At 41.5% G+C, this 65,573-nt stretch overlaps 1 protein-coding gene across 3 annotated transcripts; it reads left to right on the top strand.

Moving 5' to 3' along the window:
* Positions 1-29,205: 29,205 nt before the first annotated feature.
* LOC138851810 (guanine nucleotide-binding protein subunit alpha-11-like) lies at positions 29,206-46,842 on the top strand. Of its 3 annotated transcripts, XM_070081287.1 has the most exons (6): positions 29,270-29,428; positions 34,995-35,138; positions 36,742-36,860; positions 42,028-42,550; positions 43,023-43,182; positions 43,881-46,842. In XM_070081287.1, the coding sequence occupies exons 1-6, from the start codon at positions 29,420-29,422 to the stop codon at positions 44,069-44,071; spliced, it is 1,146 nt and encodes a 381-aa protein (XP_069937388.1). In that variant the 5' UTR covers positions 29,270-29,419; the 3' UTR covers positions 44,072-46,842. The 3 variants fall into 3 exon arrangements, with proteins under 3 accessions (XP_069937390.1, XP_069937388.1, XP_069937389.1); XM_070081288.1 differs by lacking the exon at positions 34,995-35,138 and having other exon boundaries at positions 29,279-29,428; XM_070081289.1 differs by lacking the exons at positions 34,995-35,138; positions 36,742-36,860 and having other exon boundaries at positions 29,206-29,428.
* Positions 46,843-65,573: the final 18,731 nt, after the last annotated feature.

Genomic DNA, 65,573 nt, shown 5'->3' on the forward strand with positions numbered 1-65,573 from the left:
CCAGCAAGTTACTGCAAACTTCAAAAAACTGTACACAAAAGCTCTGTTTGAAAAGTGCTTTGTAGTGACTTCAGAAACTCAATTGACTAAGAGTTTTGGAGAGAGCACTTTGATATCCTCAATTGTGTAAACCTTATAGGTAAGGCTTAGGAGGGAGTGACTAAGAGGACCTTGAACTCTGCTTGGAAGAAACTGTGGCCAGAATGTGTAGACCAAAGGGATTTTGAAGGGCGAGGCTAACCCTGGGAATCCTATGCCAGTTGAGGAATCCATTGTGGCATTAGGAAAGTTCTTGGGGTTGGAGGTTAGTGGGGATGATGTGGAAGAGTTGGTGGAGGAGGACAATGAAGAACTAACCACTGATAAGCTGCTAGATCATCTTCATCAGCAAGAGGCAACACCTGAGGAAACTGCTTCGGAGGAGGGGAGAGAGAAATTGAAGAAGTTGCCTACTTCAAAGATAAAGGAAATCTGTGCAATGTGGCTTAACCCTTTGACTGTCGAAGGGCCCAATCCTGAAGTTGCTCCTGGTGTCGCAAAATATTCGAAAAAAAAAAATTATTTTTTCTTATGAAATGATAGAGAATCTTTTCCCGATTGTAAAGACACCAAAAAAACGAAATTTGATGGAAAACTGACGGAATTACGCTCTCGCGAAGTTAGCGACTTCGGCGATATTTAAAAATCGGCAATTTCGCCCACTTTGAGCCCTATTTTCGGCTAGTTCCGTTATTCCAGTCAACCAAACTCATAACTATTTCTTCAGAACTCTATTTTTTCTATCGATTGAGCACAAGAAACTGCCCATTTACCGATTTCAACTACCCAATAACATGGTCAGAAATTTGCAATTTGGCCAATTTCACAAAAATTAAAAAATACGACAATTTCAAAATAAGGTCCAGAATGAACAATGCAGACATTCCTGGCTCTAAAATAAGATTTTCTTTGTTCATCAGTCATGTCTCCAGGTCCCTGTGATATTACTCTTGCTTTTTATTTTGAAATTTTATTCAAACAAAAAATAGAAGATTTACTGTTATGCAGACTACTGCAATACTGTAATAATTGTAAAAATTACATCAACCCATTCATGACTGCGTATTAGAATGGCTATTTGGACATTTATTGGACAATGACATCATTTGTTTACTTTTGAACATCGGCAAAAATCAAACTTTTCCTGTACTTTGTGCTCCATTTCCAGGTTCTTTTTATAGGAAAATTAATCAAAATCACCTCCATTTCTATAATATAGTTTCCATTCTATCAAATGAGACCATGAAAACGAGAATACAACCACAAATACTATACGAAAATAGACCACAAAGTCGGCATTTTAATTAAAAAAAAAAACGGTCGGAGTTTTTTTTTTCTCATTATGCACTGCGTGCTCCAGGATTTTTTTTATGTGGTGCACACTGACCACACAGACCCATTCTCTCACATGTGGGCCTACTAGCTTTCTCCTGCCTGATTTGAAGCCGCTAGAATTTATGAGTATATATACGTCAAACACGGTACCTCACAAACGTATATATACGGCCGCGACAGTCAAAGGGTTAAAGTGCAAACCTTCATGGATGAAAATCACCCTCAGACAGCTGTTGCAAGCCGTGCTGGCGACTATTACACTGAATGTTGTGAACCACTTTAGTAACGTCATAAAGGAACGCGAGGTACAGACCTCTATGGACAGATATGTTGTGCAACGTAAGTCCAGTGACTCTTAAGCTGGTCCTAGTGGCATTAAAAGAAGGGAAGTAACCCCGGAAAAGGACTTGCTACCTCAAGTCTTAATGGAAGGGGATTCCCCTTCTAAACACTAAGACACTCTCCTCCTCCCATCCCATCAATCATCACCAGATCTTCAATAAAGGTACGTGTCATGTAACTGTGCATGTCTTCTTCAGTTTGTGTGTATTAAAATTAATATTTCATGTGGTAAAAAAAAATTTTTTTCATACTTTTGGGTGTCAGGAACGGATTAATTTGATTTCCATTATTTCTAATGGGGAAAACTCATTTGCATCACTATGATTTTGCATAACATTGAGCTCTCAGGAACGGATTAATATTATGCGGGGGTCCACTGTATATATACAGTGGTCCCTCGCTTTTCGTAGTTCTCGGCAATCAGATTTCGGAAATCATAGGGGTATTTTCGTATAAACATGGGCTCGCTTTTCATAGGTTGACTCGCGATTAGTAGTTCGTCAGGGACATGTACCCACGGCGTGAGCCGGGGCGGCAGCCAGTCTGGCATCGTTTACCAGTGAGCGAAGGTCCCCTCACGTGCTCCAGCGAAATATTTCATAATATTCCATTTATTTTAGTGCTTGCAAGTACTAAAGCTACCATGGCTCCAAAGAAAGCTCCTAGTGCCAAGGCTGTGGTAAAGAAGGTGAGAAATACAACTGAACTTAAGAAAAACATCATTGAACAATATGAAAGTAGTACAAGTGTGGCTGAACTGGCCAGGATGTATAAGAAACCCTACACAACCATATGTTCCATAGTGGCCAAGAAAAAGGAAATAAAGGACGCTGTTGTTGCAAAGGGGGTAACTATGCTGACAAAATTGAGATCACCAGTACACGAAGAGGGTGAGAAGTTATTATTGGTGTGGATAAATGAGAAACAATTAACAGGAGATACTCTTATGACTTCGATTATTTGTGAAAAGGCTAGGCAGTTGCACAACGATCTGGTAAAGAAAATGCCTGAAAATAGTGATGATGTGAGTGAATTTAAGGCCAGCAAAGGCTGGTTTGAGAGATTTAAGAACCGTACTGGCATACACAGTGTGGTAAGGCATGGTGAGGCTGCCAGTTCGGACCACAAGGCGGCTGAAAAGTATGTGCATGAATTCAAGAAGTACATAGAGGCTGAAGGACTGAAACCTGAACAAGTGTTCAATTGTGACGAAACAGGCCTCTTTTGGAAGAAAATGCCAAACAGGACGTACATTACACAGGAGGAAAAGGCAATGCCAGGACACAAGCCTATGAAAGACAGGCTGATGCTAATGTTCTGTGCTAATGCTAGTGGGGATTTCAAAGTGAAGCCATTACTAGTGTACCATTCTGAAAATCCCAGTGTGTTCAGGAAAAACAATGTTATGAAGAGTAAATTGTGTGTGTTTTGGAAATCTAATAATAAGGCATGGGTCACGAGGGAAATTTTCGTCAAGTGGTTCAATGAAGTGTTTGGCCCTAGTGTGAAGAATTTCCTCCTGGAAAAGAAATTGGATCTCAAGTGCCTGCTAGTAATGGACAATGCACCTGCTCATCCTCCAAACTTGGATGACCTAATTTTCGAGGAGTTTGCGTTCATCACAGTAAAGTTCTTGCCCCCAAATACCACTCCTCTCCTCCAGCCCATGGACCAGCAGGTCATTGCAAACTTTAAAAAAACTACACAAAAGCAATGTTTCACAGGTGCTTGACTGTGACCACAGACTCACTTGACCCTAAGGGAATTTTGGCGAGAACACTTCAGCATCCACCACTGCATAACCCTTATAGGTAAGGCTTGGGAGGGAGTGACTACCAGGACTTTGAACTCTGCCTGGAGAAAATTGTGGCCAGATTGTGTCGACAAGAGGGATTTTGAAGGGTTTGGGACTGACCCTGATGAGCCTATGTCTGTTGTAAAATCAATTGTGGCACTGGGGAGTTCCATGGGGTTGGATGTGAGTTTGTAGGATGTGGAAGAATTGGTGGAAGACCACAACGAAGAGCTCACCACTGAGGAGCTGCAAGAGCTTCAGCAGGAACAGCAACAGATCACAGCTCAGAATCTTGCTGCAGAGGAGGAAGAGAGATGGAAGATGGTGCCTTCTTCAGAAATTAGAGATTTTTGCTATGTGGGGTAAGACGGAAAGCTTTATGGAGAAACACCCTGACAAGGTTGTTGCAAGCCATGTTGGCAACATGTACAGTGACAAAGTCTTGGCCCATTTTCGGGAAGTTTTAAAGAGACGCCAGAAACAGAGCTCTCTGGACAGTTTTTTTGCGAGACAGGACTCCAGTGACTCAAGGTGGTCCTAGTGGCATTAAGAAACAGAGAAGAGAAACAACCCCAAAAAAGCAATTGGTACCTGAGGTGTTGCTGGAAGGGGATTCCCCTTCCAAACTATAAACAATCCAATCTCTCCTCCTCCAGTCTCCCATACACTAAGAAGAATCTCCAATAAAGGTAAGTGTTATGCTGTTAATGTTTCATTCATCATTTCCCATTGTATTGTTTATGTACTACATGTATATTTCATTTAAAAAATTTTTTTTGCTTTAATACTTCTGGGTGTCAGGAACGGATTAATTGTATTTACATTATTTCTTATGGGGAAAACTGATTCTCAAATCGTATATTTCGTTAATAGTAGCAGCTCCAGGAACGGATTAACTATGAAAAACGAGGGACCACTGTATATATATATCAAACACACTGGCTCATAAGACGTATACGTATATACAGTTGACCCCCAGTATTCGATATTAATCCGTTCCTGAGCTCATCGAATACCGATAATATCGAAAACCGAATCAATTTTCCTCATGAGAAATAATGAAAATCAAATTAATCTGTGCAAGACACCCCAAAAGTATGAAAAAAAAAATTTTACTACATGAAATATTAAGTTTAATGCAATAGAATAATTACAATAACAATAAAATAATTAACACTTACCTTTAATGAAGATCTGTTGATTGATGGGATGGAAGGAGGAGAGGTGTTAGTGTTTAGAAGGGGAATCCCCCTCCATTAGGACTTGAGGTAGCAAGTCCTTTTCCAGGGTTACTTCCCTTCTTTTACCCCTTTGACTGTTTCAGGCCCCTTTCTGAAACTCATTCTATGTCGCTAAATTTTTGAAAAAAAAAATTATTTTTTCTCATGAAATGATAAGAGAATCTTTTCCCGATGGTAATGACACCAAAAGTTTGAGATTTGGTCGAAAACTCATGGAATTACGCTCCCGTGAAGTTAGCGGTCTCGGCGACACATGCGTATCGGCGATTTCGCCGACTTTGAGCCCTGTTTTTGGCCAATTCCGTTGTTCCAGTTGACCAAACTCATAGCTATTTCTTTAGAACTCCATTTTATCTAACCTCTGAGTACAAGAAACCTCCCATTTACCAATTTGGACTACCCAATATTGTGGTCAGAAATTGGCAATTTGGCCAATTTCACACAAACTAAAAAAGATTCCAATTTCAAAATAGAGTCCAGAATAAACAAGGTAGACATTCTTGGCACTAAAATAACATATCCTCTGTTCATTAGTCACATCTCTAGGCCCCTCTTATATTATTATTGCTTTCTATTTTGATTTTTTATTCATACAAAAAAATACAAAATTTACTGTTATGCAGACTACTGCATTATTGTAAAAATGGTATAAATAATATCAATGCACTAGTGAAAGAATATTAGACTCCAGTTGACGTGTAATGGACGTGTGGTGTGATTTGTTTACTCCTGAACATTGGTAAAAATCGAACATTTCCGCTACTTTGAGCTCGGTTTCAAGGTCGTTTTCATCGTCAAAGTAATGAAAATCATCTCTATTTCTGTAATATGTTTTCCATTTTATCACCTAAGACCATGAAAACGCAAATACATCGATAAATACTATATGAAAATACACCCCCAAAGTCGGCGTTTTAATCCAAAAAAAAAAAACGATCATTTTTTTTTTCTCATTACGCACTGTGTGCTGCAGGATTTTTTTTATGTGGTGCACACTGACCACACACACCCATTCTCTCACATGTGGGCCTACCAGCTTTCTTCCACTTGATTTGATGCCGCTAGAATTATCGAGTATATATACGTCTGAAACACTGGCTCGTAAGACGTATATATACGACCAAAACAGTCAAATGGTTAATGCCACTAGGACCAGCTTGAGAATCACTGGACCTCTGTCTCACAAAAAATCTGTCCATAGAGCTCTCTACCTCCCGTTCCTTTACGATTTGTCTAAAAAGGGCCACAACATTGTCATTGTAATAGCTGTGTTAGGGTGATTTTCATCCATAAAGGTTTGCACTTCAACCCACTGTGCACACAGTGATATGGAATGTACCGAATGTATCCTTAGATGCACGCACACTGGGTGGCTTCTAAACACTGGCACACAAGGGGCAGTTCAGGCCACATGTGGACAGGTCTTGTACGAATCGTATCAAATACCGGAGGTTTGGTGAAGCAATCGAATACCAACAAATTTTGTTGAAAATAAGAAAAAGTTTTGGAGTGAGATTAACAAGTTAAGAAAGCCTAGAGAACAAATTGATTTGTCAGTTAAAAATAGGAGAGGAGAGTTATTAAATGGAGAGTTAGAGGTATTGGGAAGATGGAAGGAATATTTTGAGGAATTGTTAAATGTTGATGAAGATAGGGAAGCTGTGATTTCGTGTATAGGGCAAGGAGGAATAACATCTTGTAGGAGTGAGGAAGAGCCAGTTGTGAGTGTGGGGGAAGTTCGTGAGGCAGTAGGTAAAATGAAAGGGGGTAAGGCAGCCGGGATTGATGGGATAAAGATAGAAATGTTAAAAGCAGGTGGGGATATAGTTTTGGAGTGGTTGGTGCAATTATTTAATAAATGTATGGAAGAGGGTAAGGTACCTAGGGATTGGCAGAGAGCATGCATAGTTCCTTTGTATAAAGGCAAAGGGGATAAAAGAGAGTGCAAAAATTATAGGGGGATAAGTCTGTTGAGTGTACCTGGTAAAGTGTATGGTAGAGTTATAATTGAAAGAATTAAGAGTAAGACGGAGAATAGGATAGCAGATGAACAAGGAGGCTTTAGGAAAGGTAGGGGGTGTGTGGACCAGGTGTTTACAGTGAAACATATAAGTGAACAGTATTTAGATAAGGCTAAAGAGGTCTTTGTGGCATTTATGGATTTGGAAAAGGCGTATGACAGGGTGGATAGGGGGGCAATGTGGCAGATGTTGCAAGTGTATGGTGTAGGAGGTAGGTTACTGAAAGCAGTGAAGAGTTTTTACGAGGATAGTGAGGCTCAAGTTAGAGTATGTAGGAAAGAGGGAAATTTTTTCCCAGTAAAAGTAGGCCTTAGACAAGGATGTGTGATGTCACCGTGGTTGTTTAATATATTTATAGATGGGGTTGTAAGAGAAGTAAATGCGAGGGTCTTGGCAAGAGGCGTGGAGTTAAAAGATAAAGAATCACACACAAAGTGGGAGTTGTCACAGCTGCTCTTTGCTGATGACACTGTGCTCTTGGGAGATTCTGAAGAGAAGTTGCAGAGATTGGTGGATGAATTTGGTAGGGTGTGCAAAAGAAGAAAATTAAAGGTGAATACAGGAAAGAGTAAGGTTATGAGGATAACAAAAAGATTAGGTGATGAAAGATTGAATATCAGATTGGAGGGAGAGAGTATGGAGGAGGTGAACGTATTCAGATATTTGGGAGTGGACGTGTCAGCGGATGGGTCTATGAAAGATGAGGTGAATCATAGAATTGATGAGGGAAAAAGAGTGAGTGGTGCACTTAGGAGTCTGTGGAGACAAAGAACTTTGTCCTTGGAGGCAAAGAGGGGAATGTATGAGAGTATAGTTTTACCAACGCTCTTGTATGGGTGTGAAGCGTGGGTGATGAATGTTGCAGCGAGGAGAAGGCTGGAGGCAGTGGAGATGTCATGTCTGAGGGCAATGTGTGGTGTGAATATAATGCAGAGAATTCGTAGTTTGGAAGTTAGGAGGAGGTGCGGGATTACCAAAACTGTTGTCCAGAGGGCTGAGGAAGGGTTGTTGAGGTGGTTCGGACATGTAGAGAGAATGGAGCGAAACAGAATGACTTCAAGAGTGTATCAGTCTGTAGTGGAAGGAAGGCGGGGTAGGGGTCGGCCTAGGAAGGGTTGGAGGGAGGGGGTAAAGGAGGTTTTGTGTGCGAGGGGCTTGGACTTCCAGCAGGCATGCGTGAGCGTGTTTGATAGGAGTGAATGGAGACAAATGGTTTTTAATACTTGACGTGCTGTTGGAGTGTGAGCAAAGTAACATTTATGAAGGGATTCAGGGAAACCGGCAGGCCGGACTTGAGTCCTGGAGATGGGAAGTACAGTGCCTGCACTCTGAAGGAGGGGTGTTAATGTTGCAGTTTAAAAACTGTAGTGTAAAGCACCCTTCTGGCAAGACAGTGATGGAGTGAATGATGGTGAAAGTTTTTCTTTTTCGGGCCACCCTGCCTTGGTGGGAATCGGCCGGTGTGATAAAAAAAAAAAAAAAAAAAAAAAAATAAAAAATAAAAATAATGCATCGAATACCGGATTTATCGAATACCGATGCCATCAAATACCAGGGGTCCACTGTATATGGCCGAAACAGTCAAAGAGTTAAGGACATCAGGTCGGGAGAGAGCGAACCCATTCAATAAAGTCTTGAGAGTGATTAAGGTGGGCGGGAGAAAAAGTACCAAGAAAGGGAGTGAGGGTTTTGTCCAGCCAAGAAGCAAGAGAATAAGAGACAGAACCTCTAGAGGATATAAACCATACCACGGGTGGGGTTTGAACCCGCGGTCAGTCTTAAAACTCCAGACCATCACGTTAGCCACTGGGCCATATGGGAGGATATGATGGGACGCAGAGGAATATCAGGTTTATGAGTTTTGGGAGGCCATAAAAATAGGGCAGAGGGGGACACACGACATGAAAACATTTAACAAGGTCAAAGTCAGGAGGACAGCGGTCGAAAAGTCCTTAGTTCCTCATTGAAAGTTCTCTTGATGCAATCAAGCAAAAGAGCTAATCAGGTCAATACCAGCATGAGGGGTAGGTGAAGTGGCAAAGGAAAGACCAAAACCAAGAAGTTCAAGCTCATGTTCAGAGTGTGACAGAAGACAGATTAGTAACAGTCAGTAAAGGAGAATTTAGACCAAGGGCTGAGATGAGATGTTGAAGTTTATTCTGAAGGTTAGAGTAATGAATTTGTGAATTCAAGCAAAAAGTGTCAAAAGCAATGGTAGTGAGAAGGATACAGAGATCTTGTGGAAGAGAAGCAGAGACCACGTTGATGCTGATGGAGAATAAAGAAGGCATCTTCAACCTGAGACTTAGTAGAAAGAAAGAGCTGCTGAAGTAGGAGACAGGCATGATTGCCCAGTGGGCTGCATTTCAGGAAATGGGAGGAAGGAAGGGGGCAAAACTTGTTCAGCAAGACAGTCACATAGAAAGTGAAGATGATTCTTACAATGCCTGGAAGTAATAAGAGCAGCCTCAGAACAAAAGAGGGATTTGAAAGTAGGAAGAACATTAAAAAAGTTGGAAAGAATGAGACGCTTACCTACTCTTAGTATTCGACTGACTCCACTACCACCACTATTACCTCTACCACTACCTCTCTTGTCCCATCCCTATCTGCTGGCTTACATATACAGTGGACCCCCGGACTACGAAATTAATCCGTTCCAAAGTGACTTATCCCAAATCTGATTTATTCCGAATTAATTTTCTCCATAAAAAATAATGGAAATCCAATTAATCAGTTTCAGACACCCAAAAGTATTAAAATGTTTTCTACATGAAATACACATTTACCTACACAGAAAACAATGATACATGAAGAATAAAATAACATCACACTTACCTTTATTGAAGACGTGGTGATGTATGGAAGATGGGAGGAGGGGAGAGGATGGAGTAGCTTACAACTGTTTGAAAGGGGAATCCCATTCCATTAAGACTTCAGGTACCAAGTCCTTCTCCTGGGTTACTTCCCCCCTTTGTTTTTTAATGCCACTAGGACAAGCTTGAGAGTCATTGGACCCGTCACTCAAAAAAGTTTTCCAAAGAGGTCTGTTTCTGTCATATGTTAAGAATTGTGTTGGGAGACAGGACAAGGTAGTCTTTCAATATGACACTAATATCAGCTCTACGGCTTATTTATCTAGCACAATTTATCTAATATTACGTAATAAAAAATATTAACCCTTTCAGGGTTTTGGACGTACTAGTACGGCTTACACACCAGGGTTTTTGACGTATGTACTAGTACGCCTAAATTCTAGCGCCCTCAAATCTAGCGAGAGAAAGCTGGTAGGCCTACATATGAAAGAATGGGTCTATGTGGTCAGTTTGCGCAGTATAAAAAAAAATCCTGCAGCGCACAGTGTGTAATGAGAAAAAAAAATACTGACTGTTTTTGGATTAAAACAGCGACTTTGCACTGTATTTTCGTATGGTATTTATTGTTGTATTCTAGTTTTCCTGGTCTCATTTTATAGAATGGAAGACATATTACAGAAATGTTTGATTTTTACCAAAGTTCAAAAGTAAACAAATCGTGCCAAGTATCCAATACACATCAACTGGCGAGTCTAATATTCTTTCACAAATGCACTGATATTATTTATACCATTTCTACACTAATGCAGTAGTCTGCATAACAGTAAAATCTATTTTTTTGTGAGAATAAAAATTCAAAGTGGAAAGCAAAAGAATGTAAGAGGGGCATGGGGACATGACTAATGAATAGAGGAAATGCTATTTTAGTGCCAGGAATGTCTTTCTTGTTTATTCTGGACCCTGTTTGGAAATTGGTATCTTTTGAAATTAGTGTGAAATTTTCAAAACTGCTAAATTCTGACCACTGTATTGGATAGTCGAAATTGGTAAATGGGTGGTTTCTTGTACTCATTCGATAGAAAAAATGGAGTTCTAGCGATCTAGTTATGATTTTGTCGACTATTACACTGGAATTGGCCGAAAATAGGGCTCAAAGTGGGCAAAATCGCCAATGTGTAAACATCCTCGAGACCGCTAATTTCGTGAGAGCATAATTCCGTAAGTTTTCCATCAAATTTCATACTTTTGGTGTCATTATGATCGGGAAAAGAGTATCTTTTCATAAGAAAAATAATTTTTATTTTTTAAATTGGGTAACCCTGAGAACAAGTCTGGGAGAGGGCCTGGGGACCCTGAAAGGGTTAATAACAAAAACATGACATACTCTAGAATGAATAAAATACGTCATTAAGTATATCGCAAGTGTTGTTGTGGGGTGTATAAGGGCCACTGAGAGCATAAGCTGTACATAATGGTGGTGAAGGCCAGCTGGGGCAGTAGAAACGGTGGTGTCATCAGTCGCCTTACATAACTCCAACAACGGAGGAGTTAGGTTCGTGCTGTCCTCTTTCTTTCGATTAATTGCTTAACTTACTTGCTACAGTTAATGCTACACTATCACTTCCTGGCACTATATCCTTTAGAGACTCCTGCTGCTTTAGTATCTTACATATTGCAGAATCACTGAAAAAGGCACATTCTCCCCTCTCCCAGCCCTTTACCAAAAGGCTGGCTGGCACTAGCTTTCTTTGGGCACATGGTGGCTTATTTAGCAGTTACAACCATTAAAAAGAATGGAATACAAAATGTATCATATGAACGAGTGGGATCATCCTCAATGGCTGGTAAACGTTGGCACACTGGGCAGCTCAGGCCCTGACACAAATGACTTATACCGAGTTCAGTGACATTCACCAAGCCAATATTTTGACGCAAAAATGTTACTTATTCCGATTATTACTTATTCCAATGACGTCTTAATCCGGGGGTCCACTGTATTCCCTCCTCTCCGTTTTGTTAGTGTGACTTTGTAAATGGTCCAAGTCGGACTGAAACGTCATCGTAAGCTCCTCTCTTCTATGTGTGAGTTATCTGTGTAGAAAAACCATACGAAAAATACACCGCAAAATCACTGCCTTAAACCAAAAAGTTTTTTCCCCTCAGTATGCACTGCGTGCTGCAGGAATTTTTTTCACATGGTGCACACTTACGGGATAAACCTCATTCTCTCGCTTCTAGGCCCAAATTTACTGTTCACAACTTATCTGAGTGAGCAGAGATCATGGCATAGTACTACAGCAAGGAAATAGACCTCAAACTCACAGTACTGTGGCACGGACGCCAAAGGGATTAATGCTAAACTATAGTCTATTTAAAGGGAATGCTCATAACTATTGGTAAAGTATACAAAAAAAATATTAGATACAGATTAAGCATAAATTTTAACCCTTTCAGGGTCGGCAGGCCCTCTCCTAAATTTGTTCTCAGGGTTGGAAATTTTTTTGAAAAAAAAAAAAAATTTCTTATGAAATAAGAGAATCTTTTCCTTATCAAGTTAGCAGTCTTGACGATGTTTACGCATCAGCGATTTCGCCCACTTTGAGCCCTATTTTCGGCCAATTCCAATGTACCAGTCGACAAAAATCATAACTTTCACTAGAACTCCATTTTTTATATCGAATGAGTACAAGAAACCACCCATTTACTGGTTTCAACTATCCAATTAAGTGGTCAGAAATTGGCAATTTTGCCAATTTCACACAAATTTTAAAAAGATGCTAACTTCCAAATAGGGTCTAGAATAAACAAGAGACATTCCGGCACTAAAATGACATTTCCTCAGTTCATTAGTCACGTCCCCAGGCCCCTCTCACATTTCTTTTGCTTTCCACTTTGAATTTTTTTCTCACAAAAAATAGATTTACTGTTATGCAGACTACTGCATTAGTGTAGAAATGGTATAAATAATATCAGCGCACTTGTGAAAGAATATTAGACTCACCAGTTGACGTGTATTGGACGCATGGCATGTTTTGTTTACTTTTGAACTTTGGCAAAATTTGAACATTTCTGCTACTCTGAGCTCAATTTCAAGGTACTTTTCATTGTGAAACCAATCAAAATCATCTCAATTTCCATAATATGTCTTCCATTCTATAAAATGAGACCAGGAAAACTAGAACACAACCATAAATAGCATATGAAAATACACTGCAAAGTCGCTGTTTGAAACCAAAAACACAGCGAGTTTTTTTTCCTCATGATGCACTGTGTGCTGCAGGATTTTTTTTTATACTGACACTGACCCATTCTTTCATATGTAGACCTACCAGCTTTCTCTCTACTAGATTTGAAGGCGCAGAATTTATTCGCATCTGGCACGGGCACCAACCCTGGCATGCAAGTCAAGATTAGTATATGGCACCAACCCTGAAAGGGTTAACAAGGTATTATAAAACTTGCATTTATCTAAGCCAAGCTTACCTGCCATCCAGCCCTGACAGCATCCTCAGCATCACGAACATCTTCAAATTCAACAAAAGCAAATCCTGAGGATTGCGAGCTACCCATACATTCCTCAATGGACTATAGTATGAGAAAGCTCTCGAGCTCTTGTTTTGATGCTCCTGAGCCCAAGTCTCCAACATACACCTTGCAATCCAGTGATGGCATCTTAGTACATGTAATAGGGTCACCGTTAGGGGAAAATATCAAATAACTTTATATTTTATCAAACACCAGTAACCACCAATGTCACCAAATCAGCAGCCTCCAATATGTTTAGTAAAACTACTGGCAAACAAATTTACAGGGATACCTTGATTTACAAGTTTAATTCGCTCTGTGACTAAGCTTGTAACTCAATTTGCTCTTGTATCAAATAAATTTTCCTCACTGAAATTAACTGATATGCCATTAATCCATTCAAGCCCCCAAAACTACCCCAATTTAAATTACTTCAATAATAAAGGCTAGGTTTCATGTAACAAGTCAATAACTTACTTCCTAGATATTAGCCTAGAATGCCAAGCCAACCTCCTAACAGGAAAAACTCCTAGGAAGTCGCTTTCAAAGGCTTCCTTTATGAACTAGTGATCTAGTGCAGTTAGCCTCACAAAAACTGTTTTCTCTTACCCAAGACCACAGAAATCATTACAGGAAGCAGCAGTAATTGTTTTGTGTGTGATTGAATGTGAACACTCACCATATGGGCTATTTTATTCATTCTCGAGTATACATCATGTTTCTATGCTATTTATATTGTTTATGTCATATTAGATCAATTGCATAATAAGCTGTAGAGTTGATATTAGCATATACTGAAGCACGATATTCTCTCCTGCCTCCCAAGAGCAGGAATTCCACTGACATCAGCTAATATTCCCAGATAGTTCCCACTGACTGCCCGACTCATGTATTAGCTTCCACCCATGCTCTTATGATGCCAAATCATCAATCAGATTAGAAAGAATAATACAAGGAATAGAAGAAAAATCCAAAAATTTACGGATGTGGAGCAAGTCATGTTGTTAAAGTGTGTGTGACCATACATGATATAAATGAGTAATTCCAGCGGGGACGCTACAACACTGATTCTATACCATTCTGTTGCCTGCGAGTTAACTTATTTATATGATTAACTCAATTTCCATAATTTTTTTTTTTTTTTTTTTTTTTTTTTGCACACGCACCACCCCATGCCTCTCTGAAGCTTGCTTGTGACTCCAGATTTTGACTCGATTCAAAGCAAAACTGACGAGCGATGGCTCGAACTCAGAAAACTCTTAAGTTGGGAAGGCACCTATAAGTCAAGGTACCACTGTACGTATTTAGGTACAAGTACAATTATCATACATAGTGTACATAGCCTAGGATAACCAAAGAAATTCATACAGTGACTTATTTCCATCGGGGCCCTAACCAAAACCCAAAATGTAATTCACATGCCTAAACAAAACAGGCATATACAAAATTAGAAATGGAAAGAATGCTAGGTAGAGCAACAACCCTTACAAATGTACAGTGGACCCCCCGAGTTTCGGCAGCATCGACTTTTGCGAAATTCGACTTTCGGCAAAATTTGGCCTTGAGTTTTGTGATTAGGCTCGTGATTCGGCGACCGTCCGGTACCCGTCCGCCCGTCACCGCACACACAAAGCCAGTCTCCCACGCCATTCACGCTCATTGTGCCATTGTTTACCAACACATGACCATCACCCAGCGGGTTCATACGTAATAATCCATTGTTTTTTTGTGATTGCAACTGCTAAATAAATCACCATGGGCCCAAGGAAAGCTAGTGCAAGCCCTTTGGTAAAAGAAAATGAAGAACACAATCCAGAGGGAATCTGAAGGATTTGAAGCAGACCCTGACCCTGCCGATCCTCTGCCTGTTGTGGAAGGTGTTGTGGCATTGGGCAAGTCCATGGGGTTGGAGGTGAGGGACGGGGATGTGGAAGAGTTGGAGGAGGACCACAGGCAAGAGCTAACCACTGACGAACTGCAGGAGCTTCAACTGGAACAGAATCAGACCACAGCTGAGGAACTTGCTTCAGAGGAGGAAAAGAGTGAAGGAGGTGCCTTCTTCGGTGATTAAGGACGTGTGTTCAAAGTGGAATGAGTTGCAAAGTTTTGTTGAAAAGTGTCACCCTGACCAAGCTGAAACAAGCCATATCTACAACATGTTCAATGACAAAACCTTGTCCCACTTCAGGCAAATCAAAGAAATGCCAGAAACAGACCTCTCTGGACAGATGTTTTGTGCGACAGGGGTCCAGTGACTCAAGTTATTCCCAGTGGCATTAAAAGAAGGGAAGTAACCCCAGAAAAGGACTTGCTACCCAAAGTCCTAATGGAAGGAGATTCTTCTTCCAAACACTAGAGTACACCTTCCTCCTATCCCCTCCTGTCTTCCATCCACCCAGGAGTCTTCAGTAAAGGTAAGTGCAATGTTGTTATTTTTTATATGCATGTACTTGATTTCTAATTGTTTTCAGTATGTAAATCTTTATTTGAAAAAAATATTTTATTTTAATATTTTTGGGTGTCGAACAGATTAATTTTATTTCCATTATTTCTTATGGGGAAAATGGTTTCGAGTTTCGTGAATTTCAACTTTCAGCAGGCTCTCTGGAATGGATTAATCACAAAACTCGGGGTCCACTGTACAGTGGACCCTCAACTAACGCTATTAATCCGTTCCTGAGAGCTCATCGTTAGTCAAAATAATCGTTAGTCAAGTTAATTTTCCCCATAAGAAATAATGGAAATCAAATTAATCCGTGCAAGACACCCGAAAGTATTGAAAAAAATTTTAACACATGAAATATTAATTTTAATACACACAAACTGAAGACATGCACAGTTACATGACACTTACCTTTATTGAAGATCTGGTGATGATTGATGGGATGGGAAGAGGGGAATGTGTTGATGGTCTTAGTGTTTAGAAGGGGAATCCCCTTCCATTAGGACTTGAGGTGGCAAGTCCTTTTTCAGGGTTACTTCCCTTCTTTTAATGCCACTAGGACCAGCTTGAGAGTCACTGGACCTCTGTCGCACAACATATCTGCCCATAGAGGCCTGTACCTCCCGTTCCTTTATGACATTCCTAAAGTGTTTCACAACATTGTCAGTGTCACCATTAAACACTTGTTCAGGTTTCAGTCCTTCACTGTCTATGTACTCCTTGAATTCCTGCACATATTTTTCAGCTGCTTTTTGGTCCAAACTGGCAGCCTCACCATGCCTTATCACACTATGTATGCCACTACGATTCTTAAATCTCTCAAACCAACCTTTGCTGGCCTTAAATTCACTCACATCACCACTAGTTGCTGGCATTTTTCTAATTAAATCGTCATGCAACTTCCTAGCCTTTTCACATATGATCGCTCGAGAGATGCTATCTCCTGCTATCTGTTTTTCGTTTATCCATACCAATAACAGTCTCTCAACATCTTCTATCACTTGCAATCTCAGTTTGGAAAACATAGTTGCACCTTTGGCAAGAACAGCTTCCTTGATTGCCGTTTTCTTGGCCACAATAGTAGCGATGGTTGATTGGGGTTTTGTGTACAGCCTGGCCAGCTCGGAGACATGCACTCCACTTTCATACTTAGCAATGATCTTTTTCTTCATATCCATAGTAATTCTCACCCTTTTTGCTGTAGGGTTGGCACTAGAAGCTTTCTTGGGGCCCATGGTGACTTATTTTTTGGTGGCATGGCAAATGTGATGTCTGGTCTCACAGGCCACGTAAGTTACCCGAAAATATATAGTAGTGGAAAAAACAAGAAACCTTCAAATAGGCGTAAAAAAAGTTTATCGGGTGAGCAGCATTTGCCGCTGTTGCCACACGCAGCTCATTTTCTGCCAACTTTACACCTCTACCTCGGCAAGTGCTGATCGCAAACAAAAAAAAATGGTAGGCTTAAAACACTCCACAAATTAATCCCAACATTTTGGCAAGAATTTTTTTTTCTCAAATATTTTCCGACAGGTAGACAGTTTCAGAACTGGGTTTGTGACCGTTAATGGGTTAATAAGGAGATATTGGAGTAAGGAATACACTCGCTGGATGGTTTGGAGTCGTATAAGGCCCTTATGGTTTTCTATGCCACACGCAGCTCATTTTCTGCCAAACACCTCTACCTCGGCAAGTGCTGATATGGTAGGCTTAAAACACTCCACAAATTAATCCCAACATTTTGGCAAGAATTTTTTTTTCTCAAATATTTTCCGACAGGTAGACAGTTTAACTGGGTTTGTGACCGTTAATGGGTTAATAAGGAGATATTGGAGTAAGGAATACACTCGCTGGATGGTTTGGAGATATGGTTCTATAATTTGAAAATAAAATAAGACGCTTATAAACTAAATAGAACTATGAAACAATGTGAAAAGAATTTAGGACTTCTGGCTAGTAGCAGTCTGCAGTCAAGACAATAATGCACAAGTGTTTGCAATAGAGTTAATAGAATTCTTGGCTTCATATCATGAAGCATAAATAACAGGAATCCTTAGGTTATACTTTAATTTTATGTATACACAAATAACCCGAATAGTATAGGAGAGAGGAGCTCACAACGTTTCAGTCGGACTTGAACCATTTACAAAGTCACACTGATTTTGTGAATGGTGTATTGTTCCAGTCACAGTACTGTGCCTTTTGTTCTTAATTTTATATATCCTTGGTAATGGTGTCCTGTGGCCTGGAAGGCAACGCTTTCACGTCAGTGTCCGTGGTTCAATCACTGGTAAAGGTGGAAACATTGGGCATGTTTTCTTACACCTGCTGTCCCCATTCACCTAGCAAGCAAGCAAATAGGTACCTGGGTTTTAGTAAACTGGTGTGGGTTGCATACTGGGGGACAAGATTTAAGGAACCCAATAGAAATAAAAAAAGACAGCCCCTTGATGATGCACCGCCTTTCTTGAATGATCTTGGGTTAAAAATCCGAACAAAATCTTATCTAATCTTAATGCTTCATTTAGATGTTGAAAAGTTCTTGTCTCCATATTAGAGAATATACAGATGCACTGGAAAACACAAGGATGACGAAGTTGATCCTGTGTATCAGAACTTTTGCCTACAGGACAGACTAAGGATATTAAAACTGCATTCTCAAAAGGTGTACAATTAGGAGGATTATATGTACTAGTTAAGGGTACAAACGGAAGACAGGAATAAAGGGGGGGATATACACGATACTGAAAATACCTAACCAAGACAGGACTTGCATCACTGGGCTCAAGATGGAAAATATAAGTTTAGAAAAAATACAGGAAAGCCCTGGTTTGGTAACAGTTTTGGATGTGTGGAACAAACTCCTGAGTAGCATCAATGAAGTAAGAACCTTGGGCAGCTTTAAAAAGAGTTTGGAGAAATACACTGGTGGAGGGGGGAGGGGGAATAGACCTGCTTAGCATAAGCCAGTAGGCCTGCTGCAGTGCATGCCCTTTCTTATGTTCTTAACTTTATGTGAATTAGTCATTTCACCAATTTCCAGGTCAATTAGCCAAATGAATGCTGGCATTATTGGAATATTTACACTGGTGGGCCAGCAAGTAACATGCATAGTGTGCCCTGGCACAATTTACTCAATACATTCTACCTGCCATAAAAATGAATCTATTGCTAATGTCGACCCCCCCCCCCCCAAAAAAAAAAAAAATATGTGAATGAGGAAATTTCTTGCCGACCTATAAAATGCTGGTTACAGAAATGAAAAAGGATCAATTCAAAAACTGGTCCTAGTTACATTCAAAATACTAAACAGGCCTATAAGATTATTCTAATATATAGAGCCTAATATAATAAGTAGGTTTATTTAGCCACAGATACACAAGATAAGATTTTATTTGGATTTTTAACCCTGGAGGGTTAGCCACCCAGGATATCCCAAGAAAGGGAGTGCATCATCGAGGGACTGTCTTAGTTCCACTGGGGCCCTGAAATATTGTCCCCCAGGATGCGACCCACACAAGTAAACCAGGTACCTACCAGCTTGCCAAGTGATGGGACAACAGAAGGTGTAAGGAAACATGCCCAATGATTCCAAACTTTCCACAGATCGAATCACAGACACTCAGTATATGAAGCGAGAGCATTGCTTACCAGGCGGCCATGAGTCACCTATCAATGTAAATTACCTACTAAATGCCTTATTTCCGGAATGGAAATATAAACACATATGCATTTCCATTGGGGTTGCTGGGAAATACAATTATAGAGCTGTCCAGTACCAGCTGGGAGTCAGAAAAAGCTAAGTTTCTTAATACTATTTCCCGAAAAAACCTTTCTTGCAAACTATCAAGGTGACAAAATCAATATTAAAATTTACGCGAGTTATGCTTATTTTAAATGTAGGTCAACATAAAATTTAGGGTAGTACCTTAAAAAAAAAAAAAAAAAAAAAACCGTTAACACCTTTTCGAATGCGTCGTAGTGGTTTGGGGTCAAGTCCCTGGATGCATTATGATTATTTTTATCGACTACTGCCAGTTTCTTAGCTGGTGTGATATTCAAAAGTCCATCAATAATCCATCAATAATGGTGCAATATTTTATAATGAAATCTTAAATATAACCGTCACAATTCTTTAAATCCATTACTTTTTTGCTTTATATCTTGAAGAAAACGTTACATTAATTCATTATACAAAACCAATGGAATATTACATGGAATGCTCCGGTGTCTAGTAACCATGAGAAGACAAAATTACAACCAAAATGGCGTCGCCAGCCCCAGCATCGCGCGGTAAAGCCGTGGCCACCACACCACCTTAAATATCTTCCCTCCACCACTAACACTCACCACCAAGCTAGCACACACCTACCACACTACAAACACTTACCCCTCTCTCTCGTCAAACGGCAATAAGGCTTTCTCTCGGGTAAAAAGTGGAGGAGCGTAGGCGAAGACGCATCAGCGTGGAGGTTCCAGACAACACAAGCTGAGTAGCGCCGCCCAGCACCACCCAGTACCACCCAACACCACCCTAGTACCACCCTAGTACCACCCCTATACCACCCAAGAACCACCCCAACAACAACCACTAAGGTTCTTATCCAACAAAATATATATATTATTATTTTCTTTCCCCTTTCTACCTCTAAATTTAACTGTTTGAAAATTCTCATTTATTTTATATTTTTACTCATATTTCTTTCAGTATATTTTAAACTTATAAATATATATTATAGTATTCTTGTAACAGTATGTAGCTTTAAGAATAATAAATTTTATTTCCAGTTCGTATACAGACACAAAAATATAAAAATGGCGAAATAAAATAAATAAATAAAATAAAGGTCAACTTGTCCACGCTAGGTAATAAGTTTATTTAGGTACGGGTTCACATTAGTTTATTTTGGTAATGGTACACATAAATACAGTTACAAAAATTATTATACATGGCAGCCTATATGTAGATTACCTAGGATAACCCCCAAAAAAGTCAGTGACTTATTTCCATTTAGGTCCTTGTAGTATCTCATTATTTGATAAGTATTAAAAAGATCCCAATGGAAATAAGTCACTTTGGTTTTTTTGGGTTATCCTGGGTTCTCTACACATATGCTGCTATGTATGATAATCTATTTAACTGCATTTGTGTATACCTGAATAAACTTACACACATATGCAACAGTTACGTATTTGTATTCCGAAACGTTTCGCCTACACAGTAGGCTTCTTCAGTCGAGTATATAAGATGTGAAAATGTTGGTAGAATTACCGACAATATGTAAAGTAAAAGGACACAAGTGCAACTAATGTGACATTTTATTGTTGCAACGTTTCGCTCTCCAGGAATGTCGCGTGGGTAGTAGTAGTAGTAGTAGTAGTAGTAGTAGTAGTAGTAGTAGTAGTATAGTAGTGATAATAATTGTAGTGAGACGGGTTGGGTTAGAGAAAGAACTATCACTATCTCCAAATCATCACTTACCTGTACATCCAACAACTTCAACCAGAACAACAGCTTCTGTAACATAGCAGAACCCCTCGGCAAGAAACTTCTTCATCGCTATCCCACATTAAGAACATAAGAATCGAGGAACACGTTTCCTGAATAAAGATTCCCATATGTTGTTTAAGTGTCTAAACTGGAGAGAGAAAGACGCTCCCTCTACAGAAGACGACGAAGAGTCACTGAGCTCCTCAGGAGTGCTAGAATATCTGATACACGAAAGGAGGCGCTGACCAGGGAAGTGGAAACTATCGAACTTAAGTTAAATGACTCTTACTGGAACCAGGAGAGGCAGGAGGAGCTTAAAGCTATTAGTAAAATTGAAAGAAATTCAAAATATTTCTTTTCATATGCCAAAAACAAGGCAAATACTACATCTAGTATCGGGCCCTTACTCAGACAGGATGGGACTTACACAGATGACAACAAGGAAATGAGTGAAATATTGAAATCCCAGTATGACTCTGTGTTTAGTGAACCACTAATCAGTCTGAGGATCGACGACCCAAATGATTTCTTCATGAATGAGCCTCAAAACTCCATAAATGTATGCCAGATTTCCGACATCACCCTAACTCCGATAGATTTCGAAAAAGCCATTGACAACATGCCCTTGCACTCAGCCCCGGGCCCAGACTCGTGGAACTCTGTATTCATTAAGAATTGCAAGAAACCCCTCTCGCGTGCCCTAAGTACACTATGGAGGAGGAGCTTGGACATGAGTGAAATTCCACAGTCACTTAAAACAACGGATATAGCCCCACTCCATAAAGGTGGCAGCAAAGCATTAGCTAAGAACTATAGACCAATATCTCTGACGTCCCACACCATAAAAATCTTTGAAAGAGTGCTGAGAAGCAGGATTGCAAATCACCTGGATTCCCAAAATCTGCCCAATCCAGGGCAACCTGGGTTCAGGGCAAGTCGCTCCTGCCTCTCATAACTACTGGATCACTATGATATGGCCTTGGATGCACCGGAAGAAAATCAGAATGCAGATGTAATATACACAGACTTTGCAAAAGCATTTGACAAATGTGATCATGGCGTAATAGCCCATAAAATACGTGCTAAAGGAATAACTGGGAAAGTGGGGAGATGGATCTTCAACTTCCTAACAAATCGAACACAAAGAGTAGTGGTCAACAGAGTTAAATCGGAGGCTGCCATAGTGAAGAGCTCTGTTCCACAAGGCACAGTACTCGCCCCATCTTATTCCTCATCCTCATATCAGACATAGACAGATATACACCACAGCACCGTATCATCCTTTGCGGATGACACTAGGATCTGCATGAGGCTGTCATCTGCTGAGGACGCGGTTAACCTCCAAGAAGATATAAACAAAGTTTTCCAGTGGACAACGGTAAACAATATGATGTTCAATGAGGACAAATTCCAACTACTCCGTTATGGAAAACTGGAGGAGATAACAACTAGAACAGAGTATACTAGAGACTCTGGCCATACAATAGAGCGGAAAAATAATGTAAGGGACCTGGGAGTAGTAATGTCTGACGATCTCACTTTCAAGGATCACAACAGTGCCACGATCGCAAGTGCAAAGAAAATGATAGGATGGATAATGAGAACGTTCAAAACGAGAGATGACAAGCCAATGATGATCCTTTTCAAATCACTTGTTCTCTCTAGGCTGGAATACTGCTGTACATTAACATCTCCATTCAAAGCAGGGGAAATTGCAGATCTAGAGAGTATACAGAGATCCTTTACTGCACGTATAAATTCTGTCAAGCACCTTAACTACTGGGAACGCTTGGAAGCACTTGACTTGTACTCGTTGGAACGCAGGAGGGAGAGATATATCATAATCTACACTTGGAAAATCCTGGAAGGAATGGTCCCAAATCTGCACACAGAAATCACTCCCTACGAAAGTAAAAGACTGGGCAGGCGATGCAAAATGCCCCTAATTAAAAGTAGGGGCGCCAATGGTACACTAAGTGAAAACACCATAAGTGTCTGGGGCCCAAGACTGTTCAACAGCCTCCCATCAAGCATTAGGGGAATTGCCAATAAACCCCTGGCTGCCTTCAAGAGAGAGCTGGACAGATACCTAAAGTCAGTGCAGGATCAGCCGGGCTGTGGCTCGTACGTTGGACTGCGTGCGGCCAGCAGTAACAGCCTGATTGATCAGGCCCTGATCCACCGGGAGGCCTGGTCATGGACCGGGCCGCGGGGGCGTTGATCCCCGGAATAACCTCCAGGTAACCTCCAGGTCGGTTTTTTCAAACCATTCATCACAACACTGTAGAAGGTTTACTCATATACTTATCCAATCTCGGAAGATGCAGTTACATGCAGCTTTCTCCACCTGATCCACCATTCTCATCCTATAAATACTCACATATGTTTTATTTTTATTATTATCACACTGGCCGATTCCCACCAAGGCAGGGTGGCCCGAAAAAGAAAAACTTTCACCATCATTCACTCCATCACTGTCTTGCCAGAAGGGTGCTTTACACTACAGTTTAAACTGCAACATTAACACCCCTCCTTCATATGTTTTATAAGAGCATAAGAAAGGAGAAACACTGCAATAGGCCTGTAGATCTGTTTGTGACTTGATAAAACCTACTGCGTGAGCGAAACTTTGTAAATAAAGGATCACATTATACTGCACGTGTTTATATTTCCATTGTATCGGTATTATATACCATCTATTTCCAGGATATTACCCATTCTGGAGACCGCCGTAACATATTGACCGGGATACCTGGTCGTGGACCGGGCCGCGGGGGCGTTGATCCCCGGAATACCCGCCAGCTAGACTCCAGATAGGTAGGTCCTTGATAAATTAGACACATGTGCAACACTTTGTTATCTTTAATGATACCCAAGTGTTGCACGTGTGTCTAATTTATCAATTTGTCGGTTTTCTGAACCATTCATCTACAGGTAGGTCCTTCTCCAACCCAATCCGTCTCCCCACAATTACTACCACCACTACCACTACTACTATCGACGGGACACTCCACCTGACTACTGCCACTATATATACTCATTTTCTTAGTTATCTCTGTATTAGGACTGAAGAAGCCACTCGTGGCGAAACGTTTCCCTTAATAAATGTCCTCAATTGTACATACATCTTGCTCTCCGACACAGCAACATCATGGGATCTTCAAAACTTTTCTAATCTATAGACACGACCTATTTAAGAACATAAGAACATAAGAACGAAGGAACACTGCAGAAGGCCTACTGGCCCATGCGAGGCAGGTCCAAGTCCCTACCGGCTTAAGCCAATGCACCCAACCTAGTCAGGTCAGGTCACATTGACTTAAGGGAGGAACACGGCAACCGACCTGTTAGCACAAGCTATCAGGTCCAACTCACACCCACCCACATCTACTCATGTATTTATCCAACCTATTTTTAAAGCTACACAACGTTCTGGCCTCTATAACGGTACTTGGGAGTTTGTTCCACTCATCCACAACTCTATTACCAAACCAGTACTTTCCTATATCCCTCCTGAATCTGAATTTTTCCAACTTAAAACCATTGCTGCGAGTCCTGTCTAGGCTAGATATTTTCAGCACACTATTTACATCCCCTTTATTTATTCCTGTCTTCCACTTATAAACCTCAATCATATCCCCCCTAATTCTACGTCTTTCTAGAGAGTGCAGTTTCAGGGCCCTTAGTCTATCCTCATAGGGAAGGTTTCTGATACATGGGATCATCTTTGTCATCCTCCTTTGTACATTTTCCAGAGAATTTATATCCATTCTGTAATACGGTGACCAAAACTGTGCAGCATAATCTAAATGAGGCCTAACCAAGGATGTATAGAGTTGAAGAACAACCTGAGGACTCCTATTATTTATGCTTCTTGATATGAAGCCAAGGATTCTATTAGCTTTATTGCGAACACTTATGCACTGTTGTCTTGGTTTCAGATTACTGCTAACCAGAACTCCTAAATCTTTTTCGCAATCCGTAATATTAAGATCTACATTATTTAGTTTATATGTGGCATGGTTATTGTCCTGTCCAACATTTAGAACTTTGCATTTGTCTATATTAAACTGCATCTGCCACTTCTCCGACCACTGCATCAGTCTATTCAAATCTTCCTGGAGTGCTCGAATGTCCTCGTCAGAATGAATTCGACGGCCTATTTTGGTGTCATCGGCAAACTTGCCGATGTCGCTCTTTATGCCCTCATCTATGTCGTTTATGTAGATTGTGAACAGCAGGGGGCCCAACACTGACCCCTGTGGAACACCGCTCGTGACGCTTCCCCACTCTGATTTCTCCCCATTTATGCAAACTCTCTGCTGCCTATTTGTCAACCATGCCTCTATCCAGGAAAAAATTTCTCCTCCTATTCCATGTGCTTTAATTTTCCTCAATAGTCTCTGATGTGGGACCCTGTCAAAAGCCTTACTGAAGTCCATATACACAATATCATATTCATTACCATGATCTACCTCCTCAAATACCTTAGTGAAAAAAGTTAATAAATTCGTAAGGCAGGAACGCCCCTTTGTAAAACCATGCTGAGATTCGTTGATTAATTTATGCTTTTCAAGGTGGCTACGAACTGCCTCGGCAATTATTGATTCCATAAATTTTCCCACTATGGAGGTTAGGCTTATTGGTCTATAGTTCGAAGCTAAGGACCTGTCACCTGTTTTGAAAATAGGTATCACATTTGCCATTTTCCACTTATCTGGCACCATGCCAGTTTGTAGTGATATGTTGAAAAGATTAGCCAAAGGTGTGCTAAGCTCCTCTTTACATTCCTTTAGAACCCTTGCATACAGTTCATCAGGGCCTGGGGATTTGTTAGGTTTTAATTTATCTATTTGCCTAAGGACCATGTCACTTGTGACCCTAATAGTGCACAGTTTATTATCGTCCTGTTCTACATAATTTATCATTACTGGAATATCGCTGGTATCCTCCTGTGTAAAAACTGAGAGGAAGTATGTGTTAAAAATTCTACACATTTCCTTATCACTGTCAGTGAGCTGACCCGAGGAACTTTTGAGTGGGCCTATCTTGTCCCTGATCTTACTTCTGTATACCTGAAAGAATCCTTTTGGGTTAGTCTTCGATTCTCTTGCAACTTTAACCTCATAATCTCTATTTGCTTTTCTAATTCCCTTTTTTATTTCTCTCTTTAACTGAATATATCGATTTCTTAATTGCCCCTCTCCTCTTTTGATTTGCCTATATATGCCTCTCTTTTGACCAATCAGATATTTTAATCTATTGTTCATCCATTTAGGATCATTTTTGTTTGATCTGATTTCCCTATTTGGAACATAATTTGACTGAGCAGCTAGAACTATGCCCTGGAAAGCATCATATCGGCAACCATCACCACCTACCTGACCCCTAGTCAGGTCATTCCAGTTCAGCCCACCTAAGTAATTTTTCAGTCCTATGAAATCAGCCAAGCGAAAGTCAGGGACGGAGACTTGATTGCCATTATTAGGGGAATTCCATGATATGTTAAAACTGAGTGATTTGTGATCACTCTCCCCAAGCTCATCATTAACCTCAAGATTATTAATTAGTGTTTCCCTACTGGCAAGAACCAAGTCAAGGAGGTTATTTCCCCTAGTTGGCTCTGTCACAAACTGTTTTAAAAAACAATCCTGGATCGTATCAAGAAAGTCACCCGACTCTAAATTTCCTGTCAAATTGCTCCAGTCAATCTGTCTATAGTTGAAATCTCCCATTAGCACAACATTTTCGTATGTAGATGCCTTACGAATTTCGTCCCATAGAAGTTTACTGCACTCCCTATCAAGATTTGGGGCCCTGTAAATCACACCCAAAATTAGTTTTTCTCGGCCCTCGAGAAGCTGTAACCAAACAGATTCAGTGGCTGACGCTTCTAATTTAATATCTTGTCTAACACAACAATTTAAATTGTCTCTGACATACATCGCTACTCCACCACCTTTCCTGTTGACCCTGTCAGTGTGGAATAATTTATAGCCTTGTATGTGACATTCAGAGGGCATCTCTCTATCTTTCAGATTGAGCCAGGTCTCTGTTATAGCAATAATATCTATGTTTCCTGCACTTGCAATTAATCTTAGCTCATCTATCTTATTTCTAACACTCCTGCTATTAGTATAGTAAACCTTAAGGGAGCTAGTCCCTTGCTGCCCTCTGCTGTCCCCCTTTGTTTGCTGACCTGTTCTATTGTCTTTATTTATAACTTCATGCTGAATGCCTTTTATACATTTACTGTTTCCAACCCTAGTGTTGCAACCTGCTTGTTTCCCACACACACCCATACCTCTATCTTCCATCAGTTTAAAATCATAGGCATTTCACCAATGGCCTTCTCAATCGAGTCTGCAAGTGCTACCACCCCTGCCCCAGAGAGATGAACCCCATCCCTTGCATACATATCATGTTTGCCATAAAAGTTGTTCCAGTTGTCAATGAATGGGATTGCAAGTTCCTTGCAGTATCTGTCTAGCCAGCAATTTACACCAATTGCCCTAGACAACCATTCATTTCCTACTCCCCTTCTAGGCAAGATGCTACATATGATTGGGATCCCTCCCTTAGACTTAATGAAATCTATAGCTGACCTGTACTTATCTAGCAGCTCTTCTCTCCTACCCTTCCCAATATCATTTCCACCAGCACTGAGACAGATAATGGGCTTGTTCCCATTACCTGACATGATATTATCCAGTCTGTTGACAATGTCCCCAACACCAGCTCCAGGGAAGCACACTCTATCTCTCATCTTCTTATTCCTATTACAAAAAGCACGATCAACATATCTTACCTGAGAGTCACCAACCACAAGAATGCGCTTACCTTCATTAGCAGGGGCAGTAGTACCCTTACCTTCACTGGCCACTGAAGTACATTCATCCTGGAGAACAGAGAAGCGATTTCCTACCTTCAGATCTGCACTCTTAACTTTCCTTACTCTGATGCGCCTCCCATTACTGTGAACAACTCGCCACTTGTAGCAGGTGCTGGGCTGCACCTCACTGCTGGTAGCCGTTGCTACCACCCCACCTACAGCCTCCTCACAGTGAGAGACAGACTGCACCTCACTGCTAGAAGCCTCATTCCCCACATCTCCAACCACCTCACACTCTCTCCCAGGCCCATTGAGGTGGACCTTCAGCCTCCTAATCTCCTCCTGGAGAAGCAAGACCTCCTCCTTCAACTCTCCAACCTCAGCTTTTAAAACACTGTAGAAGCAAGCCATGCTTTGTAACCGTCCACGCTAATCCCCAAGCAGCTCAGGGTCTGTGACCTCACGTGACGACTGACCACTGAACACTGACGACTGACCACTGAACACTGAACACTACTAGTGTCTTTGTTCGCTGGTGATTCCGTCTTCCACTGCTCCACCTCGTCTCTCATCAGTATATAAGCTCCATCTTCGCAAGTATGCTGCATAACTAAATGGTTATAACTGACCATAATTTTTAAAGGGTGGACCGGTAAGCCAGCGGAAGGCCTCGGTTAGATGACCAAAAGCTCCAACGGCGGGTCACCATCTGACTAAGGCCCGCGTCAGGAAACACCTGACGTATTTCCTGACAAACCTTACCTAACCTAACCTAATATGCTGCAGACTCAAGGCTGAGGGACTGATTACCTCAAACTCCTCTTATTCCACCTTTTTCTGCATTGGACTGAAGAAGCTACTGTGTGGCGAAACGTCCCCAGAAAAAAGGTATCCAAATATTGCAAAAGTGTTTCATTTATCATGTACAAGATACAGTAATTCCAATGGAGGGCAAACAAGATACAGTTTAGACATACGTTAATATTAATGTGATTCGCAGAGTATTTACTTGAGCCTGAACCAATTGGTTAGCACAGTTAAAAATAATGCGTTTCACGCGATTGATTATGGGCCAGTAGGCCTTCTGCAGTGTTCCTCCATTCTTATGTTCTTAGAGATTCGCGCTTGTGCCACTCCTTGCGATGAATAACCCAGATGCGTTTAGCGTGTGATCATATTTTCCGTTTTTGTTTATAAACCATTATTGAAATAGTTCATTGACAACTGAAGTCTCCTTTCCTTAATATAGTCGAAGGTACTCCTTAGAAGTTAAGACTACGTGTGGCAACTGGGACTTCCTGTCTTATCTCTCCGACTGCGCCAAGTTCTTGCTGGATGGTGGGTCAGTTCTGTCATCGCTTGAGTCCTGCATACGATGTATTTTGATATTTTCTTCCCGATAACATTAGAGCCTACGCTCTTGAGTGGTCAGCGATGAAAATTCAAAACCATGCCCGTCTCTGGCTTCAAGCAAGTATCTGAGTTACTAAGAGGCGGTGTGCTAACAGATTTAATGCTCTGTGCAACAATTATGCGGGTATGGAGTCGGTAAGTATATTTGTATTCTCGTTTTTATGATTATTATGTCAAATCAGGAACAAAGAAAAAGATATGTTAGGTAAAATAATCCAGTTAGATCATTATAATGAGTAATACAAGCTCATTAAAAGCAAAGAACTCAATGAAGTTTATACTTTACGAGTTATTGGCAATACCCAATATTTATTTAGTTAGTTACTGGTGGCCAACGCTCTCACTTTCACACGGCGAGGGCCTGGGTTCGATTCCCAGCCAGAATAGAAACATTGGGCGTGTTTCTTTCCACCTGTTGTCTATGTTCCCCATCAGTAAAATGGGTACCTAGGTGTTAGTCGACTGGTGTGGGTCGCATCCTGGGACACTGACCTAATTTGCCCGAAATGCTGAGCATAACAAGGGATTTCTATATAGTAGTATGTCACTGATTTCAGCTAGGCCTGTATACCTTGTACATGTACTTGCAGTAAATAAAGATATTATTATTATTATTATTATTATTATTATTATTATTATTATTATTATTATTATTATATTATAAGTGGCTAGTTTATTGTGCACCCCACATCCATCCTGTGGACGGTAGCGCAAGAGCATATGGATACACAAAAGGCCCAGGAACTAGGTCCCAAAAGGGTTAACATGTGTACATATGGGTTTATATCTACAGTTCACTTATCTGTTACAAACAAATTTAGGAAATTTACTTAGTATATCTGGTATCTTATTTTCATTAATAACATATCTTGACAATTCAATTTGCGGTATAGACGCCTAGTTCAACAAGTTTATTATGGTTCTTAACTAGGGAAGTGGTAACAAGAGCAGATGCAGCCCTGCCAGAAGACTCCTGTTTAGATCCAACAGTGTACATAACTTGTGATAACTTATTACTACCAGCTAGGCCAGAAATTTCTTCTTGAGTATTTGCTTTAACAAGTGATTTAAGGAAGGGATTACTAGCAATGAGCTTCTTGGGAGGGACTTGCAGGTATGTGATATTAAATGAACACATCTTCCATGGAGGGGTGAAATGCTCTTGTTGCCTACAGTGATACAGTTCACAAACACAATGAGTAACTGTATGTTACTACCAACAGTAACAAAACCTACAAGAGTTACAGAGACTAGTGTTTCCCTACTTGACCACATCTGGACCAACACCATATCCCCTTTAAAATCAGGCATAATTACAGATAATACCACAGACCACTACCCTACTTTCCTCATAACAACTCTTGGTAAACTACCCCAAGACACTACTAAAGTCACCTTCAGACTTCACAATGAGGCAGCCATTAATAACTTCGCAACAGCATTAGCAAACATTGATTGGCACACTGAGCTAGAAATCTATACAGATATTGACGAATGTATTAATAATTTTCTAAAAAAGACCCAATACCTCTATAACAAGCACTGCCCTAAAAAAACTAAACAGATGACAGCAAAGAGACTGAACAGTCCCTGGCTAACACCCAGCATTCTCAAATCCATAAATACAAAACACCAATATGAAAAACAGTACAGAATGGGTCACATAACCAGAGACCAAACAAAACGTTACTCGTCAATCCTAACCAGCCTGATAAGAAGGGCAAAAAAATTGTATTATGAGAACAGATTATCCAACTTACGAGGTGATATAAAAAAGACCTGGAAAACACTATCTGAAATTCTGGGAACAAAAAAGATATCACGAAATAGCGAAATAAAATTAGCAAAATCAGATGAACCCCAACTCCCACCAACAGAAACAGCAAACAGACTCAATGATTTCTTCTCCACTATAGGACAAAACCTTGCCCATAAAATCCCAAGCTCAGATACCCCACCAAATAACTACCTCACCGGCAACTACCCGAACACACTGTTCCTAGCTCCGACTAACCCATACGAAGTCTCCCTTATTATCAATGCACTAAAAAACAAGGCAGGAGATTTAAGTACCTTACCACCCTTTATATATAAAAAAGTGTCACAAGTGCTATCTCCAATCATTGCAACACTCTTTAACAAATCCATTGAATCCTCCACCTTCCCTACAGTACTCAGAATAGCAAGGGTCACCCCGATCCACAAAGGAGGAGACCAAACAGAGTTGAATAACTATAGGCCAATATCCAACTTACACCCTCTCTCAAAAATCTTTGAAAAACTAATTCATAAACGAATCTACTCCTACCTTATCTCCCAGAACATACTCAACCCCTGCCAATTTGGATTCAGGCCTAATAAAAATACTAATGATGCTATTATACACATGCTAGAACATATATACACTGCAATAGAGAAAAAAGAAGTCCCACTGGGGATCTTCATTGACTTACGTAAAGCTTTTGATACAGTTGACCATGACTTGCTCCACGTAAAATTGTCACACTATGGTATAAGAGGGCACTCCCTCAATTACCTCAAGTCATACCTCAGCAACAGAAGCCAATATGTGTACGCAAATGGGGCAAACTCTTCTGCGCAACCAATTACAGTTGGTGTCCCACAGGGAAGTGTCCTTGGCCCTCTTCTCTTTCTCCTATACATAAATGACCTTCCAAATGCTTCGCAATTACTCAAACCCACACTATTTGCAGATGACACTACATACGTCTTCTCTCACCCGAGCCCAGTCACACTAGCCAATACTGTAAATACCGAATTACAGAAAATATCTACCTGGATGAGGACTAACAAACTTACACTAAACATTGACAAAACCTACTTCATTCAGTTTGGTAACAGAGCTACAGATGTCCCTCTTAACATAATGATAAACGGATCACCTATCACAAAGCTAACAGAGGGAAAATTCTTAGGAATCCACCTTGATAATAGACTCAAATTTCATACACATATACAACAAATTTCTAAGAAAATTTCCAAGACTGTAGGCATACTATCGAAGATACGGTACTATGTTCCACAGTCAGCCCTCCTGGCCCTATATCACTCTCTTATTTACCCCTATCTCACCTATGGAATTTGTGCATGGGGCTCAACAACAGTTAACCATCTCAGACCACTAATTACCCAACAAAAGGCTGCAGTTAGAATGATAACAAATTCTCACTACAGGCAGCACACTCCACCAATATTCAATACACTAAACCTACTCACCATACAAAACATCCATACTTATTACTGCACCTATTACATACATAGAACACTTAACTCTGATATTAACCCTCCCCTCAAACATCTCCTTGCCAACCTCAACAGAACACATGACCATAACACAAGGCACAGATCACTCTTTGATGTTCCTCGTGTTCATCTCACACTATGCAAAAACTCAATGCACATAAAAGGCCCTAAAATCTGGAATTCATTACCTGTAAATATAAAAGAAACACTTCCTGTTTATAAATTCAAGTCTCTACTCAAAGATCACTTACTCACCCAAAACCAAATAAATACTGAATAACTGAACCTTATAAATTGTATATCTTAAATGTTTCTCACAATTATATCACATAAATGTTAAACCTAAAACCCAATCTAACTTTATTATTTTTTAAATACACTACCTAACAGAATCCTTCATATGACCTGTCTTTGTAATACTCACTTGTGCTTTATAGTAATCTGTTTACATTAATGTTTTATCACTGACTTCATCATTGCTTAATTAATCTTAAGTTAATTTTAAGCCAGCCCGTAATGCTATGCATAGTATAAGTGGCTTTGGCATACTGCTCTTATCTGTATTTTTTTGTACCTCTGTATGTGTGCACAAATTTATAATAAATAAATAAATAAAAATAAATAAATAAAACTTAATGCAATTGCTCGTTTAGTAAGACATTTAGTAAGATTCATTGTGACAGTGTCTAGTTCATTTCTTAACATTCTAATACCGAGTACAGTGTTATCTCAACAATTCCATCACTGAACATTAAAATGGTATAAAATACCGACAGGTTGTTAGGTAAGACACATATGCAACAGTTAGGTATCTTTATTTCGAAACGTTTCGCCTACACAGTAGGCTTCTTCAGTCGAGTACAGAAAAGTTGATAGAAGCAGAAGATGCTTGAAGACGATGTAATCAGTCCATCACCCTTAAAGTTTTGAGGTGGTCAGTCCCTCAGTCTGGAGAAGAGCATTGTTCCATAGAATGAAACAATATGGAGAGGAAGTGACAGGACGGAGCCTTATATAGCGCCAAGAGGTGAGACGTAGGTCACTAGAAGAGGTAAGAACTCAGATGTTGGGAGGTCAGGTCCCTCTCAAATCCAGCCGTTCTCACTAGTAGAGGTTGACCTCCCAACATTTGAGTTCTTACCTCTTCTAGTGACCTACGTCTCGCCTCTTGGCGCTATATAAGGCTCCGTCCTGTCACTTCCTCTCCATATTGTTTCATTCTATGGAACAATGCTCTTCTCCAGACTGAGGGACTGACCACCTCAAAACTTTAAGGGTGATGGACTGATTACATCGTCTTCAAGTATCTTCTGCTTCTATCAACTTTTCTGTACTCGACTGAAGAAGCCTACTGTGTAGGCGAAACGTTTCGAAATAAAGATACCTAACTGTTGCATATGTGTCTTACCTAACAATTCCATCACTGATACTAGAAATACCAAGCTCCTTCCTCATATTAAGAACCTTTGTAGATTTGGGACACCCAAGAATAATTCTGAGAGCTTCATTTTGCATTAACTCCAAGGGTCGGAGAGAACTTTCTCTAGCTAATATCAACATGGGAGCAGCATAATCAATTAAGGACCTAACATAGGCTATGTACATCATTCTCACGATTCTCATTAGCAGGGTGCTTTACTGAGTAGGTTCCCAGACGAGATCAGAAAGAATAAAGGCTCGACCATAGTGAATTATATTTTTACATATGAATCTAATATACAAAATTAGGTAATGTAAGAGTGAAGTAGATACGTGGAGGACATGGTATAAGACATATGCAGAATAATGAAGTAGCTGGAAATCAATCAGTGGTGAAATCGTGGCAGGGTTGAACACTCAGTGTCAGCTGTGTAAAACATTGCAAAACAAATACTACTGTGATCTCGAAGTTAAGGTAGTGATAATGCCAGGTTTCCACTGGCCTTCCATTACTATTTTTGTTATTGTTATTAATATATTCGAGAGCAAACGCCAAACATGTATGGGTCATACGACGCACTAGCCTTGTGAAAATGTTAAAATTGGATAGAGGCAATAAATTAATATTTTGAATACGATTCTTAGACATGTGAACTGTCGTCTATATGCTTAAAAGCTCTCTTATGTTTGTCGTATTTATCTTTGGTTAGAGTCCTTTTTCACAAGGACTTTGATGCTCACTGATTACACCAAGAATGGCTGATTTTCTTAAAGCCACTCGCTGCAAAATTACCTTTTTTTCATATAGCAGGGTAAAAATTATGAGTGTGAATTAAATTGCTCATATTCTTGCTCTTATTATAACTCAACCAGCCTCCTAGAGATTCTTCTAGAATCTAGATCAGTTAGGCTCCCAGCTCCTAACCCCACGTTTCCCGTATCATAGTCTTTTAGTTTCTCCAGTCTGTCAGCCTCTAAGAATAAGGAGGTTATACTTTGACATCATCATCTCTTACAGGATAATGACGGCAATGAGTCTAACGCCGGTCACAGGAGGTCAGTGCTAAGCAGAATCTGGCAGGTCATCTTAAATGTTCTCTGGCGGTTAAGATCGTGTACCATCTTTGAGAGCCACGAACATGGCAGCAGCCTCATTTTTAGGGTGAGTCTGTAGTGGTCCCATGCACAGTAGGGTGGGTCTGTAGTGGTCCCATGTACAGCAGGGTCAGTCTGCAGTGGTTCTATGCACAGCAGAGTCTGTAGTGGTCCCAAGCACAGTTGGGCGAGTCTGTAGTGGTCCCATGTATAGCAGGGTCAGTCTGTAGTGGACCATGCACAGCAGAGTGAGTCTGTTGTGGTCCCAGGTACAGCAGGGTGAATGTATAGTGGTCCCATGCACAGCAGGATGAGCCTGTAGTGGTCCCATGCACAGGAGGGTGAGCCTGTAGGTGGTCCCATGCACAGGAGAGTGAGCCTGTAGGTGATCTCATGCACAGCAGGGTGAGTCTGTAGTGGTCCCATGCACAGAAGGGTGATTGTAGTGGTCCCATGCACAGCAGGGTGAGTCTGTAGTGGTCCAATGCACAGCAGAGTGAGTCTGAAGTGATCCCATATACAGCAAGGTCAGTCTGTAGTGGCCCCATGCACAGCAGGGTGGATATGTAGTGATCCCATGCACAGTAGGGTGAGCTTGTAGTGGTCTCACGCACAGCAGTGTGAATGTAGTGGCCCCCTGTGCAATCTTTGGGTCGTTATGGATGGAATGAACTACAATAACTTCTGGGTAAAAGAAGACAAGAACAACAAATAAGACAGTTATTACGGCTACTTTTGCTCTCCAGGAGCCTGTTGAAGCCAATAGCGTATTGGTTCGTCTCTATATTACTCAAGATGAGCCGAGGTTAGAATGTTCTCAAGATTATTATTGGTTTGACACACGCTTCACCCGTATTGACTGTGCTTAAAGTTTTGTTGACGAGTGAAAAGATGGAATTAACGTCAGTACATCAAGTCTACCAGTAACACGTCCCTATTGTATAGTGGGATGTTATTTAGTGTTGAGTGTAAACAACTTCACTGAGCGTCATTTCCCTTAGTTATGTCTCTCTTTTGTTTTCCCTGTAAGGTATGTCATTACCCACACACCATCTGTAACTAGTGTCAAGGGCCGAAGTCGGACCGAAGCATCGTTATATATTTCAGTCTCTTTCGTGTGTGTTATTTGTGTGTTGTTCTAGTCACTGTACTGTGCTTTTTTTTTTGTACTCTTCACCAAATGTGAAGTAAATACATGTAAAAACTTAGAACGTTTATTAGATGTTTTGCCCGCTGGGGGATTTAGCAATAAGAAATTGCACACAAGTCTATTTTAAACTTTTGTTCATCTTACGTTTCGACTGATTTTCGCCTTGTGCTCTTTTTGTGCTAGCGCATCTTTCTCCCTAGTTCCCTCTATTTTACAATGTAATTACGTATTTTGCTCCGCTATTCTATTATATAAGGGATTCTTCACAAAGCATAAATTAATAATGACCACTGAACGACGTTTCAGTCGTTAACTATTACCAGAGTTAGCATTCCTAAACCAAGACCTTGTTGAGTTTTTATTTCCAGTTTGAGGGTTGTGAATTGTTCCGAGATCTGTAGTGATATTTATACCTCCTTTTCTCATTGTACGCTCGTCCCTGTTTGGCTGTGACTTCGCCTTATGATGGCTGTGACCTCGGCTTGGAACGGCTGTGACCCCCATTTTTGCGCTGGTACAGGCACCTGTGCAAGAGGCGAGGGTACTGGTACTGGGGGCTTCAGACACGGGCAAGTCCACCTTCTTGAAGCAGATGAGACTTGTCTTTGGCAGAGGATACGCCATCGACGATTGCAGGAGGTAAGACATAAGAACATAAGAAAGAAGGAACACTGCAGCAGGCCTACTGACTCATGCGAGGCAGGTCGAATTCCCCCACCGTCTTAAGCCAATGCCTTAACCTAGTCAGGTCAGGTCACATTCACTTAAGGAAGGAGCACGGCATCTGACCTAGTAGCACAAGCTAGTCAGGTCGAACTCACACCCACTCATGTATTTATCTAACCTATTTTTAAAACTACACGTCTTAGCTTCTTTGACGGTACTGGGGGAGTTTGTTCCACTCATCCACAACTCTGTTACCAAACCAGTGCTTTCCTATATCCTTCTTGAATCTGAATTTTTCCAGCTTAGAGCCATTGCTGCGAGTCCTGTCTAGGCTAGATATTTTTAGCACACTATTTACATCCCCTTTATTAATTCCTGTTTTCCATTCATACACCTCAATCATATCCCCCCTAATTCTACGCCTTTCTAGAGAGTGCAGATTCAGGGTCTTCAGTCTGGAGTTTACCTGGAGAGAGTTCCGGGGGTCAACGCCCCCGCGGCCCGGTCTGTGACCAGGCCTCCTGGTGGATCAGAGCCTGATCAACCAGGCTGTTGCTGCTGGCTGCACGCAAACCAACGTACGAGCCACAGCCCGGCTGATCCGGAACTGACTTTAGGTGCTTGTCCAGTGCCAGCTTGAAGACTGCCAGGGGTCTGTTGGTAATCCCCCTTATGTGTGCTGGGAGGCAGTTGAACAGTCTCGGGCCCCTGACACTTATTGTATGGTCTCTTAACGTGCTAGTGACACCCCTGCTTTTCATTGGGGGGATGGTGCATCGTCTGCCAAGTCTTTTGCTTTCGTAGTGAGTGATTTTCGTGTGCAAGTTCGGTACTAGTCCCTCTAGGATTTTCCAGGTGTATATAATCATGTATCTCTCCCTCCTGCATTCCAGGGAATACAGGTTTAGGAACCTCAAGCGCTCCCAATAATTGAGGTGTTTTATCTCCGTTATGCGCGCCGTGAAAGTTCTCTGTACATTTTCTAGGTCGGCAATTTCACCTGCCTTGAAAGGTGCTGTTAGTGTGCAGCAATATTCCAGCCTAGATAGAACAAGTGACCTGAAGAGTGTCATCATGGGCTTGGCCTCCCTAGTTTTGAAGGTTCTCATTATCCATCCTGTTCATTTTTCCTCATAGGGAAGATTTTTGATACATGAGATCAACTTTGTCATCCTCCTTTGTACGTTTTCCAGAGCATTTATATCCATTCTGTAATACGGTGACCAGAACTGTGCAGCATAATCTAAATGAGGCCTGACCAAGGATGTATAGAGTTGAAGAACAACCTGAGGACTTCTATTATATGTACTTCTTGATATGAAGCCAAGGATTCTGTTAGTTTTATTGCGAACACTTATGCACTGTTGTCTTGGTTTCAGATTACTGCTAACCAGAATTCCTAAATCCTTTTCACATTATGTAGTTTATATGTGGCATGGTTATTTTCCTGTCCAACATTTAGAACTTTGCATCTGTCTATATTAAACTGCATCTGCCACTTCTCCAACCACTGCATCGGTCTATTCAAATAATCCTGGAGTGCTCTAATGTCCTCATTAGAATGAATTAGACAGCCTATTTTGGTGTCATCAGCAAATTTGCTTATGTAGCTATTTATTCCCTCATCTATGTCGTTTATATAATTTGTGAACAACAAGGGGCCCAACACTGAGCCCTGTGGAACACCACTTGTGACGCGCCCCCCATGACTTATGACTTCCGGGAGTGACCTCTGAGTGAGACCCCTGTGAGTAATCTCTGAATGCGATCTATGATTGATCTGAAGATACACACACACACACACACACACACACACACACACACACACACACACACACACACACACACACACACACACACACACACACACACGAAGAAAGGTTGAGGGAAATCGGCCTGACGACACTGGAGGACAGGAGGGTCAGGGGAGACATGATAACGACATATAAAATACTGCGCGGAATAGACAAGGTGGACAAAGACGGGATGTTCCAGAGAAGGGACACAGACACAAGAGGTCACAATTGGAAGTTGAAGACTCGGATGAATCAAAGGGATATTAGGAAGTATTTCTTCAGTCATAGAGTAGTCAGGCCGTGGAATAGTCTAGAAAGTGACGTAGTGGAGGCGGGAACCATACATAGTTTTAAGGCGAGGTATGATAGAGCTCATGGGGCAGGGAGAGAGAGGACCTAGTAGCAATCAGCGAAGAGGCGGGGCCATGAGCTGTGAATCGACCCCTACAACCACAAATAGGTGAGTACAAATAGGCGAGTACACACAGCACCAGTACGCAGTACCAGTTTGGAACCCACACCTGGTCAAGCACGTCAAGAAATTTGAGAAAGTGCTGGTTTCAGAGCTAAGGGGAATGTCCTACGAAGAAAGGTTAAGGGAAATCGGTCTGACGACACTGGAGGACAGGAGGGTCAGGGGTGACATGATAACAACATACAAAATACTGCGTGGAATAGATAAGGTGGACAGATACAGGATGTTCTAGAGATTGGACACAGAAACAACTGGCCACAATTGGAAGTTGAAGACTCAGATGAGTCAAAGGGATGTTAGGAAGTATTTCTCCAGCCACAGAGTTGTTAGGAAGTAGAATAGTCTGGCAAGTGATGTAGTGGAGGCAGGAACTATACATAGTTTTAAGACGAGGTAAGATAAAGTTCATGGAGCAGGGAGAGGGAGGACCCAGTAGCGGTCAGTGAAGAGGCGGGGCCAGGAGCTGAGTCTCGACCCCTGCAACCACAATTAGGTGAGTACACACACACATTATATACTATGTATATATATATTATATATATATATATATATATATGTATATATATATTATATATATATATACTATGTATATATATTATATATATATATTATGTATATATATATTATATATATATATATTATGTATATATATATTATATATATATATATTATGTATATATATATTATACATATATATTATGTATATATATATATATATACATATATACATACCTTTGACGAGTTTCAAGAGTCTTCCTACTTCCGGAGTCCGGCCATGGGCCAGGCTCGTCTGGTGCTAGCTTGGTCAGGCTGTTGCTGCTGGAGGCCCACTGCCCCACATATCCATCACAGCCTGGTTGATCTAGCACCTGGTGAAGATACTTGTCCAATTTTCTCTTGAAGACATCTACACTTGTTCCAACAGTGTTTCTGATATCTTCTGGTAAGATGCTGAATAATCTGGGGCTACGAATGTTGATATAGTGATCGCATATTGTGACCACCAAAACCCTGCTTTTACTGGGTTTATTTTGCACTTCTTCACATATCTCTCGCTCCAGTATGTTGTTATAGCAATGTGCAGATTTGGGACCCGGCCCTCGAGCACTTTCCACATCATATACTTTATCAAGTGGCTTTGCTTTCATTTGCCTTATTCACTGGTTTTTATTGTCACATACTTCTACGGGTTTAGAGCTTTATGGTATATAACGATAATAATATTTCTTTCACCTCGTCTGCCGTCTTCCGCCAACTGGTTTTTATTGTCACATACTTCTACGGGTTTAGAGCTTTATGGTATATAACGATAATAATATTTCTTTCACCTCGTCTGCCGTCTTCCGCCAAGGCACGCTGTCCCAAAGAGGAAAACATTTTTACAGTCATTCACTGAACTGTTGTCTTGTCAGAAATGTGTTTACATCACAATCAGATTACCCTTTTATTGCAACATCGCCACCCCTCCTTCAGGGTGCAGGCACTACCCTTCCGTCCTCCAGGACTCAAGTGTGACTAACCAGTTTTCCTTAAATCCTTCATAAAAGTTACACTGCTCACACTTCAACTGCACGTCCACTTAGAGCAACCTGTCTCCACGTACTGCTATTTAACACGCTCACACAAACTTGCTGGAACCTCTTACCCCTAAAACTAAAGCTTTAGCCTCGTTTAACCCCCTTCCTCCAACCGCTGCCGGGATGACCCTTACCCCTCCTACATACAGCCCCAAATTTATGCACTCTATTCTTCATCCTATTCCTGTCCATTCTCTCTACATGACCAAAGCCCTTTTCAGCCCCCTGAATTATATCATAGGTTGCCCCTCATAGCCTTTTACTTTTTATTCTCCAAATTCTCTACATAATATTCACACATTGTAATAAAGTTGGTAGAATTACCGACAATATGTAAAGTAAAAGGACACAAGTGCAACTAATGTGACATTTTATTGTGGCAACGTTTCGCTCTCCAGGAGCTTTATCAAGCCATTGATAAAGCTCCTGGAGAGCGAAACGTGGCCACAATAAAATGTCACATTAGTTGCACTTGTGCCCTTTTACTTTACATAATATTCACACCACACGTTCTCAAACATCTCCAGCGCCTCTAGCCTCCTCGCTGCAGCTCCCAGAACTCATGCCTCACACCCACGTAAAACTGTTGGTACCTTCATACAGCAACTTTCTTTCCACAGATACCGCAACGTACCGCCTTCTTTCCCCCTCTCTTCTATGTTTTACCACGTCCTTCCTATCCACTCCCAAATATCTAAATACATCCACTTCCGCCATACTTTCTTCCTCCAGTCTGATATTCGATTTGTTATTTCTTAGATTTTTTGTTTCTCTTTTCTGTATTCACTTTTGATTTCTTTCTTTTACATATCCCTCACAAACTCGTCTGCCAACCTTAGCAACTTGTTTCCAGAATCCCCCAAAAGAGCTGTCATTAGCAAAGAGCAACTGTGATAACTCCCGCTTTGTATTTCAATCCAACATCTTTTAATCCCACACCTCTCCCGACACCTTAACCTTCACTTCTTTTACAACCCCATGTATTAATGTGCTAAACAGCATCACGCATTCCTGTCCCCCTTCCTTTCTACATACCATAACCTGCGTCTCACTCTCTACATAAAATTCTTAACTACTTTTAGTAACTTTCCTACAATTCAATACATTTGCGACATATGCCCCATGGTTCCCCTTTCCATTACTATCATATGCCTTTTCTAAATCCATAAATGCAACACACAGCTCTTTACCCTTATCCAAGTACTGCACACTTACATGCTTCAGTGTTAACATTTGGTCTGTGCCCTTCCTAAATGATGGACAGAGTTTAACTTTAGTTCTTATTTTGACAGACACCAGCCCCACATTCGTCACAATCTACTGGAGAGTCTCAACAAAATAGTTAACGCCATGAGCACCTTCGGCGTTCTTCAGGCTACACACGAGGCTCAGGACGCTGCTCAGAGGTTTGCTAATATGGAACTTCTGAAGGAGTACCTGCAGGAAGACGCCCAAATAGATCCTTGTCTGGTGGAGCAGATAAGAGTACTATGGGAGGATCCTGGCGTGCAGGAGGTGTATTTAAGGGGTAACGAGTATCACCTGATGACCAACGCACAGTACTTCATTACCAGTGCAGAGAGAATCCTCGATGAGAACTATGTACCTAATATTGAGGACATCCTGCGCATGCGCTTCCCGACGAAGGGCTCATTTACCTCAACATACGACCTCGGGGATCTCCGTATAACCATGCACGACATGGGGGGTCAGAGGCCAGAACGCACTATGTGGGTTAATCAACAACATCCGACAACTATACTCCTCCTGGCCTCGCTTTCAGAGTACGATCAACGCGTCGAGGAGGCCACAGAGGCAAGTATCAGTCGAAATGATCCCCTAGAGTCCAAGGGGATAAATTGTCGGTATTACATATTAGGTTTTCACCACAAGTCTCTTAGCCCCCTCTTCCATCCTGCCCACCACCCCTAAGCCCATCCCATATAAAACTGGAGTCGCCCATGTCAGAAACTAGAGTTGTGTAGGTGATGATCCTACCTCACATTGACACTTCCTCACGTTCTCTCGCATGAAGCGCCTCCATGGACGCCGTCAAAATAGTTCTAATTGTAGCACCAGAAAATTAGATAGTGGTAAGTTCGATCTTCCTCTTGTCTCTCTGTCACTCTCACGCTGCCCTTCCCCTCTATTATATCAGCTTTCCTCTCATATCTCCCTTCTTCCCTTCTCTCCCACATCGCCAGTACTAATTCCCTCTCATCTCTTCCTTCTTACCCTCCCTCCCGCATCTCAAATCATTCTGCTCTCACTTCTTCCTTTTCCACAGGACAAGAATCGTGTGCAGGAGAGTCTAGACATTTTCGAGGAGCTGCTACAGTATCCCCCCTTCGAGGCCACCCCAGTTATACTCCTACTCAATAAAACTGATATCTTTCATTGGAAAATCCAGCACCACTCGATCAAGGATTTCCTTCCAAATTATAAGGGTAAGTATACCCAGGCTGTTTCTTCGAGTCCCATGTCTGGTATGATCACTCTCCTTATCATGATCCACTACCCCTTCTCTTGTTCATCATTTACCAGTTCTTGATTTGCGAGATTTCCTATTCCTCTTCCATACAGTGTGTCTCTGCATCTACCGTTTACTTTCCAAGGTAGATGAGTGGAACAACCTGCCAAGTAGTCAGTGAAGCAAATACTTTGGGAAGCTGTAAGAATTGCACGGATGTACGAGTGAGAATGTTTGGGTGAAGGTAGATCTGCCTAGTATGAGCCAGTAAGCCAACTGCAGTGATCCCTTTTTTCTTGTTTTTATGAGTGAGGATGACTGGGTGTGAAATGTATCATGTATGAACCAGTACGCCTGCAACAGTAAACGATTTTCTTATGGTCTTATAAGTAGGAATAAATGAATGTGAGTAGGGCCTAGTGTGAGCTAGGAGGCCTACAACAGTGCTTCATATTTTCTATGTTTGGGAATGGTTGCGTGAATTGGGCCTAGTATTATCTAGTAGACCTACTGAAATACTATATATTTCGGCCTCACAGAGAGGCCTTCTTCAGTAGTGAAGCCAAAATATAGAGAACACATTTTAATTATGATTTTTTCTTCATACGAGTTCGTTTGTGCTACTGAACAGTGCTCATTACACCACTGTGTTATGTTCTTCAACTATGCCTGCAGGTTCAGAGAATGATGAGTGCCAAGGTCGGGAGTTCATCGCAGGGCTCTACAGGGATGTGGCTGTTCGTCATGGCCGCCACTTTGTCGTCCGCTTCTCCGAGGCCACAAACACAGATAACTTCAGGGCCATCTTTTCCTTCATCAGGACAAACGTGACCAGGAATATCATGAGCAGAGGAGGTCTGTTTTGATATCAAGGACGTCTAAACGGCTGGAAGTACTCCTAGACGTTTAAAGAACGTTAGTAGTGGTGAAAAGAACGGCCACCCCAGTTCCATCAGCATATAAAGCTATAGTGGCCATACTCCCGCAGGCTAAAGTCGGGGTAAAGACAAAAAAGGAAAGGGGGAATTTCCTCAGTCATTAATACAAAAAAAATACTGCCACTACTTCCTGTTCACTGGGAAATGTTCGTAGATGGGCCTTAGCAGGAAGGCCTAAGCATTTGACATAACTACCCTAGTTTTCAGAGTAGTTTCACCTGTACTATTAGTGGTAGGCATCTTACCATACTGTCGACTCTAGTAAAACTTGATTACCCACCGGGGATAAAAATCCGAACGAAATCTTATCTTATCTTCCACGAGCCTCGTATATCTGACTCAAAAGAGTTTAATGACAAAAACTTATAAACTTGATATGAGAACTAGGGTTATAAAATTATAAAACTATATTTATAAATTAATATTGTACTGCAAGTTTAACATTTACTCAAAGACTAGTTGAGATTATCATTATTTTTTTTCTACATTCTTCCTACTAGATATCACATCCCCTTGCGCAAGTACAGGCCATCCATATGATTTCCAGAAGTTTTAACATGCAATTTAATTATGTAATACTATCATCACTTCCCTGTTGGTCGAGGACTATTTTTTTTTTTTGCCAGTATGTTTCTGTTCTTCACTTACCACAGGAATCTAACTAGGGTTCGTTTACCACAGGAATCTAACTAGGATTCGTTTACCACAGGAATTTACCTTTGGTTCGTTTTCCACAGGAATTTAACTAGGGTTCGTCAGTGGCGGATCTACATTTTTGGGGCCCTGAAGCTTGAACTGTTATAGGGGCCCTTTCGCAACCCCTTCTCATACAGTAGACCCAAAAATTTTAATTACATTACCTAATAGAATAATCCATTCTCTTGAATGCACAGTAACTCATCTAATGACCATGTGACCTATTTCTGCGCTACAAATAGTATATTGATAATTTTTTATATATTATACATTGTTGTGCTACAAACTTGTACAACTATAATGCCTCTTAATTGAAAGGTTCAAATTTCATTGCTTAAAATATTCATTTGTACTTCATGTTGTATTTTATTTACTGTAATTTTTACCACTGAATATATCATTGCTTAGCTAATCTTAAGTTAATTTTAAGCCTGCCCATAAGGCTCTGCATACAAGGGACTCTTGGCATGTACACCCAACTATAATTCCTTGTGCAACTATGTATCATGTCCAAATAAGGTATTGTATTGTATTGTATATGAGCTAAAGTCGCTTCTGGGGCCCCTCTAGGATTAGGGGTCCTGAAGCTTAAGGTTCATTAGTTTCATAGTAGATCCGCCCCTGGGGTTCATTTACCAAAGGAATCTAACAAGGGTTCGTTTTCCATAGGAGTCTAACAAGGGTTCGTTTTCCACAAGAATCTAACAAGGATTCGTTGTCCATAGGAATCTAACAAGGATTCGTTTACCGCAGAAATTTAAAGGGTTCATTTACCACATGAATTTAACAAGGGTTCGTTTACCACAGGAATCTAACAAGGATTCGTTTTTCCACAGAAATCTAACAAAGGTTCGTTTACCATAGAAATTAATTTGAGGTTCATGTAGCACAGGAATCTCACTAGGATTTGGCCTCACTCTTCTTTCACTCACTAACATAAAGCTCGGTCAAAGTTGGCTTTTTCTTCGGCCACTTGGTCGCCGCTATTTTCTTACAAAAAATATAACGCAAGCCACAAAAAATCTCTTCCTAGAACGCACAAAAATGACAACACTGACTTAGAAGTAAGTGACAATTTATCACCATTGTGAGGCAATATACATGATCATCTAACATGTCATGCTCAATCAGGTTAAGTCATCCAAAAAATTAGAACGTAACTGGAAATGTACAAAAGGGTACAAAAAACATAGGCAAAGGGAATTAAAAAAAAGATGCTTACATGGATAGGCTAGGATAAGGCTATAAAAATATTAACATGGATAGGCTAGGATAAGGCTAGACAAAATCTCTACTTAAAATACAGAAAATTCTTATTAACTTATTGTTTACCTAATACTAATATATTCACTTGGCAATAATGCTTCTACGCAGTGATAATGGAAACTAATCTCAAACAAATTGGGAAGTATGGCTGACGCTGCAGGTAGACCCTGGGAGTTATTTCTCAGTCCTGTTTTCACTGCTCTCTTAGTAAGAAAACCCATTTTACACTAGATATTTAAGTTTGCTAGATAGCTACACACTTTACTGACTTCAAAAACTTGTCAAAACAGCAGCTTCAATTTTTGTTTCTACTAAACTCATATATAGTTCAACATACAGTAGTGAAGAGATCTCGACGGGGCCCACTGCTACTGCCGCCCTCCATTCTTTAATATCTCACACTTCCTTCACCCCTGTACCATCCCAATTACAAAACAACAATGGTGGCCTATATTTGTTTCTGGCATGGTACAACAGCCTGAAGCCGACCTGCACTCAGCCCATGCCACAACGACCGACTCAAGATCACACCGCGCTGTATAGCCCTTGTGGCTTAGCGCTTCTTTTTGATTATAATAATAATAATCAAGATCACACCAGCTGGGACGGCAAGTGTCCGAAGATTCAAGATCACACCAGCTGGGACGGCAAGTGTCCGAAGATTCAAGATCACACCAGCTGGGACGGCAAGTGTCCGAAGATTTAAGATTACACCAACTGGAACGACAAGCGTCTGAAGACTCAAGATGACACCAGCTGGGACGGCAAGTGTCCGAAGATTCAAGATCACATCATCTGGAACGGCAAGTATCCGAAGATTCAAGATCACACCAGCTGGAACGGCAAGTGTCTGAAGATTCAAGATGACACCAGCTGGGACGGCAGGTGTCCGAAGGTTCAAGATCACACCAGCTGGGACGGCAAGTGTCCGAAGATTCAAGATCAAACCAGCTGGAATGGCAGGTGTCCGAAGATTCAAGATGACACCAGCTGGAACGGCAAGTGTCCGAAGACTCAAGATGACACCAACTGGGACGGCAAGTGTCCGAAGATTCAAGATGACACCAGCTGGAACGGCAAGTGTCCGAAGACTCAAGATGACACCAACTGGGACGGCAAGTGTCCGAAGACTCAAGATCACACCAGCTGGGACGGCAAGTGTCCGAAGACGCAAGATGATACCAGCTGGGACGGCAAGTGTCCGAAGACTCAAGATCACACCAGCTGGGACGGCAAGTGTCCGAAGATTCAAGATCACACCAGCTGGAACGGCAAGTGTCTGAAGACTCAAGATGACACCAGCTGGGACGGCAAGTGTCTGAAGATTCAAGATCACACCAGCTGGAACGGCAAGTGTCTGAAGACTCAAGATGACACCAGCTGGGACGGCAAGTGTCCGAAGATTCAAGATGACACCAGCTGGAACGGCAAGTGTCTGAAGACTCAAGATGACACCAGCTGGGACGGCAAGTGTCCGAAGACTCAAGATGACACCAGCTGGGACGGCAAGTGTCCGAAGATTCAAGATGACACCAGCTGGGACGGCAAGTGTCCAGACTCAAGAGGACGCGTGCTTACCAAGATGTGACTAGAGCAAGAGGAAGAAGAAAAAAGACTCCCCCACCCTTCAGCCGGAGGGACCACAGATGACAGATGAGCGAAACCCCCCACCCAGGGGGGCCGACTCCGGGTCACCATCTGTAAAAGACCCGGACCTGGACAAGACCGGCGAATCTACTACATACATACAACATACAGTAGAGCATCAATATTGTTTTAAGCTTTACCTCCAGAACTCATACCTCATATTCCAACTAAGACAGTTACTCCTTGTAAAAACTTAATGCTACCGTTTGCACAATAATAGCAAGCAATTTATCATTTTGTTTTACTATCCTAGTTATTTATTACAATCAAATAAGAGCACTAGTACACTAAATAAGGTATATTCAATGAAATCGAATTTGCTGGAGATTTGATACAAAATTGTTGGAACTTTTAGAATAACGAGCATCAAGAAGCGTGACTCGTCATACACTTAATGCGTTTTAACTCCTGTTACACTCCTGAACATGTCTCAGTATATTCTTGATGAATTACTCATATTACATTGCTTATTTATTCAATACATATTCATTCACTACACTAGGTGTTTATTCACTGAGCCTGAGTTACAGAAACTATGTATTTACAGTATTAAGGGAGGACGAGAGTGGATATCTACCTTAACGACAGCTCTGAAACAATTCGTAGCTAATTTTGATCACTCTAGCACAGGAATGACCCGAAAGTTAGATTTGCTTTGCTTCAGTGGTATACCTGGAGTATACCTAGAGGGTGTTCCGGGGGTCAACGCCCCCGCGGCCCGGTCCATGACGAGGCCTCACGGTGGATCAGGGCCTGGTCAACCAAGCTATTACTGCTGGCGGCACGCAAACCGAAGTGGTGAGAAGAGCGAGATCATTGCTGATGACACAATCAATACTCTGAAATACATTACCACATGTGGTAAAAAGAAGAAACTATTCTTTAATGTTAAGTGTCCAGATGACGGATGCAAATTTAGTGTCCAGATGACGGATGCAAATTTACGAGGAGACTCCAGTGGAAATAAGTCACTTTGACTTTTTTTGGGGTTATCCTAGGTTCACTACACATATGTTGCTATGTATGATAATCTATGTAACTGTATTTGTGTATACCTGAATAAACGTAGCCTCCGGGAAAGCCTGGACAGGTTCCAGGAGTGATATAACAAGTGGTTATTGATGTGGTACAGTTCCTGCACCCATTATGTGTCTGTAATCTTTTGACAACCACCCATAGCATGGATATGAGGTGTATAATAGATATTAAACTGTTAGAGTTTAATCCAAGGCAGTAGAATATCATTCAGACCGCAGAAGCGATATCGTACACGGAGTTAGTTAGTTTAATATGTTTATTATGCACCCCATACCCATCCTGTGGGCGGTAGTCAAAAGATTACAGAGGTACATAATGGGTCCAGGGACTGGGCCTCAAAGTTTTGATAGCTGAGCAAGTTACAGAGGTAATGAATTCACAATTTACAAAGGTAATGAACTCACAATTTACAAAGGTAATGAACTCCAGGTAGGTCTAGTCACAATCATGACAAGTTACAAAGGTATTTACAGCTTACAGAGGTACACAATGGGTCCAGGGACCGGGCTCCAAAGTTTTGATGGCTGAACTAGGTACAAGGTGAAGATTGAGACACTTATGCAGCATATGGGAATCTTTATTCAGGAAACGTTTCGCCACACAGTGGCTTCATCAGTCCAATACAAAGAGGAAGGCGTAAGGAGAGGAGGAGAATGAGGTAATCAGTCCCTCAACCTGGAGTCGATGTGTTCAGTCCATCAATCTTGTAGAATGTACAGCATAGGGCCGTAGACGTGGCTTATATACTGTAGTGAGGTGACGTGAAGCAGATGGAGGCGGGGTCATAGTGGTACCATCCACTAGTCGAAGTAGGTCTTCGTCCAAAGGTTGAACAAGTGTTGAAGAATTCTTTGTAACAAGACCCCATGATGCTGCCGTGTCTGACAGTTGTGATGAATGGTTTGAAAAACCGACAAGTTGAAGATTGAGACACTTATGCAGCATATGGGAATCTTTATTCAGGAAACGTTTCGCCACACAGTGGCTTCATCAGTCCAATACAAAGAGGAAGGCGTAAGGAGAGGAGGAGAATGAGGTAATCAGTCCCTCAACCTGGAGTCGATGTGTTCAGTCCATCAATCTTGTAGAATGTACAGCATAGGGCCGTAGACGTGGCTTATATACTGTAGTGAGGTGACGTGAAGCAGATGGAGGTGGGGTCATAGTGGTACCATCCACTAGTCGAAGTAGGTCTTCGTCCAAAGGTTGAACAAGTGTTGAAGAATTCTTTGTAACAAGACCCCATGATGCTGCCGTGTCTGACAGTTGTGATGAATGGTTTGAAAAACCGACAAGTTGAAGATTGAGACACTTATGCAGCATATGGGAATCTTTATTCAGGAAACGTTTCGCCACACAGTGGCTTCATCAGTCCAATACAAAGAGGAAGGCGTAAGGAGAGGAGGAGAATGAGGTAATCAGTCCCTCAACCTGGAGTCGATGTGTTCAGTCCATCAATCTTGTAGAATGTACAGCATAGGGCCGTAGACGTGGCTTATATACTGTAGTGAGGTGACGTGAAGCAGATGGAGGCGGGGTCATAGTGGTACCATCCACTAGTCGAAGTAGGTCTTCGTCCAAAGGTTGAACAAGTGTTGAAGAATTCTTTGTAACAAGACCCCATGATGCTGCCGTGTCTGACAGTTGTGATGAATGGTTTGAAAAACCGACAAGTTGAAGATTGAGACACTTATGCAGCATATGGGAATCTTTATTCAGGAAACGTTTCGCCACACAGTGGCTTCATCAGTCCAATACAAAGAGGAAGGCGTAAGGAGAGGAGGAGAATGAGGTAATCAGTCCCTCAACCTGGAGTCGATGTGTTCAGTCCATCAATCTTGTAGAATGTACAGCATAGGGCCGTAGACGTGGCTTATATACTGTAGTGAGGTGACGTGAAGCAGATGGAGGCGGGGTCATAGTGGTACCATCCACTAGTCGAAGTAGGTCTTCGTCCAAAGGTTGAACAAGTGTTGAAGAATTCTTTGTAACAAGACCCCATGATGCTGCCGTGTCTGACAGTTGTGATGAATGGTTTGAAAAACCGACAAGTTGAAGATTGAGACACTTATTCAGCATATGGGAATCTTTATTCAGGAAACGTTTCGCCACACAGTGGCTTCATCAGTCCAATACAAAGAGGAAGGCGTAAGGAGAGGAGGAGAATGAGGTAATCAGTCCCTCAACCTGGAGTCGATGTGTTCAGTCCATCAATCTTGTAGAATGTACAGCATAGGGCCGTAGACGTGGCTTATATACTGTAGTGAGGTGACGTGAAGCAGATGGAGGCGGGGTCATAGTGGTACCATCCACTAGTCGAAGTAGGTCTTCGTCCAAAGGTTGAACAAGTGTTGAAGAATTCTTTGTAACAAGACCCCATGATGCTGCCGTGTCTGACAGTTGTGATGAATGGTTTGAAAAACCGACAAGTTGAAGATTGAGACACTTATGCAGCATATGGGAATCTTTATTCAGGAAACGTTTCGCCACACAGTGGCTTCATCAGTCCAATACAAAGAGGAAGGCGTAAGGAGAGGAGGAGAATGAGGTAATCAGTCCCTCAACCTGGAGTCGATGTGTTCAGTCCATCAATCTTGTAGAACGTACAGCATAGGGCCGTAGACGTGGCTTATATACTGTAGTGAGGTGACGTTAAGCACTACAGTATATAAGCCACGTCTACGGCCCTATGCTGTACATTCTACAAGATTGATGGACTGAACACATCGACTCCAGGTTGAGGGACTGATTACCTCATTCTCCTCCTCTCCTTACGCCTTCCTCTTTGTATTGGACTGATGAAGCCACTGTGTGGCGAAACGTTTCCTGAATAAAGATTCCCATATGCTGCATAAGTGTCTCAATCTTCAACTTGTCGGTTTTTCAAACCATTCATCACAACTGTCAGACACGGCAGCATCATGGGGTCTTGTTACAAAGAATTCTTCAACACTTGTTCAACCTTTGGACGAAGACCTACTTCGACTAGTGGATGGTACCACTATGACCCCGCCTCCATCTGCTTCACGTCACCTCACTACAGTATATAAGCCACGTCTACGGCCCTATGCTGTACATTCTACAAGATTGATGGACTGAACACATCGACTCCAGGTTGAGGGACTGATTACCTCATTCTCCTCCTCTCCTTACGCCTTCCTCTTTGTATTGGACTGATGAAGCCACTGTGTGGCGAAACGTTTCCTGAATAAAGATTCCCATATGCTGCATAAGTGTCTCAATCTTCAACTTGTCGGTTTTTCAAACCATTCATCACAACTGTCAGACACGGCAGCATCATGGGGTCTTGTTACAAAGAATTCTTCAACACTTGTTCAACCTTTGGACGAAGACCTACTTCGACTAGTGGATGGTACCACTATGACCCCGCCTCCATCTGCTTCACGTCACCTCACTACAGTATATAAGCCACGTCTACGGCCCTATGCTGTACATTCTACAAGATTGATGGACTGAACACATCGACTCCAGGTTGAGGGACTGATTACCTCATTCTCCTCCTCTCCTTACGCCTTCCTCTTTGTATTGGACTGATGAAGCCACTGTGTGGCGAAACGTTTCCTGAATAAAGATTCCCATATGCTGCATAAGTGTCTCAATCTTCAACTTGTCGGTTTTTCAAACCATTCATCACAATAGGTACAAGGTAATGAACTCACAAGTTACAAAGGTAATGAACTCACAAGTTACAAAGGTAATGAACTCACGGAGTGTGGATACTTGTCAGAGTTTCTTTGATATTTGGTTGTTATTACCCATCGCACATTAATTAATTTAATAATTATACATTCACAAATTTTCTGTACCCTCATTCTTATAAATAAAACATGGACGATGGACCAGTAGGACTGATAGCAAGTCAGATAATTATAACAAGCCAATGCTCTATCAGCGGTGTCATCCCACCTTAATAAGATGCCTTTAAAACTAGCTGCATATTCTACGCTGCAGAAACAAAGTCGCAATTGCGATCCAACTGCTATTTTTACAGCATCTGGCAGTGGTGCGACACAAGGCAGAGTCTAGCTTTATGCGCATGACGGAGCATTGACCAGTCATTGGACTTGTTATCACTTAGCATCTCAAAAAAACCCTCTGTATGTGTGTGTGTGTGTGTGTGTACTCACCTAGTTGTACTTACCTAGTTGAGGTTGCAGGGGTCGAGTCCAAGCTCCTGGCCCCGCCTCTTCACTGGTCGCTACTAGGTCACTCTCCCTGAACCGTGAGCTTAATCATACCTCTGCTTAAAGCTATGTATGGATCCTGTCTCCACTACATCGCTTCCCAAACTATTCCACTTCCTGACTACTCTGTGGCTGAAGAAATACTTCCTAACATCCTTGTGATTCATCTGTGTCTTCAGCTTCCAACTGTGTCCCCTTGTTGCTGTGTCCCATCTCGGGAACATCCTGTCTTTGTCCACCTTGTCAATTCCTCTCAGTATTTTGTATGTCGTTATCATGTCCCCCCTATCTCTCCTGTCCTCCAGCGTCGTCAGGTTGATTTCCCTGAACCTCTCCTCGTAGGACATACCTCTTAACTCTGGGACTAGTTTTGTTGCAAACCTTTGCACTTTCTCTAGTTTCTTTACGTGCTTGGCTCGGTGTGGGTTCCAAACTGGTGCCGCATACTCCAATATGGGCCTAACGTAGACGGTGTACAGGGTCCTGAACGATTCCTTATTAAGGTGTGTGTGTGTGTGTATTCGCCTAATTGTACTCTCCTTATTGTGGCTGCGGGGGTCGATTCACAGCTGCTGCCTCCCCCCCTTCACCGCTCGTTAATAGGTCTTCTCTCTCCCTGCTCCAAGAGCCTTATTGTACTTCTTCTTAAAGCTATGTATGTGTCCTGCCTCCACTACGTCACTCTCGAGATTGTTCTTATGTGTGTATGTATATATAACTATGTATATATGTACGTATATTTGTACGTATACCTGCCGTATGCATGCCTGTAGGTATGTAAGTATGCCTGTCCTCATAATTTATAGGTATAAAAAGTGTAATACATCACTTAAATATTAAAAACAAGGTTGGAGGCTGGTACTATACAAGATGTCCTCCTACACACAACCACAAGCCTCACTTATCTCCGGAAACCAGAATAAATTGTGTCGTCACCACTCACGACCATCATCATATTAGTGGTTGCTTGATTTTTTCTTTTGTTGGTCATAATTTTCGACTTAATTTCGCTCATAACTCAAGAACCCCTCATCCGATGGGATTCAAATTTCTGACACCTGTGTGAGGTAACGAGGACCAGATGCTGGGTACAACTGGTCTTTTTAGGGTTTTTTGATATCTTCAAAAATCTTCAATGGCGGAGCTTAAAGCGTTTGCAAAATATGCCTCGTAATTCGACGATCCTAGAGGGTGAAATTCAAGATGATTTGACTAATTTACGTGTAAAATTGTATGTGTAAAATTGCATCTTATGGTCAGAATAATAAACATTCAGTTTGTGTTTGTGGGCAAATATGTGAATGCAATAACTTTTTTTTTGTAGAACTTCGAATCGTTGGAATTTTTATCAAACTGGACTGGCTTAAAAACACAGCTTTTTTTTTTTTCATCTTAGAGCCATGTAGAGAATTTTAAAAGTAACACAACTGCAAAAAAAAGTAAATTGAAAACTTTCGTTTTAGTTTTTTATATGTAAAATCCCTGATTTGAGTGAAGTGTTAAATACTGGACGGCTTGATGCTAGAACCGTCCATCTGTTTGTTAGCTACAGTTGTCTAATTCCACTTAAAGTTTTCGTTGATAATTTCAGACGTATTCTTGAAAATATTGCGAAAGCTTTCGACAAGTGTGGCCATGGTGTAATAGCACACAAAATGCGGGATAAAGGAATAACGGGAAAAGTTGGTAGATGGATCTACAACTTCATGACAAATAGAACAAAGAGTAATAGTAAACAGAGTAAAGTCCCAGGCAGACATGGTGAAAAGCTGTTTCACAAGGCTCAGTACTCGCTCCCATTCTATTCCTCATCCTCATTTCTGACATAGACAGAGATGTAAGCCATAGATCCGTGTCTTCCTTTGCGGATGACACCTGGATCACCATGGCAGTGACCTCCATCGAAGACTGCGAGACTCCAAGTGGACATCAACCAAGTCTGAATGGGTCACTCAAAACAATATGAAGTTCAACGAGGAGAAATTTCAACTACTCAGATATGGAAAACTTGAAGAAATTAAAAATGTGTCAGGGTATACCATAAATTCTAACCATACAATAGAGCGGAAAAGTAATGTGAAGGACCTGGGAGTGATAATGTCAGAGGATCTCACCTTCAAAGACCACAACAATGTATCTACCTCATCCGCTAGGAAAAAATAGGATGGATAATGAAAACCTTCAAGACTAGGGACGCCAAGCCCATGATGATTCTCTTCAAATCGCTTGTGCTCTCTAGGCTGGAATACTGGTGTACACTAACGGCCCCCTTCAAGGCTGGCGACATTGCGGACCTGGAGAGTGTACCAAGAACCTTCACGGCACATATAAGTACGATAAGGCACCTAAACTACTGGGAACGGTTGAAAGTCCTTGATCTGTATTCCCTCGAACGCAGGCGAGAGAGATACATGATAATATATACTTGGAAGGTCCTGGAGGGATTGGTACCAAACCTGCACACGAAAATCACTCCATATGAAAGCAAAAGACTCGGCAGGAGATGCAACATTCCCCCGATGAAAAGCAGGGACGCCACGAGTACACGACAACAAAGTGTCTGGGGCCCAAGACCGTTCAATTGCCTCCCAGCATACATAAGGGGGATTACCAATAGACCCCTGGCTGTCTTCAAGAAGGCACTGGACAGGCACCTAAAGTCAGTATCTGACCAGTCGGGCTGTGGTTCGTACGTCAGCTTGCGTGCGGCCAGCAGTAACAGCCTGGTTGATCAGGCCCTGATCCACCATGAGGCCTGGTCTCAGACCGGGCCGCGGGGGCGTTGACCCCCGAAACCCTCTCCAGGTAAACTCCCGACTATCTTCAAGAAGGCGCTAGACAAGCACCTAAAGTCAGTACCTGATCAGCCGGGCTGTGGTTCGTACGTCCAGCAGTAACAGCCTGGTTAATCAGGCCTTAATCCACATGGGTGTTTCGGCGTAAGACTGTGTGATCAAAGTTACTATAAAGGATCAACTGGCCTAGATCCCACTATCACAAGAACTTCACATGTCTAGGGAATTTGCAGCATCAAAGTATTCAACACTATTTACGTACGTATTCTTCCACTTCACTGTTGATTTGATTCCACTGTTGTCTCTGTGACTGTATGTGTCGCATAATTTATAAACCTTTAAGTGTTTACTTCTTCATTCAAGATTCTCCTCAGATGACATACCGATCACTAAAACAATTTTCAATTTGTTTTATGTCGATAGTGGAGAAGACTATATGTTACTGATTTCGAGGATCCTCGTAGCTGTTGCCTAGTGCTAGACTAGGCCTCGTAAATTGGAAAGAAAACATTATATGAATACGAACCATTATGAGAGAGTTGCGTGCCATCTTACGTGTTTATGTGAAAGAAAGAAAAGATCAACATTCTAACCAGAGTGCAAAACATTTAACATGCTTCAGTTTCACACCAGCACCAGGTCCAGCTTAATGCTTTAAGAGGCCTGAAGCTAGTAGAAGGAAAGAGTCTAAAGTAATATATGAAACAAACTAAGCATTTATTTACATGTTTATTTGTTCATAAATATATAGACTATATCAAGAAACATCTGACGTAATTATTTACTCTAGTACATAGTACTAATACAATATGAGAAGTGTATATATATATATATATATATATATATATATATATATATATATATATATATATATATATATATATATATATATATATATATATACACACACAGTTGTGGTAATAATGCCTACCTGGAGAGGGTTTCAGGGGTCAACGTCCCCGAGGCCCGGTCTGAATCCAGGCCTCATGGTGGATCAGGGTCTGATCAACCAGGCTGTTACTGCTGGCCGCACGCAAACTGACGTACGAACCACAGCCCGGTTGGTCAGATACTGACCTTAGGTGCCTGCCTAGGTATGACATAAGATCCTAGTTCGAATAAATGACAGTGACTTCATTGAGATATCTTGGGTTAAATCCTACATAATCTACTACATACAACCATTGTAAAAGTTTAGAATTATTTATGAGGCCTATATTAAAACTTACTAATTATAGGTGCAGTAAAAACGAATGAGCATTCATACAAAATCCAAAAGTCCATCCCCCAACAATCATCATTTTGTACGATGCATTTACTGAAGATGATGAGTCAAAAATTTGTTTTGGCTGCTTAATTGGTTGGACAGTATAATGGCTTAACGACCTTCATTTGGGCAAAGGGAAAAACATTTGGGACAATATATTTTAACCCAAGTTTTTGCTAACTTCTTTATAATGAAATTACGTTGAGCTATTATACAGTGAGTATTATTACATTCTCTGGGTTGTATAAGTCTTTAATTAAATAGATATTAATAATCATATAATGATTATGTATTATTATTATTATATTTAGGGGAAGCGCAAAACCCATAGGCCGTTGGGTTCGATCCAAAGAAGGAGAGAACAGATCTAATTCCCTGGATGAAGAGCCTCCCTCTCTCCATTATCAAGGTGCCTTCTTTGAGGAGTCATGTAAACAATTTTTTGATGAGTGTGCCTCCAATTTTCACGTCCAAGTTTAATAATCCTATATTACTCCTCAAAATAGTTCTCTCAAAGTGTATTTGAGATAGCAATAACTGAGATCAGACAGCTGTCTCAACACTTGTTACACTGGCATCAAAGAGCTACTCAACTGTCTCGTGCGTCGAATTACAGTAAAAAATTCCAGTGACAATGTGTCATACTGATTGGCCTTGTTGGGTTATCTTGGGTTAGTGAACTTAACAATGCTTTCTCCTTCTTGAGCAGTTTTGTTAACGTCAGAAGTTTGTCATACAGGAAACCACAAACTTGACACGCTACATTAAAAAAACACCTTTCTGGGTAATCCCTACCACTCGTAGTACAGAGTAAGTTAGGCCATTTTTTTATTTTGTTCGCATTTCCTCGGGTATTTAGCGTTACATATGTTAAAAACAGTATCACTCAAATGCAGATAAATATATAAAAAAATATCAAAATCAGTGATAGACAGGGATGACATGAATGCACAAGTACTGTATTCTAAAATGTTTTCGTACGTGTTCACACGTATATCTACACACTTGCATACATCCTGCCTGGCCATATGAACACAAGATGCACAACCTAAATTAATGTACTCTAATGCTGGGAGTGGTGTGGGATTACCAGCCCTCGAGTGTATCGTTCTTCACCTAAGTCACGATATCCGTCTACACTACTGCTAGTTTGAGAATGTTCTTATGTGCACAATACCCATACTGTGGTAGGTAGTCACTACAACCATCCTGTGAGTGGTAGTCACACCATACCCATACTGTGTGTGGGTCACCCCACACCTATACTCGGGTTGGTAGTCACCCAATACCCATCCTATGAGCGGTAGTCACCCATCCTGTGGTAGGCACTTACTCCATACTCATCTTGTGGGCTGTAGTTATTCCATAGACTTCATGTGCAAGGTAGACATGCATACATTTCCCGTGATTGCTAGTCAGAACATTACAGATACATAATGGGTTTAAGGACCTAGCTCACACATTCTGTAAACAAAGCTAATTACAGTCATACTGCTGCATAACCTCGTTTCAACGTCCAGCCACACACACACACACACACACACACACACACACACACACACACACACACACACACACACACACACACACACACACACACATAGCTGCAGCATATGGGCACCTGGCAAACCTGAGAACAGCTTTCCGATACCTTAGTAAGGAATCATTCAAGACACTGTACACCGTGTATGTCAGGCCCATACTGGAGTATGCAGCACCTGTTTGGAACCCGCACTTGATAAAGCACGTCAAGAAACTAGAGAAAGTACAAAGGTTTGCGACAAGGTTAGTTCCAGAGCTAAGGGGAATGTCCTATGAAGAAAGATTAAGGGAAATCGGCCTGACGACACTGGAGGACAGGAGGGTCAGGGGAGACATGATAACGACATATAAAATACTGCGTGGAATAGACAAGGTGGACAAAGACAGGATGTTCCAGGGAGGGGACACAGAAACAAGAGGCCACAATTGGAAGTTGAAGACACAAATGAGTCAGAGAGATAGTAGGAAGTATTTCTTCAGTCATAGAGTTGTAAGGCAGTGGAATAGCCTAGAAAATGACGTAGTGGAGGCAGGAACCATACACAGTTTTAAGACGAGGTTTGATAAAGCTCATGGAGCGGGGATCTTGCTTCTTAGGACCCTTTTAAAAATCTTTGAAAGGGTCCTAAGAAGCAAGATCACCACGCATCTAGAAACCCATCAGTTACACAACCCAGGGCAACATGGGTTTAGAACAGGTCGCTCCTGTCTGTCTCAACTATTGGACCACTACGACAAGGTCCTAAATGCACTAGAAGACAAAAAGAATGCAGATGTAATATATACAGACTTTGCAAAAGCCTTCGACAAGTGTGACCATGGCGTAATAGCGCACAAAATGCGTGCTAAAGGAATAACAGGAAAAGTCGGTCGATGGATCTATAATTTCCTCACTAACAGAACACAGAGAGTAGTCGTCAACAGAGTAAAGTCCGAGGCAGCTACGGTGAAAAGCTCTGTTCCACAAGGCACAGTACTCGCTCCCATCTTGTTCCTCATCCTTATATCCGACATAGACAAGGATGTCAGCCACAGCACCGTGTCTTCCTTTGCAGATGACACCCGAATCTGCATGACAGTGTCTTCCATTGCAGACACTGCAAAGCTCCAGGCAGACATCAACCAAATCTTTCAGTGGGCTGCAGAAAACAATATGAAGTTCAACGATGAGAAATTTCAATTACTCAGATATGGTAAACATGAGGAAATTAAATCTTCATCAGAGTACAAAACAAATTCTGGCCACAAAATAGAGCGAAACACCAACGTCAAAGACCTGGGAGTGATCATGTCGGAGGATCTCACCTTCAAGGACCATAACATTGTATCAATCGCATCTGCTAGAAAAATGACAGGATGGATAATGAGAACCTTCAAAACTAGGGAGGCCAAGCCCATGATGACACTCTTCAGGTCACTTGTTCTATCTAGGCTGGAATATTGCTGCACACTAACAGCACCTTTCAAGGCAGGTGAAATTGCCGACCTAGAAAATGTACAGAGAACTTTCACGGCGCGCATAACGGAGATAAAACACCTCAATTATTGGGAGCGCTTGAGGTTCCTAAACCTGTATTCCCTGGAACGCAGGAGGGAGAGATACATGATTATATACACCTGGAAAATCCTAGAGGGACTAGTACCGAACTTGCACACGAAAATCACCCACTACGAAAGCAAAAGACTTGGCAGACGATGCACCATCCCCCCAATGAAAAGCAGGGGTGTCACTAGCACGTTAAGAGACCATACAATAAGTGTCAGGGGCCCGAGACTGTTCAACTGCCTCCCAGCACACATAAGGGGGATTACCAACAGACCCCTGGCAGTCTTCAAGCTGGCACTGGACAAGAACCTAAAGTCAGTTCCGGATCAGCCGGGCTGTGGCTCGTATGTTGGTTTGCGTGCAGCCAGCAGCAACAGCCTGGTTGATCAGGCTCTGATCCACCAGGAGGCCTGGTCTCAGACCGGGCCGCGGGGGCGTTGACCCCCGGAACTCTCTCCAGGTAAACTCCAGGGAGAGAGAGGGCCCAGTAGCAACCGGTGAAGAGGCGGGGCCAGGAGCTAGGACTCGACCCCTGCAACCACAAATAGGTGAGTACACACACACACACACACACACACACACACTGACTTTCAACGGCAGGAAATTCACTTAAATTTTTCCGGCGAGTGATGGAGCTAACATACATTAACATTCCTTCATTAGGCCATGTGTACCTGTCTAACTGCCCATTAACTGAATGGAAAGACATAATGTGTTGTATTATATAAGGCTGAGCGGGTGAGCCCTTATTTCTCCATGTCAGAATTGAGGTTGATAATTCCATGCATTTCTACATAGTGACACTCTTGGGGTTGGCCTTTGGACTCCTCCCACGCCTTCTGCTTCTCTTCTAGGAGGGAGAGGGGTGTTACATACATATGGTGACCATCACGAGCCTCAGCAATTTTGTCCCGCATGCTCCCCTTGGGGTCCCTGTTTTGCTCCTTTGGTGAGACCCCTGAGGTTGCGTTGTAGCAGCTGAAGGTTTTAGGGTCGATTTTCTGACGAAGGTGTGTGAGAGTGTCCTCGTCGAATACCTCGTAGGTAGGCTCGGGGTCACTCTTCGCCTGGCCTGGCCAAGGCAGCTGAGGAGAGTAAACAATTCACATGAGTCACATTGATGGTGCTACACAAAACTAAATATTGACAACAAAACTGAAACCTACATACAATCGTTTCAAGAAAAACAATTTCTTGCATATCAATTCTTTTAAACTATGCCAACACGGGTGTAACACTGGATTTTAACATACGGACAGTAAGTTATTTTAAGTCACTGAAATCTACAGAAAAGAAAGGTATGGGCCAATTACATTTGCTTGAATTTCTAAAAGAGTTTAGATGGAGCTCTTAATGAAAGACTAAAGTGGGAGTCACACACAAAAGAAGACGGAATAAAAGGCAAATTACGTAAATGATTCAGATACTTCTTATCTACAAGAAAACTGCTACAAAACGCTGACTTTTTTGGGTTATCCTCGGTACTTTACACATATGCTGCTATGTATGATAATCTGTGTAACTGTATTTGTGTATACCTGAATAAACTTACTTAACAGCTCTCAAGAGATAAAAATTACGAGTTGTGAAGAGGGTTCTGAAACAATGAAACTATCATCGTTAGCTCATAAAAGGAAAAAGAGAAGACACATAAAAACATAGGATATATAAAAAGCTATAAGAACATAGGTAAGGAAATTTTTTTAACATTACATGGGAGAGCAAGTGGACATACTAGTAAACTGAGAAAATAAATGTGAAAGAGGATACTAAGAAATATTTTTCATGGAGTGGTAATACTCTTGGAATGGGATCTAGAAGATAGGTTGCATTGTAGCCACAAGAAGCTAAAAATATATGTTGTAAATTTAATACTGAAGACGGGACATCCCCAGCATAGTTCTGTTACTGTAAGTACTAATAAGTAATCACATATACACTTTTAAGAAGCAGGGAAACGGACAAATAGCGCTAGTCAACAAAATTTTATTGTTTATCCAGTTGATGTGCTGATCTAAATCTAAGCTCAAAAATTTAGCTCTTTAAGGTGGAAGAACTACTTGGAATGTGTTACCTACCGTGAGGTTCTATTTTAAAGAAAATGTATGCGATGGAGCAAAACTAATTTCAGATTTGAATTCAGCATCCAAAATATTCTAGCTAGAATCATGCTTTTTAAACGTGAACTGAAGCGTAAGTTGGCCGTTGTAATTAGTAGTGTTCTTCCGCGAGTGTGAATGGGAGAGTGAGATCAAAGTTCCAGCTTCAAAAAAGTTTGAATAAACAGAAATGCAAAAATGGGTCACTGGTAAGACCAAGCGTACGATATAATATTCGTTGAACAGAAAAGATTTAATGACAGACAAGAAGAAAGCGAATGGAAGTGTTAAGAAGACATTCTGAATGACGGTAACGACGCGGGTGATAACACTGGCAACCCAGTTATATCATCATCTGATATATATGATGATAAAATTTCCAAGGGTTAGACCGGTAAGCCAGCGGAAGACATAGCCAAATGACGTTCCACTAACCATATGACTAAGACCATTGTCAGGAGAATTTTTCCATTTCTCAAGAATAAATACCACCTATCTCCCAGTCTACTCCAGCGAGTTGTTTGGTTGACTACGTGTGTGCAGTCAAGGAGCGTGTGTCACGATGATTGTAGTCATGTATAAACGTAAGTAAATTTACTTGCAATATTCATTACCTTTGTAACTTGTGAGTTACCTAGTTCAGCTATCAAAACTTTGGGGTCCAGTCCCTGGACCCATTATGTACCTCTGTAATCTGTAAATACCTTTGTAACTTGTTCAGCTATCAAAACTTTGGGGTCCAGTCCCTGGACCCATTATGTACCTCTGTAATCTGTAAATACCTTTGTAACTTGTTCAGCTATCAAAACTTTGGGGTCCAGTCCCTAGACCCATTATGTACCTCTGTAATCTGTAAATACCTTTGTAACTTGTTCAGCTATCAAAACTTTGGGGTCCAGTCCCTGGACCCATTATGTACCTCTGTAATCTGTAAATACCTTTGTAACTTGTTCAGCTATCAAAACTCTGGGGTCCAGTCCCTGGACCCATTATGTAACTCTGTAATCTGTAAATACCTTTGTAACTTGTTCAGCTATCAAAACTTTGGGGTCCAGTCCCTAGACCCATTATGTACCTCTGTAATCTGTAAATACCTTTGTAACTTGTTCAGCTATCAAAACTTTGGGGTCCAGTCCCTAGACCCATTATGTACCTCTGTAATCTGTAAATACCTTTGTAACTTGTTCAGCTATCAAAACTCTGGGGTCCAGTCCCTGGACCCATTATGTACCTCTGTAATCTGTAAATACCTTCGTAACTTGTTCAGCTATCAAAACTTTGGGGTCCAGTCCCTGGACCCATCATGTACCTCTGTAATCTGTAAATACCTTTGTAACTTGTTCAGCTATCAAAACTTTGGGTCCAGTCCCTGGACCCATTATGTACCTCTGTAATCTGTAAATACCTTTGTAACTTGTTCAGCTATCAAAACTTTGGGCCCCAGTCCCTGGACCCATTATGTACCTCTGTAATTTGTAAATACCTTTGTAACTTGTTCAGCTATCAAAATTTTGGGGTCCAGTCCCTGGACCCATTATGTACCTCTGTAATCTTTTGACTACCGCCCCACAAGATGGCTATGAGGTGCATAACAAACATATTAAACAAACTGTGTCACGCCTAGCACACAGAGGTTCAAGCCTTTAGTCCTTGCGATGTATGACCCACACGGATTTAGCGCTTCGAATAGTAATAATAACATTAATAATAATCCAATGAGTTGTTGTGGTGGAGGTGAGCAACCAAGGAAGAGCAGAGTGCAGAGTTAAGGGGTACTTAAGTACCCTCGTCTTCTAATAACATGTTCATTTTTCCCCTATAATCTACCTTGACCATAATTACTATCACATTTGCTTTGTCTGCTTCGTAAGATGAAGTCCAGGATCTTTCTTTAATTCATGGTATAACTTAACAAATCTTTGAAGACAATTGTGTTGTCAAGGTCTGAGCAAAGCCCTTACAAGACGTAAGTGCACGGCTAGTATAGAAGAGAGAAGGGAGAATTTTAATCGGGGAAGCGCTAAACTTGTAGGGATAAAATATGGTCTCTGAGTCCGTGGCCTGGTAGGCAGCACTCGCCTCACACACTGAGTGTCCGTGGTTCAATCCCCGGCAAGAGTGGAAACACTGGGCGTGTTTCCTTGAACCTGCTGTCCCATTCACCTAGCAAGAAAATAGGTACCTGGGTGTTTGTCGACTGGTGTGGGCCGCATCCTGAGGGATAAGATTTAAGGATCCCAATGGAAATAAGACAGACAGTCCTCGCTAACGCACTGACTTTCTTGGGTTATCCTGGGTGGCTAACCCTCCGGGGTTAAAAATCCGAACGAACTCTTATCTTATCTTAGGCCTTTGGTTGCTGCAACCATGGCCCGCCACAGGGCCATTGGCTACGTCATCCACACGTGTGTCCTTAGACCATTATTACTATTATGGGGAGCGCTGAACACGTAGGGATTATACAGTGCCGTGGGGGGATGGAAGGCATTCAGCCTCAATTTAGGAAACTGGAGCACAGATCCAATTCCTTAGATCAAGAGCCCCTCACCAGTGTCAAAGAACCTCTCTTGAGGCGTGTCCTTAGATCAGGGGCGGCGCTAAGGGAAAATTTTGGGGTGTTGCAGCCCTCTCCCTTACCAAAAAACAAATGAAAAACTAATACTAACGCTGCTTCAAAATAAGTCTCCTAGCCTCCTGCCTTTCCAACCAAATAGCCACCCTTAAGAACGCCCTCATCCCATGATCCCTCTTCCTCAGACAGTCTTGCCGCGCCCCGGACATAGTGCCGGCACTGCTGCTTAGGTCATGTTACAACAAAGACTCGTGTTAGGTGATTTTTCTATGACAAATAAAGAAATAACAAGTAACTGGACAGATGACATATCAACAGTAGCCATACTGATATTGGCCAAAATGAAGAGACATTTCAGACATAAGTGATGAACTGCAGAAAAGAGGAGGTACTCAGAGCCCGCGATGGAGACAGCACTCAAAATGAACTATATCAGTAAAAAACAAATAAGGAAATAAGCACGAGAAAGAAAAGTACTAAGAGTAGGAGATATACGTAGAACTACAGGAAATGAATGAACGTTTGAACAATGAGAAAAGAAAAACTATGCAATGTTTTTTGAAGGAAGCAGTGAAGTAATGGTTGCTAACATACTGGGTTGCTCAATACTCCGAATGGTATGTAAACAAGTCTCTACAAGGGGATAATAATAATACTAAAATAATCGTTATTTCTACAAGTACGTGTACGACGTATATAGATCTAGCTGACATCACTGACTTACTATATAGAAAGCCCCTTGTTATGCAGAACATTT

This window comes from Cherax quadricarinatus, unplaced genomic scaffold, assembly GCF_038502225.1.
Source record: "Cherax quadricarinatus isolate ZL_2023a unplaced genomic scaffold, ASM3850222v1 Contig2218, whole genome shotgun sequence".
Classification (NCBI taxonomy): domain Eukaryota; kingdom Metazoa; phylum Arthropoda; class Malacostraca; order Decapoda; family Parastacidae; genus Cherax; species Cherax quadricarinatus.

Coding starts and splice junctions, on each gene's coding strand:
- LOC138851810 (XM_070081287.1), top strand. Junction 35,139..36,741: donor GCAGCAGCCTCATTTTTAGG/GTGAGTCTGTAG, acceptor GCGCTGGTACAG/GCACCTGTGCAAGAGGCGAG. Junction 36,861..42,027: donor GCCATCGACGATTGCAGGAG/GTAAGACATAAG, acceptor TTATTTTGACAG/ACACCAGCCCCACATTCGTC.